The following is a 70,771-nucleotide window of genomic DNA, read 5'->3' as shown; positions in this document are numbered from 1 at the left end:
ATAGTTAATATTAAGAGTCGTAATTGTATACATATACGGTAACAAAGGATTCCAGAAGAATATAATGGAAGTTGTTCTGCAGAGGCAGCGGCAATGCCAGCTGAATTGGCAATGGCTCGGGGGAGCAGAGACAATATCAGTGTCATAGTAGTTCAGCTGGAAAAGAGCTGATAGCAGCATCGATTGATCGTTTTTAGTTGTGCCATCTTCTTTATGTTTTTTCAGAGTTTTACTGTTTTAAGAGTTTTTGGAGGGATGAAATGTCTTGTAGAACAAAATTTCAAGCGACCGGATCTGATCGTGTAGGAGCGATGAAAATGGAAATTCAAGTCGGCATAAGATATAGCAAAATCCGACACAAAATCCTCATCTCATCCGATCCATTGCCATATCTGATATCAAGTCCAAAATCAAATATGCAAGCCCAGAGGTAATAAAGTGAAAAGGTTTGCTCTTAGTGTGTGGTCTTCAAGTAGAAGGCAAGAGTGTCCATAATGTCAAACCAGAAATTATATTCATATGAAATTTAAACAAATGTTGCAGATACATCACAATCCAAAAGAAAAAAGAAAAAAGATTCAAAGCTGCTTGAAGTGCAAGGAAAGAAAGCACTCGTAGGCTCGTAGCAATAAATTGAGAAGTCACCTTTTTGACTTCCCAACTCTCACTCTGTAATTGTCTCTCAGACCTATCTATATAACTAATGAAGTGGAGGAGAAAGAGGATGAGCACCCTTTATATTTTGTCTCTTCACTCCTTTCATCCTCCAACCTTCGACCTTATTTAACCTTTATATGACTAAAACCCTAATCTGATACCGAATCAACATGTTGAAAATCCCCAAAAGGTAAAAAAAAAAAAAAAAAAACCCGACCTTTCTGGACTGCATATTTTGTATAGCTGCACAATTCTTGCATTACAAACCCAGAAACCATGGAAACCTTTCTCTTCCGTAATTGAATTCCTTCCCTTTTCAGGTCAGACTGTAGCTTGAAACAGAGATGTCGGCAGCAGATGCAGAATGAATGTAGACAAACTCTAGACTTTTTCCGGCAGGTAAAGAGCTCATCCATGATGGAAACGCATAAGAATTTCCAGATTTTGTCAGACCCCAGAGAGGACCATAAAGCTTAGATATTGAAAGCTTGATATCCTTTAGTTCCTTGGCAGATTTGTTGGTCACGGTAATAGAATACCTATAGTAAGTTTTTCCCTTGGCTATCCATGTTGTTGTCATCTTTTGCGCAATGGAAATAGGAGCAGAAGTTGAAGCTGCAAGACAAACTCTATAGTTAGAGCTTTGTAACGCTATAAAATGGACACACTCAGTTATCCCTTGACCAATCAGAGGAAATCACGTTCCACGCAGATACATTAATAGTTTAGACCTAAGAGGGATAATTCTTCTCCATAATTAGCATGAACAGAGAATTATACCTGGTGCTGGTGTTACTTTAGATTGTGGTGCTGGTTTCTTTTCAATAGGACCTGGAACCACCACTGCAAGATAAGCCATAAAAAATCATTACATTGAGCTCCTCTACATTGACAAGAAAATGAAACCAATGGCCATATAGCGCGGCAAATATATATATATATACCTGGAAGGAGCTGGTTATACCCTCCATGACCACCACTTAGCCGAGCCAATAAACCAAGAAGAGGAGCGTTGTTGTAGGTAGCAGGTTCTGTTTGCTCATAATTGTCTCTTTCATCAGCAAAATTGTCATAGGCATCAGGGCCACCAACAATGGCACCGGTGAGGAGATTTGGATCACTTCCTTTCCTGCTAAACCAAGTGGCATAACCTCCACGGCAGCTAACAAATGTAGGGTCGACCTTATAGGAAACAATTGAAGAACCCCTGTGATGAACCTGTCGTGGATAGTTGTTTCCGTAACCAACCATGTAACTAGTAGCTCTCGGGTTGTCTCCAAGAATGTAATCCACCTGCGAGTTTTGAATAAACGTCTCATAAGCAGTGCTTCAAATGCATACTTATGTAAGTAATTCTTTAACAAAAAAGAAATTCAATAAATTACTTGATTTCGAACGATTAGATTACCTGAGATTTCGCGAAAGTGAGAAGCTGGGATGGTGCCACATTGCCAGCAGCGCAATTCAAGTTTCTACCAGCAGAAGCAAGATAGTCAGAGTAGACAGCACCCAAGAATGAAGCGCCGGTCACAAACTGCATATTGTTCCATCTCTGGCGGTAAATTAGACCACCAGGAGTTTTCTGAACATTGCGGGTACCCTTTCCCAGGCATGAACACATGAAGTACTCAGCCTTCTGCTGGTACTTCTCAAACACTGGTGCATGGTGGCCAGCTTTCCCTTGCATCAAGAACTGCAGCACGAAAAATATTCCGATTAGTCAGATAACAAAAAATTTCGATGAAGGGTCATCAAAATTGAAGTCGGCTCTAGAAACAAAAACCTTGGCAACAAGAGTTTGGACTCCAGCATACTTGACGTCCCAACCAAATTCAGTCATGCCCCAACCAGTTCCACCCATTGAGTCACCATTGTTTCCGAGGTAGTCTAAGTAATACTGATTGTTAGTTGCTTGATACAACCAAGCAGCTGCCCAAAGTAACTCATCCTGTAAACCAAAAAATCAAAATAAAACATGAGAACATGCACCAGCAATTAAGAAAAAAAAAAAAAACTCGTCACGAATGATTTCATCATGGATTAATATTTTAGCAGTCTTCTTTTAACACGTGATAAACTGGCTACTCTCGATCAACTTCAAATTTATTTTACTTACGTTGTAGCCACTAACAGAGCGGTAATATTTCTGGGCCACAGAAATGCTGCTGTCATATTTACCCCTGTACTTGTCTGCAAAATCAAATAGCTGAAAACCAAAAAAGCAAAAGAAAAAAAAAATCAGTGGTAGTTAATATAATTTAATATACAATGAAGGGTACTTAGGGAATTGTCGAAAATGCTAGAAGAGAATGGGATGATAATACTGTGTGGTTGTGAGTCAAGGGAGAGGAAACCACCGACAAAGTTATCTCGTGACACAAGGACACAGCTATCTACACTTTAAATGGATCGTAACACGTGGACGGTTTAGATCTTCGAGTACGGTTAATATGTACGGTCAGACGACAGTGCCCGTGATAGGCGGGCAAGCATGACCCCAAGATCCTGATTGGGGGAAAAGTGATCTTATATTTAATTAATTTCCTACGTTCTTCAAGTTTTGCTAAATGCTAATAATAACGGCCGCATTTTTTTCTACGCAAACAGTGTTCCGTGGGAATTTTGATTTTTTAAAAAAACAATTATTTTTTTATATGTTTTTAGATAATTTTAATGTATTAATATTAAAAATAATTTTTAAAAAATAATTATTTTAATATATTTTTTAAAAAAATTCTTACCCTGGCTGGTAACACATTCCCTAACACTGTTTTTTAACAGTTAAAAGGTAATGATTATTATGAGACTACACAAGAGATAAAATAACGGCAAGCAATTTCTTTTCGCTCCCCTACCTCTTCCATTGATGGAGGAGAGTGACAGAAAGGCACCCTTTTCTTTTATAAAGTTCTTTACCACAAAACTCTTTGGTCCCGAACACCATTGTTAGTAACAATGACCTCTTTCATTTTTTTCTCTTAGTTTATGAAAGCCCATTTCTATTCTTTCTAAACAGAAGTGGTGAAAACTGTGATATTTCCCTAGCTATGCTGTTTTTTAAAATCATATGCTAGCTCTTCAAAAAAAAAATGCAAATTTCAAAAAATAAAATCAAAATTCACCCAAGCAAACATCTTGACTTTCCTAGTGAAGATTTTCCGCCGAAAGAAAAAAAACAATTATTGTACTAGTAATTGTTAATTTTGTTAAAATGGCTAAGCTAATACACACACACACACACACACTACGCTAACAAAAGCACGGCTACCATACGCAGGAAAAACAGTTTTGCTAAAATACGCCAAGAGAAAAACTTTACCTGATGTGCATGCGTGAGTAGCTCATTGGCATAGGTAGGGTTAGAGTGGCGGAAAACGATGGAAGCGGCGGCCATTGCGGCGGCTGTTTCACCAGCAAGATCCGACCCAGGATTGCTTGGGTCAATCTTGTAAGCCCTACGGTCAGTGGTCATATCCTCTGGTCTTTGCCAGCAGTAGTGGTCAGTGTTGCCATCCCCAACCTTATCAAGAAAACAACAAAAATCGTTACAAGACATGACATTAAATTATTAGTGGTGTCAATTATTTAATTTGTGTGTTTGTTTATGGTCTGATGGGGTATCAATTTCAGTTAAAGCAAGATATAATCTCTTTGAAAAGGACAAAATGAAAAGGGCAACCCAAAAGGAATTTGAGAAATTAATAAAGAAAGAAACTGTTTCCCGGAAATAGGTGGTGGTCATTATGAAATGGTTTAACTTGATAATCAGCACACTCTCCATTCTGGGTTACACTTATATAGCTCGAGCTGCAAACGAGGTCAGATTTGGGATCCAAGTTTTCTTGGTTTTAGTCAAGAACAAGGAGATGACTAAAACCAAGAAAAATCCTTGATATGTAGCAGAACAAGTTCTTTAGCATGTTTTTACACTTGCAACTTTGCAAGTTGGGCTAGAAAAAGAGATGCCAAGATAATAGTAATCAAATAAATTTTGGGAAAGGGGAAAAGGAAAGAAAGCTACCTCTCCATAAAGAACATAGGGTTGAGGGTGAGCTTTGATAAGGTAGTCAGTTCCCCACTTAACAGCATCCATGGTATTGCCCAGTTCACCACTTGAACCCAATTGCTTCCCATATTCAATTATGCTCCATGACATCATGGTAATTGTGAATGCCATTGGCAAGCCGAATTTCACATTGTCCCCTGCATCGTAGTACCCTCCTACCAGATCCACCTGCAATTAGAAAAATACAATTTAAACCATCAAACGCATTATATTTTTTGCGGTGACAAAGAAACCCCAACTGGCCAATGTAAGCAGAAAAAACCCATTAGGATGTCAAGCTTACCCCGCTAGCCTTGCCGTCATTCAAACCGGAATTAGCTCTCCATGTCACTCTCTGGTTATGGGGGAGGTAACCAGATCTTTGAGCTTCAAAGAAGAGAAGACTCTTACTTAAAGCTTGACCATAGTCATGACCGGCAAAAGCAAGAGGGAAACAGAGAAGCAATAGCAAAGGAGCCATTGAAATGAGCCTCGCAAACTTCACCATATTAACAGTCTGGTGAATGTATAAACAAAAACACAGAGAGAAACAGATCTCTTTTGCAATAATTACAAAATGGAGATCTTTTTCTTGCCACTAATCCCACCAAGGAATGTATTAGTTATGGGGGAATTAAAGAAAGGCAATGGCAATGTTGGTGTAATTTATCAGCTAAAACTTCTGATCAACCAACAAGACCATGAAAAGAGAAAGTGCAGAGAGAGGAGGGGATAGGTGGATATGGAGGTGCTAAAGCATGTATATATTGAGGAGGGGGGAGGAAGGTGCCAAGAGCCTAAAAACTGGCAGGGCTCAATTAATGAAATTTATTTTATTATTCTTTTAATTTAACTTGTTTTTATTTTAAGAATTATTTATCTTTTGGAAAGACACAGAAACAGTTGAGAAAACAACGAAGGCATGTGGGTGCCCTTCGGGTCTTCCATGGAAGGGTCGGTGTGGATTTAATGGAGTTTTTGGAATTAAGATTTACGCTGAAAAGGTAAGAAAAAAAAAAAGACAGACAGTGATTAATTATTTAATTTCGAGCTTGGTGATTAAAAAAAAAAACACACAGGTTAAAAATTACTAAAAGAAGAAATAGGGAAAGTGATCTGCAGGGCAGAGGAGTCAAAAAAGGCTCGGGACGAGATTGTCCCTGCGGTGTCCCCTGATTTGAATTTTCTACAATGCCCTGATTGTCCATATTATTTGCCTTTTGCATGCTTGACTGGGGTTTCGTTGAATATTTATTAGCTATAATTAATTTTACTTTATTCGTAGACTAACATATAAATATTATTAAGAAATACATTTATCTTGTATTGTTTATTAAGAATAAAATATTATTTTTAATTTTGCTTATATATGATTATTAATTTTATAGATGAAGTGACTATCCTTAAAAGCTTTTATTGCATGTTATTTCGTTTTATTTTTCCTTTCTAACTCTTTTATTTTCTTAAAATAACACTAATAATAACAATCAAAATTAAGATTCAAGTAAAAATAAGCTGAAAGACACTCATCTAATAAAAAGTATAAATTATTATTAATATTTATATATTTTTAAAATACTCATCTCTTCTTTTATCACTTTTTTTTCTTGATAAAAAAATAAAATTTCAATCGTATCATCATCAAAGGACTTTTCTTTTTTATCCTATTTTTTTTTTAATTATTAATATGGATATCCGAGTCAGTTTGTGCATGCCTTAACTAATCTCATGTATTCTGAAGTTAACGACCATGTAAGTCTTCAGTAACCCTAAATCTTCTCTTTCCATCCTTAATTTCATGGCTTCTGAAATATGCATAATCTATATACAGGAAAATTAACCTAAAACACCAAATTATTTCTAGCCAGCAAGTAATTATTGGCCCATATATAACTATAAAACATTGATGAAACTCTTACGGGGCGTGCATCGTGAGTTGTAGAGAAGATGATGCGTTTGTCAATAAATGGATCATCGACAATTATTATATTATGCAGGAAACTAGATGACACCGGTGCTGCGTTGTGCTATTTATCATTCATCCACACTTATACAATAAACTATACGTCACGCTGGGCCTAATTTTTCTCAATATAAAAAAAATAACACGTGATGATAATTCAACATAATTCAAGTTAAATTTATTAAAATTTGACCCGTAATATAAAATTAAAACAATCCATGGAAAAGAAAGCAAAAAAATCATTAAGTTCAAAATTTAATAGCCTATTTGATGAAAACAAAAGGAAATTCAAAAAATATAATGCCAGGACAAAAAAAACAAACAAAAAAAAAATGAAAAAATAACAAAGTTCAAGGGCAAATTATTTTAGTGGAAAAACTTGTAAAAACTCGAGAGAACAAAAAATTAAACTTCTAAAAGAAGCGCCTAGCAAAAAATATCAAATTTAAATAAAAAAACTTAGTGGAAAAATGCAAACTACCCCAGGTTAACTTAACCAACTCGTATTTGGAATAATTCATCATGCGCTGACGCGTACGTTGCACGCATCAATGCTTTTTTTAAAATAATATTTCATAAAACATGTTTAAGGGTCAATAATTCAATGACAAATGATAAAATAAAAATAAAAAATAAATTTTAAAAACTCATGTCAACCCAAGTTGACTCAACTAACTTGTAACCCGAGATATGAGACATGAGTAACCCAACAAAAAAAAATAGAGAAAGTCACGAAACTCAAAGCTCAATAAGTTAATGTCGAACGATAAAAAAAAATTATAAAGAATTTAACAAACACCCAAACTTAAACCGGGGTTATCATCAAAACTGGTGGATCGAGCCATGAGACTGAGATTACCCTGTAAAAAACAAACACGAAAAAAATTACAAACCAAAATTATAAATTATAAAAAACATTAAAATTCTAATTCAAACAACGAGGACTAAACCATGCACAAAAAATAATTGAAAGAAACTAATTATTGATTAAATTGAAAAAAAAATAAATGAAAAAAAAGGATAAAAAAGAGCAATAAATAGGACCCAAATTAGGACCAAATAAATTTATATTAGATTCAAAAGGACAAAATTGAAAAATAAACTAATGAAAATGACAAAAAAAATAGCAATAAAAGAATGAGGACCAGATTGGATAAAAAAAATCTAATGATATTAAATGACGATGGACGAAATCAAAAACAAAATAAACTTTAAGAAGCATTAGATTGAAAAAAAATAAAAAAAATGAGAACCAAATTCAAAACAAATACAGACTAGATGACGGTTGAATATTTAAAAGCTTTGCATAAATAACAATTTCAAAAAAAGAGAAAAGAAGGTGAGGAGAAAAAACCTCCTTGATCATGGAACTGCTGGCAGTCATAATGAAAATATACGTCATCCTAGGAGTCGCGCCACCACCTAACTTATTGGATAAGATGGCGGTTGAAAGTTTTTGGATATTTGAATATATCTCACGCGCCTCTAGAATAACGCGTGAACAATACGTGTTAATCTCTTTAATTAATTTATTAGTATTTAAAAATGAAAATTACTAAAGAGGACTCAATAGCATATGAATATTACAGAAAATTCAATTTGCAATGACTAAAACGCCCTCCTAAGCAACCTTATTTTTTTAGTCAAATGTTATACATGTAATTTAATATGGGTATAGTGGGTAGTACGAGAAAAAAATCACTATTTTGATTAAAATGGGGAATCACACTAAGTTCTCTCGTGTATCATAACAACAATAGTTCATTACAGTTAGATACTTGTGCATGGAATAGCATTCATGGGATATTTTCCCTTTCCAGACGGTTGTTAAAAAGTTTTGTGAAAATAGTATTAGTGAATTTTTTATTTAAAAAAATAGCATAGTTAATGAAAAACATAGTTGGAAATTACAGTATTTAAACAAACCGCAAATAAGAACTGCGGTGTTTAAAATAAAACATTTTTACACTGAAAAATGGTCATGCTATTTAAAAAATCACAGTTCTCACCTACGTTTTTTTAAAAACTCAAGGGTGGGAACCGTGATTTTCTTCTGCTTTTCTATTTTTCTATATATATTTTTTTTGCATGTGCTAGTTTATCAATTTTTAATTTTTTTGTTGCTAATTTCCAGAAGAAAAAATCGCATTCATGTTTCTCAGCTTCAACATCTAACCGCTATGAAATTTCAGAGTTTCGGGTCAGGTCACATGTTGACAACCAAATTATTATGATCATGAACAGCGGAAAAGATCTGACAATATAAAATTTATGTGGAAATATTGCTGTGGTTGCTTTTAAAATGTTTTTTATATTAAAATATATTAAAATCATTTTTCTTGCTCAATGAAAACCCTCAAAACATCTAGTAAAATAAATGATGTTCAAATTACTCGCTAATCACCCCCTAATTAATTAATTAGGGCACCAGCAAGTAAAGTGGAAATTATAAAATCTCCCGAGCCATGTTTAACGTGTTCCACGCACGTTTCCGGACACAAACTAACGGTCCACGTTTTTACACGCGCATTGTGATGTTAAGATATTTTCATGTTATAAAATATTTAAATGTTCAGATTTTTTATTTGGTAACTTATTACTCTTCACTATTAAATGTTTTTATATCAGTTTTTGACTTTTGTTACAAAAACTCCACCATAAACTAAAAACACCTCGTGCGAACGTGCTCTTGGCTTCGGTCCACCACAAGCTGGCTCGAGTCCATGCCTCTTACAACTCACAACAAAAGAAGAAGAACGGGTTCCTGATTTTATAGCCTCGAAAAATAACAATAATAATAAAAAAAAAACTCTGTCAAAAAATTCTCAGTTAGAACAACTACCCCAGTAACTAAAACATGACCACCAACCAAAATCTGAGCAACCCAACAACCGGAAACGTGGTTTATTGCCCCAATATTAACCTCAGAGTAAATTTGGTGAGGCATAATGAAAACGTGGCAATGCTCTTGCACGCACTCACAACACAGTTCTGAAGAGGATTGACATGGAACCAACCTAACCAGGATTTGAAACACCGACAACTCGACATGCAACGCTAACCCCTTATTTAATATTTTCCCCCCTTCCCTGGAATTAATACCATGAGTCGCCGACAGTTTCCAGTTAAAAATACTTGTTAGTGGTCCTTTAACTCCTTCTGGCCTTATGCAGAGCAGATGTCAATTACATGACATTTATGTGAATTTCAAAATTTAGGAATACCGCACACCTTTGTCCTATTTATAGTGACTTTTCTACTCACAGATAAAAAGATTAAAAAAAAAACAGAGAGATTAGCAACTGTTTGGAAGTATAATAAAGATTTTTTTAAAATGTTTTTTACTTTAAAATATCATATGAATTTCTCGCTAATACATTTTATTTATGATAAAAATTATTTTAAAACATGCTTTAATATTATTGCTGATTATTTTAAAATTTAATTTTTTTTTAAACATAGTAGAATATAAAAGGTTTTAAATTTCAATTTGCTTCTTAGGTGTTTGGAAATGTTACAGTGATTATTTTTTAAAATGTTTTTTATTCTAAAATATATTAAAATAATATTTTTTTTTAAATATTTTTAATATCAGCAAATTAAAATAATCTAAAAATATAAAAAACATATTAATTTTAAGTGAAGTAAAATATAAAAAAAATTTAAATTTTTTTTAAAACATTTATGAAATGCAACAACAAAATGAACAGGAAAGTAAGAGAAACGAAAGAAAATGACAAAAGGAGATGCGGTCAAAAAGGAGCATCCCGATGTGCTTTATTCCAACCGCAATCAACGGTTCCGCCGAAAAAGAGATCAAATCTCAATTTATTATTGCTTTTTCACCTTTTTTTTTATTTTATTGTTATGAAAGTGAAATTTTTAATTGCAAGATAAAAAATAGTGGTAACAGAACAGGCCTCCGCAATGACCCGGAGCCCTACGGCAGCACTGTCCAGTTCCCAGACGCTCGTACTAACCTGCTGTCGGTGGTCCTCAAATAGTACCCCTTCTCTGTTAAAAACTGCCATACCGGTAAGAGCATCTCAAATGCCAAAAAAAAAAAAAAAAAAACATTTAGAAAAATTGAATCGCTGATATAACTCTTTAAATTGGGTAGATATTGGTTATCTGACCCGCAGCGGATAACGTGGTTCAAATAATTTTTTTTAAAAAATATATATAAATTTTTTAAATGTGTGTTTTTTTAATTTCAATTGCAAATAAAAAAGTCTACATATGTATTTAAATTAAATATATCAACAAATATATATGCTAATAAATACAAAAAATAAAATATTAACGTGTTTATTCAATTTATCTCTCTACAAGTCGAATAATTTATTTTATAACATAAAAAAATTAATGTGTAGGTGTTATTAATGCGTTTTTCGACATTAAGTAAAAAATATAATCGTGAATTATAAAATTAATACTTATATATAATAAACTATAATAAATATCATATTTAATAATAAAAACATGTAAATTTTTATCTTAGTAGAAGAATGAAACAATGTTACAATTGCTATAATAAAACACTATTTCTTTAGTATTTGTACAATAATTTTTCAAAAATAAGTGTAAAGAAAATAAATAAAAAACAGTTATAAAAGAATAAAGATAAGAACAAAAAAATTGTATAAATAAACCAAGTGCAGAGTGATAAATATTCAAAGTGTAAAAAATAGAAAATAATATTTTTTGAAAAAAAGTTTAGAGAAAAAAAAAACAAAAAAAATATTACAAAAAATAAAGATAAGAAAAAAATGACAATAAAAATTCAAAGTGTAAAGAAAAAAAATACAAAATAAAGTTATTTTTTTTATAAAATAAAATTATAATTTTACAACCGCTATAATATCAATACAATAAAAACATTCGACAAAATTTATAATTATATCATTTCTACGTTAAAACACCTTTTTTTTTTTAGTATATATATAATGATTTTTTATGTGCTTTTCAATACAAAATTTTTTTTTAACAACTTATTTGTACTTTAATATGAACACGTTCAGATTTTTTTTGAGAAAAACGTATGGATGAAAGAAGGGATATTTAAAAATTATATTTTAATGTTTTTTTTATTCTTTTGATAGATATGTAGGGATATTTTATATATACATAAAAGTTATTTTGGCTTTTTTATTTGACTATTTCCTTAAAGCTACAGAATTAGGGAAATAAAAAACGAAAAAAATTAGTAATTTAATTTTCAGCTTTTCATATGGCCATCCCGAGATGACCTAGCACTTGAAAAACCCAGTAGCCTAAAAGTACTAATTACTGAAAAATGGGTCCCATTTAGATGAAGGTTAGGATACGGATATGAATGGAGAAGATATTGCAGATGAGAGTTGAAGCTGGTAGGTAGTTCAAGGCATAATAAAAAGGCATACAAGTGAGATATGAATGCTCCCACGGCCACAGGTAATGTGTTTGTTAAAGATGGTGATTAAATAAATACTAGAGAAAAAATAGTTGGGAATTGCGAGTCTTCCTTGCTTACTGTTTGTCGGGACCCCAAATTCTGCCCAGAATAATGAACCACGCCTTGGCTTTCCATGGGCTGGAGTGGAGTCTCTTTTGAAATGCCGATACGTTCCCACTAGCATCAAATTCAAAGTTTGAAACTTGGTTAGGAATACACGCTACTATTTTATCCAGTCAATGAATCAAAATTCAAATGCACAAAGCCACGTTGTTTTTGTTCTTGTCTTGTAAAATAAGTGTTTTTATACCAAAATTAAATTTATGCACCAGTCTTTAGTGCAAACTAACCAGTATTGCTGCTGCTGTGTGTCTTTAGTGCAAACTAACCAGTATCGACTTTAGAGGAGAAACTTATCTGGTCAACTGTTGTGAATTACTACGAAGTTGGCATTGGACATATATATATATATATATATATATATTATCAAGTTGGATCTAGTGGAAATTTGCATTTTAGAAACTGTGTGAGATTGATAAGCTCTGACTGCCATGGAAATGACAGGATGCTGCACCGACAATAGAAAGGCAATAACACTACAACTCATTGGTTTTTAAATTTTTCAGCACAATTAAAAACAAAATTATAATAACATAGTCCACCAAATATTTTAAAAAATAACTAGTTTAACAAGCTATTATAAATTATGATCACATATCTAATTTCTTTCTCTTTTCTCACTTTCTTTCCCTTTTTTTCCGCTCTCCATGGTCACTACCTGATGATGTGTCCATATCCGCATCATGGTAGGCTCATCACAAGGTATTATCTCACATGATTTCCAGTGAGTTTTGTCACTTAAAAGATGCCTCGCAATGAGAGAGGTGTCTTTGATGCTATATAAGTAAACAAAGCCCTCATCTCCTAACCGATGTGGGATAATGACCTCATCACTACCCCTCTTAACTCGTCCACATTCAACACTTAAAGGCATATTTGATATTTTTCATGTATCAATTTAATATCATTTTTGCTAATTTATGTTAATTGTTGATTTTGAAAATGTTAGGATTTAGAATTAGAGATTTCTAGAAAAGATAGAGTTTTAATTAATTTGGTTTAAATCATGTTATTTAACTATAAAATACATTGGTTTGAGTTGTTAATTTTATTATTTTAAAGAAAATCAATGATTTTAGGTTGTTGTTTATTATGAATTAGGGTTATGCACTTTTAGGTTAAATTAAAAATTTTACTGAATTAGGTATAAAATATATTAATTAGTTATGAAATACCAATATATGAGAGAATGGTGATTTGTTTTTGGCACAAGTCCTATTGCATTGCTTTGATGTAGTTGATATGCATTGCCTTAATCGAGTAATTCAACAATTTGACTTATCTCAGTACATCATGTATTATGTTGATACTGGTGACGAGTTGCATAATATCAGTTGTTAGGCTAAGCGAGAATGAAATTGGCTGGTAATTCATGCAGCTTACCTAGATATTTCGGATGCCATTAAAGATTGAATATTTGTAGAGCAACATCCAACAATTAATCTAGACACCTATTTGATATGGAATTTTCCCATAACACGCTAATTTATTGCACCTATATGGTCATGTTTCCTGATATGGCTATGCAATTTGATAAATTCTAAGCCTTGATATCCAATACAAAATTTATTGGTATGCAATGTTTTTAATATATAACATTTATTAAATGATGACTACTTTTTTTTTTTTTTTATCAAAGATGATGAGTGCTAATTATTTTTTATTGTATTTATTAGATTCATTTCTTATTATGAAAGGCTCGTAAAGCAGCATCTATTATCCATGAAGACGTTGATGAGATCACATGTGGCAGTGCCTTGGCCAACAATACCCTCAATATGTGTCGTGCTGGGCTTCAAGAGGTCGTGGAGGCTGGGCATTTAGAAGTGGTCTTAGCGGAACATGAGGTCACTTGTTATGAACGGGGATACATAGTTAGGGGTGTGGGTCCATCTACAAGCGATCAAAGCTCGTTCATGAGCATTCCAAGCTCATTTACGAGCTAGGGCAATTTTGGTGCAGACCCTACATGAGCGTTATAGGATCATCCCCGAGTTGGGGTGGTGTCGGTCCATCCATGAGTGCTCCAGACCTATCCACGAACTGAGGTTATTTTGAGATATAGTTATATCATATGCTTTAATATTTTAATAATTATGAATTCATTTTAAACTTAATAAAATCTTATATGAATTTTCATTGTGCTTGATGATGAATTGTGAATTGTTAAATTTAATGAATTATGATGTGAAGGGTGTTGATTTTTTAATTGTGATGGAGAGATGAATTGTAAATTATGTTTCTGAATTGTGATTATTATTATTAGATTAATTTTTTGTGGCAGGGAGTTGAGAGGCTGGAAAAAACTGTAATGATTTTTTTTACGAGTTGCAAATGAGGCTTGGCAACATGTGACTTGGGGATATTTGTGTTTCGTGTGCTTCGGCTGCGGTCTCTTTCTTGTAGCTTTAGAAGGGCCAACAAGACGCATGACTTGTAAAATCTTGAAAGATGCTAGAGATAAGGCCATAAAATGTGAAACGAATACAGTAAAGATTTGTGATTGTGCTCTTCTCGAAAGAATTTAATGCAATCGTAAGAGTTTACTTTAGCAAAAGAAAACACCGACAAGACATGTTAGTGAATTAGCTGCTGCCAATTATAGTGCTCTAATCGCATCAATATATGTTGATTTCACAACGCAATTTGTAGAACGTCCCCGTCATGATGTCGAAATCCAGCTCAAGTTTATATGAAGCATTGCAGTTTATTAATGCTTTTAGCCTTTAGTGTTTCATTTTGCATGGTTGCAAGGGAGAGATTCAAAAGACAAGAATGACTGAAAGAAGGAAATCATGAATTCGGACTGAATTTTAGATTAATTGGTTATGGATTGAATTAATTATCAATGTAATATGGACACCAAAAACATAGAAAGGATAATAATTGTGATTTGAAAAGAAAAATTATAGGTTTCCTTGCTACGAGGGAGGGGTGGATGTGGTGTTTGGAAGTATTGTAACGATCATTTTTCAGAGTATTTTTTACTTGAAAATATATTAAAATAATATATATTTTTTATTTTAAAAAATTATTTTTAACATTAACCCATCAAAATAATTTAAAAATAAAAAAATAATAATTTTTTTTTACAAAAGCAAAAAGTGAAAAAACTTCACCTTTGACGCGTGATAGTGTGGCTACTGCATAAAAAGAGGGAAAAGGCATGAGAGGCGTTAGATCGGTAGAACTTTGGTGTCCACTAGACACTTGCAAATGGAACCCGTGGTAGAGACGCATGGCCCTATGTTGATCTCAAATGATACGTGCATGTCTTCTTTTGAGAATGATAGAAGGTGAAAGCTTTTATGGCAAGGGCCACAGGAAGGAAGGACCCTCGTCCCTTCTATCACGATCCCTCCAAGCGGGTTCCTTTCCAAGGACACCATGGGGAATCCAGATTTAAAACTGTAAATACATTATTTAAATTGTTTTTTTTTTCCATCTCCATTGGGTATTTTATAGGTGAAATCATTAATTCCCCCCCACCTTCTTTAAAGAACAAAAAGATAAAAAAAAAAAACGTTTTTAATTTTTTTTATAAATATGCATTTTCTCGGCTTTTAGCCCAGAGTAAATGTACGTGCATCAACGCATTCACATTACACATCCAGTTGGATCAAAAAGTTTGGTTATCCACAAATTTATTGAATCCATGGTAGACTACTTAGGATGGAGATGGGCACATAAAACCAGCATAGTAGTTATGGGCGAAAATCAAGGCAATAATACTCAAATTAGAAACACGCCGGACCACCTGAGTAGAGTCAATCACGGAGAAATATGGCAGTGGATTAGGTCCATTGATGGAGGACGACTTTAAGTTTCTTATTTCATGCAAGGATCAGTCTGTAACCATTATCTGGGGCAGGGGAACCTTTTATCCCCCTTTTGTGCCTCCACTGTAACCTCCTTTTTGGTTCCGTCAGTGCATGCATTTGCCCGAGTGCCTGCTTGATTCTTGTTTGTTCTGCAATTAGATATTTCTAATTAGTTGGAGGGTGCTTTTGCTTTTGATCATTCTGATTTGATTGTAGAGCCATCTTTGACAAAGTATAGTGGCGAATTAATTTCAACTCAATGGGAGCCGGTTTGGCAGTGTGCAGTGTGTCTGACATGTTTTTAAAGTGTTATTTGTTTAAAAATATATTGAATTAATATTTTTTATTTTTTACTTTAAAAATTAATTTAAAATAAAAAAATAAAATTTTTATTTTTTTAAAATATTTTTATAATACAAAAATAAACACGCTATTGACTCTTCCAATCACCAGGCTATGGTCATTCAAAAACATGCAAATGAAAAAAAAATCTAAATTTTAAATGATCTCGAATCATTTTTTTTCCCGTCTGTTTTTTTTTCTTCTAAATTCTAGAACTCGAGAGTGTATGATGACTACTTCCTACACTCCACGTATTAGGAGAAACACGCGTTAGAAAACGTTGACTGGAGACCTAGAAATATTTTTTTTTATCAATAACTACCAGTAAAAATCCACATTTTTCTCAAAACAATAATAGAAAAAAGCAGCTTTTACAGAACTACCAGCACTAATTATGATAGTTAACAAAATCACCATTTCCCAATAAACTAATTAGAGTAAATTACTGAAAGTAGAGCACTTGATGAAATTTGACAGCATGCTTTCTTCTCTGGGTCTTCCGTACGTGCCTTGTTTAACGTTTGAAGTCTTTTTATCTCCGATGATCATTCACATGGTCGCAGTCACAATCATAACCATTATTGCAGATTTGCAGATGCCATTTTATTTATAATATATGAAAATGTTCTTGAGGTAATTATAGAACATAAACTGCCCCCTCTCTGGCTTGACCACCTCTCATGAGTACCTAGTATTTATCCGGCCAACTTTAAGATTAAACAATATAAATCTCTGTCTGTAACCCAACAAGTGAATCATGAAATCTCAGGCAAGACATTTTTTTTCGAAAGGAAAACACAGAGTGTTAATCAGAATGACTTTGCACATCATTTTGTGTCATTTTCATGGTGTCAAAAGCTAATGAAGCAATTAAAATTCCCCGTCTTATGATTAGCTGTTTTCAATGATTAAGGTTTTGCTAATAATTACGACAAAATGCCAACTGACAGCTAACTTTTTTCTAGCAAGAACGCACATTTTAAAATTCTAGCTTCAATTTTATGAAAGTCAAGAAGCGATTCTTGTTGTTCTTTGTGTCGTTTTCATGGTCCATTGTGGTCTCCTTATTGCGTGAAAAATCAATATTATATGTAAAACACCATTAATGGACCACCTGATCATCACATGTATGAAAAATCCCCATTACCTCATGGGTTTGATTTGTACTTCACTTTTACACGCATGCAGTCTTTAATTAGGTTAAAAGATCCCCACTTCTTATAGTTTGCAAGGAAAAATATGGAAGTGATATGGGAAAAGAGAACCATTGAAAGAGACAAGGCGCCTCTCTCTACGGCTCCCCAGCCATTTTCAATATTATCAACTCCGTCTTTGTGCTGGTCAAGAACTTTTCTACAAAATTTATGCAACAACTGATAGTATGTAAATTTGTTGATCAATTTCTACCTTTTCATTTCATTTTTTGTTTAACAGCTAGATTTGTTTTTAATGTCACTGCACACTCTCGATGATTCAAGTTGTATAACAGCTAGACTTATTCTAAATTAAGTTTTATAATTTGTTTTAATTTATTTTCTATGTATTTATTATAATTTCATGATTTTTATCGTGAATTTGATAAATTAATTTGAATAAATAAAGGCATTGCTGCTCTATAAATTAATTAAAAAAATTCAAGTGAGAAACTTCACTCAAAAGTCAAAAGAGTTCGTTAAGGAAGGTCTTGGAGCCCCACGAACACACACAGTGTCCCAGATTTCTTTATTTCGGACTCTTCCATGCGGGATTCAAGCGCGCATGTTGGAGACTGGGAACTAAAGGTAGATTGCAGAAATATATATATATATATATATATATATATATATATATATATATATATATATATATATATCACTAGCTATCTTCAAGCTTTGAGATTTTAAAATATAAATGAAAAGTGAGTTGTAGTCTGAAAATGAAATTTAACAGCCGACACTAAAATCCGAGCGTCTGTAAGTCCCCACTAACTGCAATCGATTTTTGGGTCCGAATATTTTTGTGATCTTGTGCATGGTGGCCGTATTACATGCAATTTTGGTCTCTTCCACAAGTGAATATCTGCAATTCAAAATTCAATTTGAGGATTCACTTCAAAATCAAAGAATACTTTTCTATCGATTACTGATTCGGATCGAGTAGAAAGTTGGCCCCTTAGCCACCAACAGACAACAAGTGCCATTGGAACACGTTTACAACTATAAATAAATTAATAGAAACTTATTAGTGACATTGCCATGTGCTACCATGAAGTTATTAATTTCTAGAATTTATTTGTTGTTTAATTATAAAATAATAAAAAAAATATTTATAAAAAAGATAACGAATAAAATTATTAAAAATATATGTTTTTCCGTTAAAATTATCTTTTTGTATTCATGTAATTTTATTTTGTATCTTGACAATAAAATATCTTTTTATTAGCAACATGATTTATTGAATAAAAAACAATATATCAATCACATAAAAATATTGATGATTTAAATAAAAAAATATTTTTAATAAAAAAATTTATGTAATGAGTATTATTCATGAAGCTAGAATGGAGAGCCCTTCAAAAACAAATATTGGGTAGCTAGCGACTCTATTTAGACATAAGGGTGTGGGTATAAAATGTAAATTCCAAAGAATTTAAAATGTGTATATAAAATAGTAGTTTATTAATATTTGACTGTACAGAAAGGATTAAAATTTTAAAAAAAATGTCAAATAAATCGGGCGGTAAATAGACAAAAACAAGAGAAGACGATAAGAATGTCCATCAAGTAGAAGCGGATCTCAGCCGCCAATTTGCTCCCGTAACTTCCGTTGATTCGCGGGGCCCAAATCCACGCTCTTTAATCGCAATCAACGGTAATTTCCTGGCCCTATAAATCCGGGAAACAGAACACGTATGAGGGAGTATTAACTCTAGCTCATGTGACTGCACGTTCCAATATGACAACCTGCCATGTTAGGACCCACCACCCGCTGCTTCTCCTCAGACCTCACATGAAATGCGACTGCACGTGCTTCGTCTCGGTGGTCCAATAAAACATCGCCACGTGGTTTCTTGAGTAACTTCATCGTAGCCACCGTCGTATTGGCTGCGTACAAAAGAAAGAAAAGAAAAGATAAAAAGCAGTCGAGTTATTTCTCTCTTGGAGAAAAGATAACTTCCTGTGTGGAGTGTTCTTTTTCTTTTTTTAATATTTTTTATTTTTAAACAAGTTCAACGGTTACATATTTCCACCTAAATAAATTGCCCACTCTGTTTTTTCGAGATCCATTTACTTAATATAGAAAATTTTTGACTTCAGAGGGAAAAAAAAAAGAAAAAGAGAAAGGGTGTAACAGTCACCCGTATCTCTAAACTCCAAAGGCTGTCAATTACTCTATGATAACATCACTTTAAAATGAAACGTTATTAAAGTTTTTACTTACCGGGAAAGAAAAATTTTACGTTAAATGGTATTTTCTTTATTTTTTTTTAATTTTTAGTCTAAATAGAACCCTTTTGACCTTCCTCTTTGTGAATGTAAACAAATAAAGTGTTATTTTATACACATAAAAATACTGTTTTTAAGGTATTTATTTTCTCTGAATATGATTTATTTATTTTACATAGAGATAACATCTCTAGATTACAAATAAACCATATAAACCTATGAAAGAATGATTACAAATAAACCATATAAACCTATGAAAAAATAAAAAGAAAGACATAAGAAGATGTTTGTTTTGTATGTCTTTTTCTAACATGTTTATATAGACTTGAAACATTATTTGTTTACATTCACATAGCTTTTTTTATGATCATTGATAAAACTATATGATTGTTAATGAAATAATTATATTTTAAATTAAACTGAATAGCTGCTATTCAGTTTCTCCCAATGGTCACAAATGTCAAAATTAATTATGAAAATTAAAATAAAAAAAATAAAAAAAAGTAATTTCACTAATATATTAAATGTCAAGTGCCATCTTTTTTATATTATAAATATCCATATAATAGAATTAGAAAACCCACTATGAGAGCCCATCCATCATAGCTTTTACACAACTTACTACACAATAAAAATTCACACTTATAAACACGTGTTTCTTTTCAATGTGAGATAAAAAACTTTTCCTTTTTTATTGTCTTACAAACTACACCAACATATACAGGTTGTATGGTGTGATTTGTGGGCACAATCTCATACATATTTTCCTTAAAACAATTATATATTTCATGCATAATTTTTTATTATTACTTTATTTAAATATCTAATAAAATATCCATCTTTCTCTTTCTTATGTTACTGACAATATAATAGATAGAGAAGAATAGCAGAGACTACAATCAAGGTTAGGTTATGAGAGTTGATTGAAACAAACTTAACTTCTGATGAGTCCCAAAATCCAAGATGTTTAGGAATAAGACTGACGTGTTAGATAATTGGTTGATCTCTTAGTTTAAACAATCTGATCCATTCTCCATAGTCAAGGTATCTAGTGACTTGATATGGAAAGCCTAGAATATTGGTGATTGGTAGCAGATAATGTCTGGTAAACCAGGTGACCGGTAGTTGTGGTAATAACATGTGGTGCTTGGTAAGTCAAGTGACTGATAGCTGGTACCTGTAAAAGGTCCAAGTATGTGGGGACTCTCCGATGGTAAAGTCAGTAACTTTGTAAAGAGAGAAAGTGCAATGATATTTTAAAGAAAAAGACTATGAATATATGTATGCTAAAAATATTGAGAATGAAAAGATTGTGAACCTTTACTTGAAGGATTCATGATATATTTATAGCTCATGAATCTTGTCTTTTTATGGAGATAAGGGGTTGAAGTGCAATTTTATTCTTGTGATATTTTGAGTTGTATTCACTCAAAATAATACGCAGGTCACTCCAAATCTGAAAGGATTTTATTCTTTACTAATCTTTCCAATATTTCTTTAAAAATATGACCTAAATGTTTATGCAAGTAAGAAGAATGTTTATTTACTAACCACGTTTAGTACCAATATTATGATGCAAGGTACAAAGAGTTTTAACAAAAAGGTTATCAAGGTTCAACTTGTATAAGTTATAAGAAATAATACCAGAACCAATGAGGCGATCATGTTTAAACAAACTAAAACATCCATTCCCAGAACAAAAAAATATCTAGCTTTATCAAGTTTGGATAAAGAAACTAATTTTCGAGAAGCTAAGGGTACATAAAGAGTTTGAAAATAAGTCTAAATGATATTTTGTGTCTAAAATCAAATGATCTTTTATGATGGCTTCGAATGGAACTCTAACTCTTTTTCCCATGAAGACAAAATTTTCATTTGGGTTTGTGGTTTGGATTGAAAAAAACCCACGCGTCGTATTAGAAATATGAGCAGTACATCCTAAATCAATTCACCAAATATTATAACTTAAGTTAAATTTGATTCAAAACATACAAAAGCACTAAATTTACCTTTCTTTTCGAACCATGCCTTATATTTCATGCAGTTATTCTGAAAGTGTCCAAGTTTTCCACAAAAGTGACATTTATCTCTTTTATGTTCGTTCTCACAAACTTAGAACAAAGAATATTTATCTTAAGTGGTCTATGTTTACCCTTTTCCATGTTGTTTACTGGTATTCTTTCCAGCTCCTTGATTACTTATAAAATGAATTAAATGATTTCTTTAATTCTTAAGCCTTATTTCTTCCTTAACAAACATATTGTCCAGCTTATACACATTTCATTTATCCTTTATAATATTATAGTTTATTTACAAAGGATTATACTCAGGAGGTAATGAATTGATAATAAATTGCACAATAAAATTCCCATCCATGTTCATTCCCAATAACTTAAGTCTTTCTGCAATATTTATAATTTCAATGACATGCTCATGTATGGTACGAGAACCATAAAATTTCATGATGGTTAACGTACTTATTAATGTAACAGCAAGTGACTTATCAGTAGTTTGAGAATGCTTTTCCATAAATGTCATAAATTCCTTAGCCCTTTCAATTTTAGAAAGAACAGACTTGATGTTATTAGCTATACTCATTCACATAAATATTAGGTTTAGTCTTTTTGATCTTTCCAAAGCTTTATGGAAAGATCTTTCTTTGGCAATGCTTGTGTCAATAATATCAGTGGGTTTCTCTACTTGAAGAGCTAAATCAAGATCTAAAACACCTAGGTGAAATTGGATCTATTCATACCAATTAAAGAATTTTAGCCTATTGAATATTGGAATAGACAAAGCTCGTGAATAAAAAGGAAATATGAATAGATACTACAAAGATTCATAAAATACTCAAACATTAATGTTTTGAACCAAAACTTAAATATATTATATAGATTCAGAAAAAATTATTCACATAAACAATAAATATATATCGTTGATCTTCTTTAGGCAGTATAACAATACATACAGAAAAAAATAACAATAACAATGCTAATAAATTTAACATGATTTGATAATTATATAAATGTACTAATTAGATGTATTTACTATATTTGAATATACGAATATACGAATATAACGAACAATATATATTGATTACCAATAATTATAACATCTAATCAACATTTGAGCGATCCTGAAATATTTTATAATAATGAACTTTAATTTACTCATAAATATACAATTATCATGACATTTATAAACATCAAGATTCATGGATAATTGAAAAGAAAAACATCATACAATCCATAACATATTTGTCTTGAAGGTGTGGCCACTTTGGTAATTAATAAACCATTCATTATGTAAATCCCATATTATAAATATAATACCCAAACATAAATACTCTAACACATAGTTAATCATGAGAGGCAAGGAATCTTGGGTGTTTCCTCTAGTAATGTATCTTAATAGAGGTAGAATAAAGGTAGCATAAATAGTTACAACACTCCGAATTCACAAAGATTGTAATCAACACATGTTACTTAATATTAAAGGATCCATGATTTAAAATAAACTTCGTAATTAAACCTTAAAAGAGCTTACTAAAACAAGGATTTGACAAGGATACACCTCTCTCTCTCTTTTTTAAGCACACGTTCGCGGGCAGTGAAGAAGCTAGCAATGGCTGACTGACTAGCCTTACATGGAGGATGAGACCACAAACAACTAAACCTTGCCAAACCATCTTCAATGCTTTGCGTTCAAATGAAGTGATCGCTTGGTTGTGAATGGCAAAATCAATAAAGCCACATGTATTGCAGCCACATAAACATGCAATTATTAAAAGGTTCACAGTCTGCATGCATATGTATATTTCTTCAATTCTTTTGAATCGGAAAAAAACTCTCCTTTATGATGTTTTTAATCCATCATTAAAATCTAATAAGTAGTGGAAAAATAGAACAGATCCCTCATTAAAATCTAGGGTTTATAAGAAATTAGGAGAAATAATATTTTTTTAATGGAAAAACATGGGTTTCTAAATCTAAGGCTCTACCACATGTTAGCAATCCTCTTATTGTAAACATGAACAATCAAATAAAATTATAATACCCATGATCTTAATTAGAACTTTATAATTTTCACATTCAAATAAATATCTAAAGAAATCTTTTAAAAAAGTGTACCTGAATCCATAAGAAACCCTTTTAAAGATTGAAATTCGGGATTTGAATTGATGAAGAAAATCATGTTTCTCTTCTAACTCTCTTTAAACTCTTTATGTAATTTTTCAATAGAGTTTCAATAATAATATTCTATTAAAGCATTTAAAAACCCATTATTTTATCTATGGGAGCCACATGAATTCTACACGAAGAGACACATGAACTAAATTCATAGTGTATAACATTATCCAAATGCTTATCACCTTGTACACCTTCCAAGGAAAAACAAAAGGCAACATTTTCTTTTCAGATTTAAACTTTTCATTTAGAGACGTGGTTGCAGATGAATGGAATTTATTTTCTTTTAAAAAAGAGAGCAATATTATGACGTCCATGCTCCTGTCCTGTCTACGAACCGGTATTACTTCTGGTTCCTTTGCTCAATCTTGGACGTTTCTGTTCTGGGTTCAGGGGATTAGGCCCCAACACTTCTATCTATTTAGAAGCAGAAAATAACTTGGGATTTCTCGAGGTAGAGGAAGAGCAGCGTGGTAACATTCTATGGGCTAATCATTTTTCCTTGACCGATTAGTTGGAGGCTTCAATCCACAATGCTCACTGGAGTTTCATGAGGCCCAAGGTAAGGCGCTGGGAAATCAGATTATTGTAAGAAATCACGACACAGACTAGATTCAAGTGAACAAAAATTGAATAGATAATCTTACGGACCGGATTTGTATAAATGAAAACCTTAATATCATATGACTAAATGTTACAATGAAACTGTAATTGATTTAAACCCACGTAGACAGGATCCATGGCATAATTTATTAGAAGCCAACAAGTGAACCAGTTAACAAAATCGGACTATGAAACAAAAAGGAAAAAAAAAAAGAAGGAATTCTCACATGCCACTATTCACAAAATTAAATTCAAGATGCAATGAAACATGCAGACTCTAACAGTGGCCGGACATATTTCTTTTCAGGAATCTCTTTAACACCAAAGGGCAACATCATTGTGAGGTGACAGCTGACGGAAAGCAGACGGTGGTCGGCTTGACTGTTTGAAGGCGGTGCTCACCCACATGGAATGTTGGTTTGCTGATTTGACGTCTGCGCAGTGACTTCAATTCTTCAACGACTCAGAAGGAGAAAATCTTATTTGAAGTACATTCCCAGATTGTAAACAAGCAGTCCTCAGAAATGCACTCACATCTTAGTTTGCATACCAGGGAAGCCAAGAAATTTCCAATGCCGCTAGGATTTGATTTTGCCAACAAATAATGTCACACGCGCCACCCAAAACCGGCAAGCTCAATCTATGCGCTAACTTGGCATTACATGTGCCAATCATTTTTTTTAAAATATTTATATTTAATAAATTATCAAATAATCTTCAATCCATATGATAATAATAAAAAATCTATGATGAAAAGATGAAAAAGCATTGACAGAAAGTTTAATATTTTTTGCTTTTAAAAATAATTTAATTAATTAATTGATTTAAAAAAAAAAAGTGAAAGTGAAAGAGCAAGAAGCTCCTCCTAGATAATAAAATAATTTTTGTTTTGTTTTTCAAAGATAATTAAGTGTTTTTACCATGTTGAAAAAGGTAAAAAGACTATTTTAGATAATGTTAAATGAATAAGACTATTTTATCCATCTCAATTCTCCCAATTTGCACTTCCTTTGCTAGCAATATGGAGAGCAATAGTGTCATTATACTATAACAATCTACATTGGAATAAGTCTTGATCAGCATATTTTTATTGATGCCTATTATTATTATTTTTTTTAATATTCCGGTCAATAAAAGAAAGACAAAAATCCATGTGCCCTAACGGGAACAGAAACAAAGCATAAAATTGGAGCTCGAAGAAAAGACCAAACGAACGCAAGACATTTTTTGAGTTTGTACATCAGCGGCGAGAGAAAATTGCTGCCTGCGAACAAATGAGGGGAAATTTCTTTTGATGAAAACAAACTATAGGAATCTGTCTTCTTTTCCCTGTTTGAAAGTTTACATCAACCTAGACAACTAATCTTTCCACGCTTCCTTGCTCAAACGTCGCGAAGCAAGGCCTTTGGATGAAAGGCTGGGAGTAACAGGTAAGGAGGGTGCCTTAGGTGCCTCTTCGTCGTCCCAATCATCTCCCCAACTATTATCCCATCCATCATTGGTTTCAGACTCTGTCTTTCCCTCTCCTGACACCGGCAACTCCATCTCTAGCCTTTGATATTTAGAGGTATTGTTGGATGGGTGCTTCCTTCGGAAGCTGATGCACATCCAACCTGATGCCAGGATCAGTAGTGCAGCGAAGGATAAAACAACAATGGTGGACGTTCGTGACATGAAGTTTATTATATCGGTAGACTTGTGAGACTTGTCGAACTCCTTTCCAAAATAGTGGGCAATTGTATCCTTTATATCAAGTTTGCACTGACCATTACCCGCTCTCAAAACAATCAAATTTTCACTTCCTCTACTAGTGATAGAAACCTTCACCTGAACATTTGCAACAAACCAGAAGACAATAGATAAATTCAAAATATTTCAGTGGGGAATTCATAAGAATTTTTTTTTTCCGTATGAAGGAGGAACAAGGCAGAAATGTCAATCATTTTAAGAGCATACACAAATTGTTAGACACCTATTTGACTGAAAAGCATCAAATATTACATGAAAAGTCTCCATGCCGGAAAAACAGGCCATTGCCAAATTATTAGGCATGCTTCAAGCACAGAAATCCTTGATGTCTGAATTTGTAAGAATCTATTTGGGTGATAGGCCAATGCATATCATGAAAATTAGAGGCCCTTAATTTTTGCTGGTCAGTCATAGAAGCATTCATGCACCTCTAGAAGGCAGGTATTCCATTCTGGATAAATTACACTATCAAAGCAACATGTTCGCAAAATTTCTTCTCGAGTCAACTCAAGTTCTTTAAACCTCACTTGACATGGCAACAGGACAAGGTACGTAATGCATTGCTAAATTCTTTCTCTTGGCTTAAACCCCAAATTGCGGTTCTATGGTTTGAAAAGGTTAAATATACTTGTAAACCGACAATCATAGTTTCCCCCTGGCATTGCACTACCTGTTCTATCAACAATCAATGAAGTTGACACATCAATTCCAGTCTACCAGCATGAATAGAAGTCCCCTACTATCAGTTATAATTGAGCTGCTGGTTTTTTAGAAAAAATTTTAAAGTTCTACTTCATAATTTTTCATTGTTTTAGATTCTTATCATCGATTCCCTTCTTTACATTCTTATATAAGAGATCAGTTCCTCCCACCTCAATATCTAGAAAAGCTAGTCTTAATCCACGATAGTACTGCAGAAAATGAACTAAAAGAACCAGCAAATAACAAAGGATCATAATACATAAGGGAAAAATAATCCATATTATTAGTGCAGCTTATAAAAGTGGAGCAGAAATCGATACTCCTCCATAACCTTTTCAATTACTATTTCACATCAGTCATAAATACCTTTTTGTCTTCTTTTTCTTTGAGTTGGATTTTTGTTTTCTCTAGATGAACAAAATCTGGAGCAGAAATTGTAACACTAAGCGAGCCTTTCCCCTTGTTCTGAATTAACAGTGAAAGATCTGGAGATTCTAGAAATAGAACTGAAGTCAATCCAGATATTTCAAACAAACAATAAACAAAAGCTTTTTCAGTTTCATGACAAAAAACTGTTCATAATAATGATAATTCCCATACTGTATACTGAAATTTTCTAAAAGCATAACAACAAGTGTTACCAGGACTTGTATCGACTCAACATTCCAAAGGTAATTTAAGTTAGCTGATTCAAATTGTAATCAAAACCTCAATTTGATGAAAAACTTCAAAAAAGATTGCCATTGATACCAATTTACTTCAGGGTTCGAGATTTTAAGAATCAAGAACATGCGAATTTCACTACCTTTATCCTCAAATTAAACTTTTGAAGTCTTTCAAATGGATTTTCTCAACCGTTCTCATGATTTTAGTTGCAAGAAACTTGAACAGCCTCTTGATAGACAAAGAGATTACAAGCAAGAATCACAAAATTCGTTAACAGGAAAAAGGCCAGTTTATGAAGTCTGCTTCATACACGTATAAAAGCAGACATCAGAATAGTTATCCAAGTAAACACCGGAACAGGTAACATTATCAAAACAAAGATTAAACACGTACCAATTAAACCAAATACTTACCATTTCCTGGGACTCTTAAACAAGCAACCAACTTGTTCTCCTCATCCGTGCACTTATTAGATTGATCACATTCTTCAACACGAGGACCCTCCTTCCTCGACTGAGTATCCCCTTTATCGTTCTTCTCTTTAGACAAATCCTCGGATTCTACCCCGCTACTCGAATCCTCCTTTTTACTATGATCACCCTTCTTTGCTTGAGATTCCTCACTTGAATTATGCTTACCCTCCTTCGCATTATCATTATCTTTGGACCCAGATTGGCTATTCATCTTATTCTTATTCACATCATCAGCAATGCTCTCCTTAGATTTATCATCTTGACCTCCCTTTTCCTTTCCTTTATCATCCTCAGTAGAATTGGTTTCTAGGTTTGACCCTCCTGCTCCTTTTGAACTATTAGTAGTAACATCCACTTTCGGATTTAAACCAGTGCTTGCACTTTCCTAGTTCAATCAAATCCATAATCAATTAATCTAAATAAAAAGAAAGTACACTTAAGAGATAACAGGACTACCAAGCAAAGTCTAATTCATTATAAGTTACCTTTGAATCAGCAAGAGAGCAGATAACAACTGCAAGTAGTACAAGAATCAGACCCAGAAAGCGAACTTGATTTGTTTTCATGTTTGAGATAAACCCAGTTTGTTATACTAAAAATTGATACTGTTCACATAAAATCCAAGCAAAACAGGAAAAAAGAGAGTTCAGATTTTTACATCAGAGTCTTGAAGAAACAGAAGAAGAAAAGCAAAGAGCTTAATCGAGGATGAAGTATATGCTAACCTATGATGTGACAGTACCGGTTGTTTGCATCTATTTTGGATGATTTTGCTGCTTGAATCTTTCAGGACACAAGCTATGATTCTCATGGAGCTGAGCTACTAAGCAAAGAAGAGATTTCTTTTTATGTAGGGTTTGACAGTTGAAATAGATACGAGGTACATATACTTGACCTTAATTTCTTCGGTTTTGCACCTCCATCTTAAGTTTTTTAATTAATATATTTTTTTAACATAACATGAATGTCCAAACAATTACAGGTTGAGATCTCAACACCCTTTTTTTTTTTTAATTAAAATTAATTAATATGAAATAAATCTATGTAAATTCCAAGCATAAAATTTTTTTATTTAAAAAGTTAAATTAAATAATAATATAAATTATATTTTAAAACTTAATTGAGATGATTTTTTTTACATTCCCATTCCCTTCCTTATATAGTTAGTTTTTGTATGTAGTTTTAAACATGCATGTCAACGAGTACCTTTTTTTTCTAGGTTTTTATTTGATCACAAGAGTTTATAAGTAAATTAAAATTAAATTTTTTCTTCAAATTATTTAAAAACACCCACATAATTGGCTATTGTATTGTAGAGATTTATAACCTAAAGCAGCTCTGAGATCACAAAGTGAAAGCTAAACGGCAACTTCAAAACCCAAGCACAGAATATACTTACCCTTGCTGAGCGATATCGAATAAAGCAGATAAGGTCTTCGCAGAAAGCTATATCCCTTCCCAGAAATGGGCCGGTGTTAAATTTTCCATCGAGGTTAAGATCTTATTATCAAGGATCTTGAGATCCGTTTGGATAGTTAGGAATTCAGAATTAGAGGCTTCATGCAAGTCATGATCCTCTGTCTTTCTGCAACGAGCCCATAACTCACGGCAACAAGGAGGGCCGATTAAATATGAAATCAGGATATATAATGGCCTTGTTGATGGGCTTGGAGTGACGAGGTCTGAAGACTTGTCCACTTTCGAGGCCACCTATAGTATTTAGGTCGATTATTGCTGCTTCTTCTTCTTCTTCTTCGTATTCCTGTTTTTTTTTGTTTTTTCCTTTCTTTCAGCGGTGAGAATATGACTCGACCAGGTTTTCTTTTGTAATATTAAATGTACCTGTAAATGTTAAGGAAATCATGTCGGTTGCAAGTAAAAAAAGAGATTTGTTTATCAATACATCCATATATAACTCATATACACGTCTAGGTTTTTTTTTAATTATAATTAAACCCTTAGTTCATTCGTTTTCTATTTTTATTTTTAAAACTAATCAAGTATCCTAGTTTTTTTTGGGTAAAGTTCTTTGAGTTATTTCTCTAAGCTTTATTTCTTTTTTTATTGCACCTTAATGTTTTTTTTTCAATTATTTGTTGGGTGATTACAAGGAACTTTGCATTCAATAGACCTGTTGTTTATTTGTTGATTTGGATTTGTTAGCTGGTTTAGGTTTAACCCTTTTCTTCGCCTCTGGCTTCTTTGCTTTCTGCCTTTTTTCCTGTTGTTATTATTATTAATTATCTATTAGTGTATGTCTTAGCTGGGTCTTTAAAAGCTTTTTAGGGTCTACTGTGTTCTTTGTTGCTTTTTGGTTACCCTTTTTTCTCTTATTTGTGTTCGTTTTTGTTTTTCTTCAAGCCCTTCAGATCTTTTTTTCAGATTAAACTCAGGGCGATCTCTTGATTATTTGGAGCCATGTTACTTGTCAATGCAGAGCTCATGCAAGTTTACAATGCTCGGAAATGTTTTTGGCTTTTTTTATACTAATATCATCCATGTATTGCTTGAAAATGATTTTTGGATTTTTTTTACTAATATCATCCATGTACGTACAAAATGTTTTTATATTAATATTGTATTGTTGCTTTTCATACTAATGCCATCCATGTACAATGTGTTTTTGAAGATCATCCATGTGTTTTTGGCTTTTTTCTACTAGTTTGTTTCTTGAAAATTGGTATTTTGGTTTGATACTAAGAAGCTTTCCTTTGATTTTTTTTTTTCTAAGATTTTTCCCCCTATACTGCACTGGAAGCAAAATTGATGTTATGGATTTTGGCTCAGAATATCTTTTGCCTTTTGATTGTGATAATGTGTTGGTTTTATTTAGGTGGTAGGTTTTGAGAGGGTTTTTGGATAAAGATGAGCGGGGAGAGAGAGAGGAAATCTACTGTTTGTGCGATTTCTACGGTTTTATGATCCGTGGGAGAATAGCTTCAGTTGGTGCGACAACTTCCATGAATGGGTACCTTGCAGCAATTGATGATACTGTTTTTGCATGAAGCTTACGTATGTGAAGAAAACAAATTCCTTGACCTTATGATAAATTGGAACACCATGTTTATTTCTTGATTAAAGTGAATTTTGTATTAGATAAAAAGTTGTTTGTTGCAGTAATTTCTGAAATCTTTGGCTATGATTTATAGATGGATGAGGCTCTTGGAAGGATTGCATCTAAAACTCAAGAGTTGTCTCGTTGTCATTCCGTGATGGTGGTGTTTTCAAAAAACACCACCGGTGTTTGGTGCTCCCGCTGGTGTCAAATTCCATGAGGAAATGCAAACCTCTTCTCTAAGAAAACTTCTGCTTCTTTTCTGCAGAAAATATCTCTAAGATATCGATGATTCAACCGATTTCAGTGTTTTGTCCAACATTTTCCAGGTTTTCCCTAAACTTTACAATTATACCTTAACGTGTTTTCTTTTTTTCCTTAAAAGGATTGCTGGTCTGCGCTAGAAATGATGGAGGCCACCCTGAGCTTGCCCGGCCACCAGAGCATGCTATGAAGTATATCTATCTATCATCTTCTATACTGTGTTCACATTATCAAGCCACATGAGGGTTGACTAGAGCTAGCTAGCAGTGGAAATAACGTCAATACATTCACCTAAAAAATGGCAGCATCATTAACTATTTATATGAGCTAATTATAACCCTAACACCTTATCTCAATCTATGAGCTACATGGCAATATCCATGCGTCGGCATACACGTCGGTCGCATTGCACTCAAGTCAACTTAACCTAATTTGAGGATTTAATGCGAGCACAGCAAGCATCAATCCAAGTCTTAGCTTTGAATAAACAAGGAAGAAATTAATTTCAGGGATCAAGCCTACCAAGGAAAGGTTGTTATCATGGATAAACAGGAGCATATAAATAGTTGGGTGGCGCAGACTGAAATTTTTTAAAGGTAAGACCTGGTATAAAGTTGTACTGTATAAAACTGTGTTTGATATTATGGTATAAAATATTTTTTAAAATATATATTTACTTCAATATATATTGAAATATTTTATTTTAATTTTTTTTTATTTTTAATATCAATACATTAAAATTATTAAAAAAATATTAATTTAACTTTTTTTCCATACCAATTACACTTTTAAAACATACTCAAATACAAGTAGAAAGAAAAATACCAAACGGATTGAAGGAAATCTTAATGGTTTGTGTATGAGAAAGAGTTTAATTTCATAACCATACCAGCTTAGGCAACTGTTATCATTACTAAATGAAAAGAGCTAATCAGTTAGATGTTAAGAAGATTTTATAGTTTAAGCCTTAAAGGGTTTGTTTTTCTTGTGATCTCAAGTTCGAGTCATGTGGTTGTTAATATGATGATTACTGGAAGCTTACATGATCGTTAACTTTAGAGCCGGTGAGATTAGTCGAGGTGTGCGTAAGCTAACCAGAGCACCCACGTTAATAAAAATAAAAATTTTTTTATAGTTTTCAACTTAAGGTTTTTTTGGATCGTCTAATGCCAGCTGGTTGTTCCAAAATCCTATCATTTATTTAAGATTCAAGAATTTAAAATATTTGAAAGAAATTGTATTTAGTGATTATGTTTTTAATATGTATTAAAAATATATCCAACAATATTCAATTTGAATTTGAATGCTTGGATTCAACAAGTATGATAGAATAATATCAGAGGAATATTCCAATCACTTTAATCCTAGAAAATGATTTCTTTTTTTATTTAAAATGTTTTTTAGCACTATAATTGCTTGATAAACAATGCCAACATCGATTATCTTCCAGAAAATTGTATTCATGCAGCTATTTTACAAAATAAACTTGACCTTTGATCTGAATCATCTTCAACTACCTTGACATTACATTTTGAAATCTATTTGTTGAAATAGCTTGATCTCCTCTTAATAAACTCTCACAGACCAACATCAACGGTGCAAAATACCTCAATAAGACAACAAAAGATCTAAAAATATTTCCTGATGACCAAGACACCTCATCGGAATGAATGGTGACACTGCTCTTGTTTCCTTCTACCGCTATGTTTGACCTTTAAGGGTGCATTAATTAGCCCATGGATGTCGATATTTTTGCAAGACAGAAGCAAAATATACGTACGCTTGAGCTTTGTACAATTCGACGTACAGTCGTTTTTTTTTTTTCCTTTCACACGCTCATTTGCGTTTCATACCAGAGAATCAATCAAAGAAGATCGATGGAAATCATTGGCATGCTTGGTTCATACACGGCAGCAGATTAATTAATCAGAATACGGATTTATCCAAATAGATATAATTATAATTATATATTTGAATAACTATCCATTAATTATTGCATATGAATTCAAGTCTTAACAAATGATTTTGATTTTGATTTTAATTCAACTACTCAAATCTATAAAAATTAATACAATCCATCATATGAAATCTTCCAGGTAGCTAAATGTTTGATGAATTGAATTTTTCAGGTCATGACTTGGTGTTCGTGATCCAGACAGAGCTTACAATCATGAACATATTATCGAGTTATGGAGAAGACAGTATTGGCAAACCTAGAATGGACATTAATTAACAGTACTGCTTAATTACAAATTATTATGTTTTCCTTACTCGTTTCATTAAAGCATGATCAGTTCCTAAGAAGGGATCGAGTGAGTCAGGAAACCCTCTTTTGATTTAATCTTTTATGCTATTTACTCTATATATATACAAGGTTTCATCTATATATCTGCAATCGATGCATGCATATGATTTTTCTAGATGGAAGACATGGTCTTTTTGCTTTATTTTCTGATTTGTTCTTGGGTTTTGTTTGGATTTTAGGACAGATTGAAAGATTGTTGTTGCTGCTATATATTGAAATTAATAACATCTTCTAAAATATGCTGTTAATTTTGGATCGTTATTTGTTTGTAATAAATCAATAACAGGAAGCAGAAACAATTACGATTTTAATTAAGAAAAAAAAAAGATTCCTTTTCGCTCATCAGTTTCTAGAAATAGTTCTTAATTCAAGGGAAAATTGAGCGAAGAAAAAAATCATAATACACTTTTAACGTTTTTTCATGGTCATTAATGTTAATGAACAAGATTGAAATATATGATATAAATTGAAATTAATTATATAAACGATGTAAAATATAATTTAGGAAATAGCTAATATATAAAATATTCACAAGTTCAAGCTACATGATATTTTTTTATAATTTTGCGAGGAGAAATTAATAAACAGAATAATTAATTGCCTCCCATGACTTCGGGGTCATCAAGTAAAAGAAAAGGTGACTTGTGTTTTTTTTAAAAGGTTTAGAGTATATTTGTTTTTTTTTTGTGTTTTAAAATATTTTTTGAAAAAAATGATTTTTTTTTATTTTTTTACTTTAAATTATTATTTTTATTTTTATATAATGTACTGATATTAAAATTAATTTTTAAAAATTAAAAAATATATATATTATTTAAATATATTTTTAAATAAAAAATACTTTTAAAAATAATTACTGCTATATTTCTAAACATTTATATTTATAGATAAGTAAAAGAAAGATGAAAGGGAGGAAAATCAGATGATTCAAATGATTGTGTTCGAGAATGATACTGTGTGCAAAATTAATAACCACATATATATATATATACACACACACACACCTTCTTATATATATATATATATATATACACATATATATATATATATATATATACACACACACCTTCTTCCCATCGTACGTATGGACTCCCTTGTGGGATCCCAATCACATGCCAATACTCCATGAACATCATGGTGATACTGCCACGAAACGTGGGGCCCGTTACTGCACAACTTTGGCCCACTTCTTGATATCACTGAGGTCAGCGTGAAATCACGCTTCGAAAAGCTAAACGAGTCAAACGACGCAGTATAGAGCTTGAAAAAACAAAACCAGAAATTGAGAGATAATGGCCTCTCCGGGGACGACGAATAAAGATAAACCGACAAGTGGCTCTAGTACAGCGACGTGTCTGGATCATGAGAGTACACCACTTGGATAGTCGGCGGGGGCAGCTGGCTGTGTTCCTGTGACCAAGTCTAAAAATCTAGATACTGACAAAACACAACTTTTTGGATAGTCAATGCAATAAAGTTGTGGAGGTAAATTACCTTTTGGCCCATTCTAAAATCCAGCCTCAAGTCGAAAGAGTACAATTACTTATATGCCCCTTCGGATCTATATTGTGTCCGCGTGAGAAAAAAACATCTAACCCTTAGAATCTGGATTGAACGGAAGGACACGATATAAGCCTAGAGAAGAAAAGAGGAGCAGTGGTAGCTCACCCGACAAAAGAGATAGGGAGAAGTGATTCTCCTAACGATGAGACGGTGGTGATTATTTGTTTGTTTTCCTTGCCACTAAAAATATCTAATTGCGCGGTGAATATTCTTTCATCGAGATGTGAACTCATGAGGATATATATATATATATATATATATATATATATATATATATGAAAAACAAATTTATAAACGACAATTACTTCTAAAACAAGCAGTAAGGTGATGACACCGTAACTTCAAATGTGTGGCACATCCTTATTAATTTCTTGTGTAAATGTGTCAGGTCATCCAGTCCAGAACTGACTTGGAGGTATTTATCTCCACTCAAAATTTGATTGCTAGGTGTCCGGTCTGGCCCGAACAGTTATGATTTTGTATTATTTAAATTTGACCCTACTTTTTTGTTTCTCAGACTGTATTATATTATACATATTTTTTTTCTTTGATCTATATAGTATCTATATCCAGTTAAATTTATGCCTTGTATAACAATGGCCTTTTTTTTGTTTCATGTTGATGGGAGATGATGCATGGAGGACGACGATCTCATCCCTCTCAATCTCTTAAATTTGAAAGGAAAACCTTGGTGGGTTGTTCCAGTAGTTAGATTTATGCATTGTTGCGCAAGTGAGGGCAAACTTGGACATGTAGCGAAGGAGAGAAGTGAAAACCTAGAACGTAAGGGCAGAAAGATACCATGAAGATTAGGAGAATACTATAGAGGATTGACTGACTAGGTGCAAATGGTTAGGTCTGTTCACATGCAAACACATTGTTTTTTGGCCTTCGAAGAAACGTGTCTTTCTCGAACTTTGTCTTTCATAGCTCTGTATCATTGCCAACCTTTACGTATTTAATGCACCACACGGAGTTGGGTCCCATTTGGATGTGGATTCGGTAGCTTTCTGAGCTGATGACCCTTCTGAATAAAAGTTCTTGCCAGCTTCGTTCAATCAATCAGTGGTGGTGTACTGTGCAGTTACTTGGCTTGGTTTCTTTGGGTCTCTAACGTCTCCCTTGCTAGCCACCAAGACTAAAATGGCTGATATCTTGATTTTGGCTTGTTTACGAGAAATCTCGATTCATTGTTTTCTGTTTTCGGCTGTGCATTCAAATTTAAACCCTAGATTTTTCGTTAAAAGCCTCAAAATGTTGCTTCCTGTGGTTTCTTCGGATGTATTGTAATAAAATAACAAAAAGCACATACGAGAAAAAACGCTATCTTAATTAATTTGGGCTTGTTTATTAGAAATTTGATTCACTATGTTTTCAGATGTGCGTTCAAATTTCAATTCCTGGGTTTCATTGAAGGCTTCGAAATTTTGTCTTTTGCGGTCTCCTCGGATGTACTGTAATTAAATAATAAATAGCACGTAAAAAAAAACATTTAAAAAAATATCCAACGATAAAGATTTTAGATTTTCATTGAAAGATTTGGTTCAAACTTTAAGAGAGATTAAATAGAGATTTAGAGTAAGTTTGGCATTATTTATAAAAATGACTTTTGACTTCGTGTCATAAGTTAAAAAATATTTTTTAGAAATAACTTATAATTAAAATAAGATAAAATAACTATACGTTAAGAGTATGATAAAAATGACTTAAAATATTTTTTTCAAGAATAGATGTAGTATAAACAAAATTCATAGGTTAAAAGTTAAAAAAAAATACTAAATAAAATACTTGACTTAATTTTATAATAAACTTTTGATTCGAGTACTCAAAAGTTATTTTTACCAAACATATATATGAATTTTCTATGAGTTAAAAATTAAATAAAAAACTTAGATCAATTTACAAAAGTAAAAGAAAGTTAGTTCTTAACTTCTTACGATTCATTTCAGAGACCTTTTCCTCAAGTAATTATTGATAAGTAAAACAATTTCTATCCCCACCATATTTTAACCGTTAATAATTTCCAATAGTTATTGAACTACACAATGATTATTTAAACATTTTCTTATTCGTTGTGAATATTTTCTTCGACAAGGACTTTATTTACGATGAATCTTAAACAAACTAACTAACCATTACTTTCATATTTCACATGTAAGAATATTATATAGTTAAGGTTAAGAATATTATATAGTTAAGGTTGAATTAAACAGTTGGTGCGATTAATTCCCTCTTGCATATTTGTCCGAGGAGTCACTCCCATTGGATATTTAGATCGGATCACCTCATCAAAGGTGTCCAAAAAAAAGTCTTGTCATCAACATAAACATTACACATGCATCATTTATTTTCTAATTTCTACAACAAAACAGTCAAATCGTCATTGAAAACTTTCATGTGTTCAAGACAGGTGATAACGTGGGAAAATGCATCATATAGATGTGAAACCACCGAGGTAAGGACGTGGCTCAAAAGGTTTTCATGGTCAAATTTCGGCAAATTTCCGGTTAGATAAAAAACTAAAATGTCTTGTGGTGTTCATTGTTGAGTCGTTCACACATTTACAAAATACTATGGATAGTATTGTGTATTTTTTTAATAATTCATTTTGATTCTTGTATTTTTATTTTATGCGATTTGATTCTAATTGAAAGTCAACTTTACCCGAATTCTTAGTCAATAATAAAATTAAAAGAAAATAGACTAAAATGAAAAAGAATCTAACTATGGATGGTGTGCCAGTGATGGTATGAAAAATACACTTGGGTTATCAATATTTAAAAATAATATAATATGTACAATTTAGGCCCTTTTAAACTTAAAAAAATAAATTTTGATACACAAGTTCATTTGTGTTATTTGTCAGTCTTTGGCTAGAGAGATAAGAGAGAGAAAGGTTGCTGGATTATGATGATGTGAGAGAAAGTTGTCGTTCACTTCATTTTTTACCACTAAAATGGGTTTCCTTGGTGTTTATGAGTTCCATGAAATGAGAGAGGTTCCATGATGGTTGTTTAGAGCCTCAATATTAAATGAAAAAAGAATCTTAACTGAGACCAAAACTATATCAGTTTTATTTTAGGTTTTTGGACCATTTTTTGGGTGTTTGAAGTGGATATAATAGTTTGTAGGTGTCATAAGAGTGTTGGTGAGGTGTTTTCGGGTTGAAATAGTTTGAAATTTATGTTTTTTTTTTTTGCCAAATAACTAGCCGTTTGATTTTTCAGACATCACTGAGATGCTGGAATCTAGGCTTGCACATGACATGTTGTCTGCCTTGGTGGGCGACATGTCACCTGCTAATTTTTTTTTGTTCATAGGCTTGCGAGTCTGGGCTTTTTTTGTCCTATTTTTTTTATATTGGTTGAGTATAAATTTAAGGAGAGAAAATATTGAACCCAATTGAGTTTATGGTCTGGGTCACGAGTTTGACGAGTTAAGCCACAACAGCTAGACTATTATTTTTTTATATTACTTTTTTTTTACTAATATCTTACTTTGATATAATTTTTAAATTTATGTTTTAATTAATATCTCTCATTTGTGATTTTTTTTTCTTATTTAACCTTTTTTTGATAGAGATTGTTTTCTGATGGTGTTGTGCGTATTTAATTTTTGAAAAGATTATTCTAATTCATCTATAATTTTTTTATATCTTTTGTATACAATAATTTTATTTTAAAATAAAAAATGTTTATGTTCAGATAATATTTTTGATATGTGCAGCCTTATATAATATTTTTTTCACTTTTATTTTATTTAATCAATTTAATATATGTGTCTATTTTTAATATCATTTGATTGAATTAAAAATTAATTTTAATAAATAAATTTAACAAACACAACCGAAAAAATATTCCGTCTTATAGGATTATTTTTCAGACACATATATTAGTTTGTTTTTTTCTTAAATATTAGCAAAATAATACAATTTGAAAAAGAATATGTGAAATAGCAAAGCCTATACATATCAGGATTGAAAAACATGGCATTCATAACTTGTCGCTATTCAAAATAGTGACATCTACAAAAAAAATTTATAAAATAAGCTACACATTAGAAAAGAGGGGAGAGATAGTGAAAAAAAAAGAAAAGGATATTGGAGTCATGACGAAGCTTTAATTACAATATTACTAGTATCATCAGAAAGATCTCAACAAGACGAATCTAATGATACCAAGAAAGGCAATAACAATGACCCGAGTGGGTCACACTTACCATCAAAGAAAGTGGATCATCTGTCACTTTTAGACGGCAAATATGACACACTCATATTGTCATTTGTGAGCTTTCTTAGTTTCATTAGATTTGTATTATTGAGATTTTTCTAATGGTATTAATGATGTCATATTTAGAGCTTTGATTTGTCTCCACTATCTTTTTTTTTCTCTTCTCTCTTCTCTCTTCTATCATAGCATGCAACACATTTCATAAATTTATTTTTGTAAATGTCACAATTTTAAATAGTGACAAGTTATAAATATTATTTTTTTCAATTTTGATAAATATAAACTATTTTGTTTTGTTTTTTTTTAAAAAAATATGTTATTTCACCGATATTTAAAAGAAAACATGCTATTTTTAAAAAAAAATTCAATATCCCCGACCCCTCTCGTTTGAGAGCATATATTTTAATTGCTTTTAATAATGCTGAGTACAGCAACTACTTATTTCTGCGTTTGTTTAAAAAGCGCTTTTAACATCACCGGAGGCTGAGATCTGCCCAATTGAATTGTTTTATGGCCAGTCACTTCTCTAACACTGTACTCGATGAGGAATCCTCAATCGTGTGCTCCCACAGCTTCCGGGGATGGAGAAACCTATCTTCACACATCAACACCCCAGAATTTCAATCAAATATCACGTCTTGCCTACAAGCATGGTTTTCAACTGTCAATTTCTGCTTGAAAGTGCTTCCATATTAGCACGAGGACTCAGAAGGATAACGAGAATATCAAGCAACTTATGCCAGTCCTTTGTAATTAGCAGAGTCGAGCAGTTTTAAATAACTTTTCGATCCTTCATGTTTAAACTGAGAATGATGTATAGAACTAGAAGACTGTCGGCAATTTCTTTCATTTTGTGTGTGTTTGGCAGTGTTATAGCGATTGCTTTTCAAATAGTTTTTCGTGCCGAAATACATGCCAATGATGTTTTTTTATTTTTTTAAAATCATTTTTAATATCAACACATCAAAACGATCCAAAAGATACAAACCGCACTCAATTTTAGCAAAAAAAAAAATTCAAAATTTAACAAAACGCAGGTTTAAACGCACAGCCAAACAGTCTGTTATGGCTGGTTTTTAACTTTATTCTACGACCAGATCATAAAAAATGATATCTTGACTAATTATGTGTCGATTAATTAAATTTACGAGTAAATATGTTAAACCAGTGTTCACGACTATGCTTCTTGAAACGACGTGGTATTCATCATATTTATTTACTTCTAGAGGTTTTTTGTATAAAAAAATAAATAAAAAAAATGCATTATGAGATTAGCCGGCTAGATAGCGGGATTGAGCCAGAGCCTGAATTGCAGCTGCTTTAGATAGGGATGGTGATGGAAAAGAAAGGGAAAATTTATCCAGCACGAACAGAAAAGCAAAACGCCCTTGCCCGCAACAAGCCAGGACGCGTGGCGAAGGAGGCTTTAAATGAATGCGACAGATGTTATTATTGAGGTTTGACTTGTTTCCCGGTTGTTATTGTTTTTATAAAAAAATTAATTTGTTTTTTTTAAAAAAAGTTTACATTATTTTAATATGTCGACGGAAATAATAAATCTTAAAAAATAAAAAATATTATTTTAATATAATTTTAAATAAAAATATATTTTATATAATATAGTTTGTGTTTTGTTTAAATCATAAATTTAAAAATATTAGATTAATAAATTCACCCTATTTTTTTTATGAATCCCAATTAGGATTTTATTTTTAAATATTAGTTAAGAAAAAATTATAATTTATAATTTATTAATAACCGTAACTATAAAAAACTACCGTAATACAAAATCAAATGCAAAATTCTCAATCTAAATTCATGTACTGTTCTGACACATAATTAACTCCCCATTCAGTTACTGTTTTTGTTTTTATCACTTGAGTTAATTCCTCTTTTTTTTTCTAGAAGAAATTTTAATTTCATTGTTTATATAAATGGTAAAAAAACAAAAATGAAAATCGTGAACCATCAAACATGTGCATGCTAAATGCTGCATTTGCTACCTATAATTGTATTTTCTTATAATATTGTTTTGAAATATTGAAAAAACACTATTTCTTTTAATCTGTGTTTTTAGAGCTCTATTGATTGTTTTTTTTTTTTTTACACTGTGATGATAAAAACCAATAACCACGCCTCATTCTATTATTATTATTATCATTATCACAAGAAATTATAAAAAATTTATTGGATTAAGGAATGTTTAGAATTGCGTTTTAAATTGTATTTTTAAAATTTTTGATTTTTTATTTAAAATTAATTTTTTAGATTATTTTTATATATTGATATCTAAACTAATTTTAAAAAATTAAAAAATATATTATTTTAATATATTTTTAAATAAAAAATAATTTAAAAAACAACTTCTATTATACAGGATAAAATACCCATTACCGATTTAACATTTTGAGAAGAAAAATCTACATCCAAGGTTCTTATTCCTTGAGGACATTATGGTCATTACATATCCAGGACAAACCTTTGCTTGGACTAAAATTCAAACCAAATGGAATTTCATAGCTGTCAAATACAGTGAAGCTGGGGATCCATGGAAAGTCCCCTGCTTTACTCTGCAGCTATAAATACACCAACTAGGACACAACCATAAACCACAGTAACCCAAAAACTTCCCCAAGAAAATCTGACCCTCTCTTCTTCTCTCTAAACTACGGCCCTAACTGCTTTTGTTTCACCTTCGTCACTCTGATCTCCCTCGAACACTTAATGAATCTTTTTGCCCATTAAAGCTCAAGCTTTAAGCTTTCTTTTGAACTCTCAAAATCCCTCCATCGTTTTCTAGTAAGATCATTTCCTTTTGACTCTCTTCTCAGTTTCAAAATCATCGGAAAAGGGACAATTTTTAGTGCCCGTTTTCCTTCACTCTAATTTCTTTTTAGATTTCTCATTATCATCTGTTTCCTCTTCTCCAAGAAGTTCAAGAAATCATGGAAAGAATGCAAGAAAACAACTCTTCTTTTGCATTCAACACAGCTGATATTGGTTCCTCACTGTCACAACTTATTTTGGCAGGAGGGACCAACACTTTGGATTCTATTTTCTCTCATTGCCAACCAGCGCGTTCTCTTACCAGTCCTGCTTTTGAGCCTTTAGGCTCTTCAGTCTATCTCCGCCAGAGAGATCTCTTGCAAAAATTCAGTGAAGAAAACAGAATAAACACCTCCTTATCTCACAATTTGCAAACAAACCCTCTTCAAAACCCTGTGCACTCCAGCAACTATTTGGCTCCAACCAAGAAGAAACTATACAGGGGAGTCAGGCAGAGGCATTGGGGCAAATGGGTTGCTGAAATTAGACTTCCTCAAAACAGAATGAGAGTCTGGTTAGGTACTTATGACACAGCAGAAGCTGCAGCTTATGCTTATGATCGTGCTGCTTATAAACTAAGAAGCCAATATGCTAGGTTGAATTTTCCAAATCTAAAGGATCCTGCTAAGTTGGGATTCACAGATTGTAGTAAACTGAATGCTTTGAAGAATACTGTGGATGCCAAGATTCAAGCAATTTTTCAGAAGGTTAAAAAGGAGAGGGCCAAAAAGAATGCAGCAAAGAAGAGTAATGTTGATGGTAAAAGCACAGGAAGTAAAAAGCCAGTGAAAGTGGATTCGAATGCATCAACACCATCTCCAGCATCATCATCATCATTTTCAACTTTGTTTTCTGGTGATAATTGGGGTGGTAGTGAATTGGTGTCACCAGCTGTTTCTGAAGATGGGTTTTGGAAGTGTGAGAGTTCTTCTTCTCCTTCTGTGTCTACAGATTGTCCAGTAATGGTGCCACAAGCTATGGAATTTGAAGACTGTTCCCTTGCAAGAATGCCATCTTATGATCCTGAGTTAATCTGGGAGGTTCTTGCTAATTAAGTAACCATTTCTCTTACCAATCTGAATTGGGGGACCGGTGATTATTAATTTGGAGAAACATCTGTTCTTGTTTCTCTACATGTATCTTTCAGTGCAAGATGTAAATAGTAACTGCTTTCCAAGTATGCCATCTTCATTTACTGTATGCCTTGGAAGGATTTTTAGAGCTTGTTGTAGCTTAGGTAAAAGGAGTTCTTATCACGCTTGTAGTGATTTGGCCTTTGTTTTCCGTATGAAGGCACTTTTAAGGCTATCTTATAATTATATTTTGATTTTTGAATGGATTTTGCAGCTACATCTTGTTACTGAATTATAGCGATCGGTAACCTATCCATAAACAGAGCAAACCACAGTAGAAGAGGCTTCTTGTGGTTATTGTCTGGCCTTTGTTTTTAATGGGCAATCAAAGATTTCTTGTGGCAGATTCCCATTCTCCACAAGTGGCCATGCGGCATTGGAGAGTTTGGTTACCATTAGTTCCTAGCAACAACCTTCAAGCTGTACAGGTTATATTTTTAGGTTTTTTACAGCTTTGCCTTGAGACTTGTATGGGTGCTAGGTATGATTTTCAAATAATAATTAATTATGGTCCAGCCGCCGGTTGCTACAGTTAATTTGCATGCTTTCTAATTACAAGAAGTCAAGAACCTTTGAGTAATGAAATACTCGAATATATATATTATCTTACTTAAAGTATGTCATTTTATTACTAAAATTCACATTCTAGTAGCTTTAGAGGTTAAACCTGTTTTAATTTGATAGATTGATCCATAAATCCATAATGTAAATCAAACTATATTTTAACTTGAATTGAAAAAAATCTAGTCGGCTTAACCAGTTTAACCCGATTGATGATTGAATAAGTCAAACCCGGTTTAAACCTGACCAAATCAATTCTAATAATTTTTTAAAAAGAATAAAATAATTTATTTAAATACTGATCTACATATCATATGTATGACTATTGTACTAATCCACGTATTATTATTTTTTTAATATTGTGCATAATCACTTATTTTATAAACTTTTATTTAATAACATATTTTTAAATTAATTTACACTGTTAATGTTTTTATTTAGATCAATTTAAGAACATATTTTCATATAGACCTACTATATTCAAACGAATTTTATAAGATTTTTCAAGTGTTAAACTCAAGATATAAACAAATAAATAAATAAACCTCCTTAAAGTTTAAACATAGGCCAACCCCTTAAAATTACACTTCAATTGTGCTATCTTAATGCACCTATAAGAAACTGCCCGGTGGCAATTACTTTACGGTGCATCGTTCTTGTTTCCCATGATACAGTCTGGGCCAAGAAGACACTTCAGGCTTCAATAATGCAGTGAACTGGTTGTGGGACAACAACATTAAGAAATCAATAAATAAATAAATCAGGCACCCAGGTTTGATTCAGATGGGCACACCTGGCTGCATCTTACAGGCACAAAAAGTTTAATAGCTAAAAATTCAAATGATCATAAGTAGGATGCATTAATTCTTTAACATATTTTTTTTTCTTAAAAACATATGATAAATGCTATGTAAAAATAAGATTACAAATAAATAATAATAAAAATCTTTCAACTTTATCATATTACTTGAATGAAATAGTTAGAGCATGATTTTCTCCTAATAAATATTTTTTACACAACATTCACGAAAGATAAATATCCTTTACATAACATTAATATTAATGAAAACATGATAGTTCATCCAGAGATTTTTATGTGCCTGGAAATATAAAAAGATAATCATTCTTGACTTTTAACATTTCTTATTAAAAGACATGAGAATAAATAAACAAATCAATGTGATCTAATATAGGTCCAATATGCACCTAGGTTTGAACAAATTCTAAACCCAAGGGTGATGGGTCTAGTACCTTGCTAGACCCCCCATACACTTGGGTTCAGCTCGTAGTTACCAGCAAAGAAAGTGTGATAGACTCATACACATAAGAATAAGCTGAACAAGATAAAGACTTTTAATTGCTCTCTACACGCGAGGTAATGTCTATACTTTCTGAATTTTTTATTTTCAGTAATAATTTGTTTTTGATCCTTAACATAAAACCATAATTTTTAACCTCTAAAAATTAATTTTCTAACGTTCACCGTAACAACTATATTTCTCTAACGGTTCTTTTTTATTATTATCAACTGTTGTAACAGCTACTTGCTACAGAACAACTCTTTAGTTCCCTCATTCATTTTTTTACTAGCTGTTATATACTATTCGTCCATATATACTAACCACTCTTGAAAACATACAGCACCGAACCCAAAATAAAAAAATCCTCTTAGACCTTGGTGGGTTTTGTTTTGTTTTATTCTTTTGCTTGTTGTTTCTACATTCCTTGTTTTGAGTAAGAACATGTTGAATTCTGGAAATATCCTGAAGAAAAATGTCTATACATGCCTTTGAATTCATTGTAAACAATTTATCTAGTTCATTTTCCAGCCAGCTCAATCCAATTTAATTAATACTCTGCAGCATATCGAACACCGCCGATGATGATCCATGAACAACGACCGGACTAACATAAACATAATTCTTGTCTCTCCATACCTATCAAATAGGCAGAGGAGATAAAGACGCTATTTCACAAACGACTCTTGGAAGATGAACGACAAGATGTGGCCATGCCCATTGTCGACATAACAACACAGGCCGATGACTGGTGGTATTTAAGTGATGCGGCCGAGTGTTCCCATGTGGAATCAAACTTGGCTCTTCTTCGAGTTTCATCTCTCTTTCTTTCCGATATATATCGAGGCTATCAGTTCACAGCATTACTTATTCTTTTATTTACTACAATATCTTATTAAAAATCACTAAATTTATCATCATACTTTTAATTCTTAATTATATAATTCTCATTATGATTTACAATACATGTATTCAACAGGGCGAAGAATGCTTGTGCCGCAAAGCATGCATTTATGTGCTCTTTCTCTTTATGCTTACTACTTCATTGTTTTCTTCTCTTGATTCATGAAAAGCTCTTGCATGCCACCAGGCCCACAACTAACCCCGCCTTCAACTTTAAGTCGTTGTTTTATAAGCCCATTTGAAAAACTCAATAGTCTTGACCGAAAAGGAAAGCTCTCGGTAGATAAGCTTGAGCTTTGACGCTGTATAGGGAAATCTAACTCCACTATTATCTTGTTTCTCTTTGGGTACTCCTATTAACTATTAGAAATATACTAAAACTCCTCTACCTTTCGTTGTAGCAATTCATAATAAAAGGTTGAGCTGTTTTTTGTTTTTTTTTTAAAGTTGTTTTTTTAAACTAATTTTCTTTATTTTTTTTTTTTGATGCCTTTTGCTTTTTTTTTCTTTCTTTGTTTTTTTTCTTTTAATAAATTTTGTTTTGTTTAATTTAGTTTGTTAATGTTAATATTTTTTTAATTTAGTTATCAGATTTTTATGACATTGATCCCGGGCTTAACAGGTTAACTTGGTTTCACGAGTTAACCCCGATTTTTTTTAATTATTTTTTTTCGTTTACTTTAGTTTGTTAATGTTAAATTTCTTTCTATTTAGTTATCAGACTTTCATGATACATATCTCAAGTTTCACAGGTTAACTTGGTTTCACGGGTTAACCCGGTTAATTCTGGATTAACCCGTCCATTTTTTTTTGCTTTTTTATTTTGTTAATATTAAATTTTTTTATTTAGTTATCAGACTTTCATGACAAGGATCTCAGGTTTAACATGTTAATCTAGTTTGACGAGTTAACTCGGAGTTTTTTTTTAATTAATTTTTTTCGTTTACTTTAGTTTGTTAATGTTAAATTTCTTTCTATTTAGTTATCAGACTTTCATGATACATATCCCAGGTCTGACGGGTTAACCCAGTTAATTCTGGGTTAACCCGTCCATATATAAAACCTTTTTATTATCAAGCTTTAAAAAAGTAGGGTTTTTTTTTTTCATTTCATTCCCACATGCCACCCTTATTTTTTCTTTGAAAAAAATATTGTTTGATATAAAAAAAAAGGTCACACGCACTTAGTTTGACATATAACTAAATGGAAAGTAGTTTTGAAAATAAAAAATTATTAAATCTACTGAGGTGCATAACTTAGATCGAGGGTTTTATATGTTAACTTGGTTCACTCAATTTTTTTTTTGTTTTTTTAGTTGAGATTATTATTTTCAATTTCATCCTTTAACATTGAGTTGATTGAAAATTCGACATTTATTTTGATTTGTTTTTTATAAGATTATCACGATTTCATGACTTGGGTCACAGATTTAAATGATTAACTCGGGTTTACCTAAATCGATCCAATATATTGTCGTCTCAATTAGTAAACACATTCAGGTCTATTGCACATGTTGCAAGATCATATATCTTAATACATATTTATCTTTTAATTTTTCAATTAAGTATTTAGCTATCGTAAATGACTTTCTTTTATATTTATTATTATAAATAATTATTAATTTATTTAATTAAATACACATTTTTTTTAATTGAAGAAAGCACATATCATGTAACTTGTATGATACTAGTAGCAGAGATCATATTCCTTGCATGTCTTTTAATGGAAAGAATAAAGTCAAATAAAACAGTGTTTTCTAGCCAAAGAAGACGACGACGACGTTGATCTCTACTCTACCAAGCTGTAAACTGTGCATGAACTGATTGGCACGGATTTATGCTTCTTTTCCCCTCAATTTTCATTTGTTACCGCATGTGAGAAGGCTCCTTCTTTCCCTGACAACTATTTGAGCGCTTAAGAGCATGTCGAGAAAGAAAAGAAAATTATTTGCTCTTTAGCAAAGCCACCGAAGGAATATTCTTCGAGGATAAAAGGCTGCAAGTTGCAACATCTGAGATCTGAAACTCTTGATTTTATCCAGTCCTCGATTCTTGACTCTCCAGACTCTTAGATCCTCTTAGAATAAACATATTTGTTTTAATCCTTTCTCGGTCTCGAAAATATGAATAAAAAGGATCCATGTTTAAATAAATATATGGAGTGGATGAGATATCGAAGAAAGGAATAAAATCTTGTAACCGTGAATAAATAATATTTTATCAATTTTTTAATTCTTAAGCTCTCGACATGAATGGCCTAATAACACAGTAATTCTGAATGTATGAAATTGATTGGGAAAATCACTTGATTGCAGAGCAGTAGGCTTTATAAGGACTACATTGTTACATTTTCAAAACGAAGAGAGTAAAACGTATTCACCCGTTATTTGTCTCCATCACGACCAATACCATGGAAAGTATGAATAAAGAACAAAACAACACAAAAAAAATAGGCAACTTGCCTATTTATTATTTATTTAATTTCTTGAAAAATAATTAATAATAATAATAATCAAGTAGTAGCAAACGATGAGATGAGAAGAAGCTCGGAACCTTTCGCTATTGGAGGAGCTGCCAATGGCGGTGCGTTTAGTCCTGCCTTTCGTCTACTGAAACCCCCACCCCCACCACCGGTTGCGGCTGTAGCGATCTCTTGACTTTTAAAGATGGTGACAAATGATTATGTGACGATTGCGAGTGGAAAGATGGAAGATGAGTTCATAAAACGACATCATAAACATGATGTTAAAGAACATCAGTGTAGTTCTTCTCTTGTCAAGCACATCAAGGCTCCTGTTCCTCTTGTAAACACCAATTCCTCTCTCTCTCTCTCTCTCTGTTTTTTCTCTTAGATTAAAGTTAATGTTTAGTTACAAGAGAGATGCATATTTTTTTTATAGATCCGAGAGCATTTAAGGTTGATTTTATTGTTCGTCGGGTTTATCTGTGGTTTTAGTTTTTGGGCATATTTCGAAGAATTTTTGGTTGAAGATAAATGGTTTTGTTTTTTCTTAAAAACAAAAAACAAAAAAATTGTAGCAAGTATTTTGAAGTGATATATTTTCAAAATTTGCAGCTACGATTGAAATTGGTTGAGTTTGTGGATCCATAAGAATGGGGTCATTACTTGTCTGCATTTTTATTTACTTTAAAGGCTCAAGATTTGTGCTAAAATATGCAAAATTGGTCGTTTAATGTATTTCTTCCGAAGCTAGAAAGAATATTTACTCTTTTTGCGGTGATTGTTTAAAAAGTTAAATCGTGTGTAATGGTGGGTAGAGACGGCATTACTGCCTTTTATATATAGTTTCAAATATTTGATTGTTGTGACGAATATGGAAATGATTTGATTTTGATGCTCTTTTATGCTTGTGTCAATGATTAGTGGTGTTTGCATGATCAGGTGTGGTCTCTGGTGAGGAGATTTGATCAACCACAGAAGTATAAGCCATTTGTAAGCAGGTGTGTTGTGCAGGGAGACCTTCAGATTGGAAGTGTTAGAGAGGTGAATGTTAAGTCCGGACTTCCAGCTACGACTAGTACTGAACGATTGGAGCTATTAGACGATGAGGAGCACATTTTTAGTATGAAGATTGTTGGTGGAGATCATAGACTTAAGGTACATTTTTCTATGTTCATTTAACTGTTTTGCATAGTCATGAGTTGGATTGTTTTAAGAAATTTTTAGTCATGAAAGGTTTGGTTATTGAGGTAATCACATGTGTTTTGGTGGGTGTCTAAATCCCAGATGAATCTGATGAGATTAGACTGGTTGTTAGGATGTGAACTTTGGGCATCTAAGCTTATCTGCAATGTTAGAATTTGGGTAGCATGACAGAAACATTTTTTATGCTGATGTGATTGGTCTACCTTGATGTTAATGCAATTTTGCCTAAAATGTCCTAATACGGTCTTTGTAGATGCTGATGCAGTTTTTGCTCTGAAATGTAGAGCTATTTTCTATAGCGTAGTTTGCCAAATGGCAAATTAAAATTTAAAACTTGCATCACAATCTGGCTGGATATATTTCTTCAAGTAATTTGGGTTAATTGACTTTATGTTAGAATCTGATTTTAATGTGCCATTGGAGCTCTCTGCTCGAATTTTTCAGGTTAAGATGTTACTATATGAGAATTCAAAAGCTTCTAAAATCTGATGTCATCGTAAACAAGATTTATATACAATTCGATTGATTGACAGTCATTGATTTTTGTTAGATACTAGTTTGTTCAATTTGTATGATACATGGTAGTTTGTATGCTGGCTTATCGTCACAGAAGATTTTATTCTTAGGAGGCAACAATGGAGCACAACTGCTATGTTGAATTTTGCTTAATAACTAACTATATAATATGCTATTTTACAGAACTATTTGTCCACTGTTACTGTTCATCCAGAGGTCATTGATGGGAGACCTGGTACATTGGTGATCGAGTCATTTATTGTGGATGTGCCTGATGGAAATACCAAGGATGAAACATGTTACTTTGTTGAGGCCCTGATCAAGTGCAACCTGAAGTCACTGGCTGATGTGTCAGAGCGTTTGGCGGTCCAAGACCGGACAGAACCCATTGACAGAATGTAAGTATGCAGGGCAGGTTCCTAGTGTAGAGGTTCTGATAACGTGGGTGGAAATGAAGGTTTTCATTGTCTGAAGAATGGAGAGCTTGGCATCCAAGAGGCAAAGTCACTGTTCTTTTCTTTACGCTTATGTTCAATCCCATTGCTCATCTACTGCCTTTATAGGATTCGTAAACGAACCAACATGTTAGATTGTCCTCCTTTGTTCTTGTTCAATGCTTTAATAATGTGGTACGTATTCATATCTGATTGTAAATATGCATGCATTATGACAATTGAACATTAGAATATTTGTTTTGCTTTTGATCAAACTTCCTTTAGCCCCGTTTCTGGCTTGATTGCTTAATGCTTCTTTGTCTCACACTCAAATGTGGATCTCCACTCAACCTGTTGCAGTTACTGACCATGGACAGCCCACAAATCCCAGAGTGATAAAGTTCATATCCTGTTCTAGTCCTTAGTGCAAGTGCATGATTTAAGACTAGGTGCGCAGGAGTTGCAGGTTCTGGTCTGCGAATTTGGCATGGTTGATCCATACAGTGCTGTTTTTTACACAAGTTGCTTCTAGTGTCCAAAGCATGATGACATTCTTTCCAAATGAGATAAGTTGATAAGGTTTAAGCTTTAGGATATGCGCTTGTAGGACCAGAGTCCAGAGCCATATGGCATGAGTGTTGCTGAGCAAGGCTCGACAAGGATAGAAATCTGTGTGACTGGTGAGCCTCCGGGCCTCTGGTCTTTTGTCAAAGCATAAACCTTGGCTCCCCACTCACCCGAGCTTTATATAAAGCTATAAAGGTGCAAAACTGGATAAAGAAATTTAGGGAACGGAAAAAAGTCAGTAAAAGAAAAGTCAGGTGACCGCAAAACTACAAAAGCACAGGAAGTGAAGCTTGACGACTGTAACTATCAAGCCAAGGTGATGTGAAGCCCCCTTTTATGTTTATATACAAGTATTATTTAGCAATATAAAAGGGTTTTTTTGGGTGTTATAAATTAAAATTTTATCATAAACTTAATGTAAAGATTTTTTTTTTATCCTTCAAGTTAACAATATAACATTTTTCTGGTAGTTTTTAATTCAAATAAAATAAAATTAATGCTCTAAAATAAAATTAGATTATCACGAATATAAAATATTAAGAAGTTTCTTTTATCTGTATTATTTTGTCATTATACAGCACACTAGATATTTGTTTTCTCATTTCATTATTATGTGTATTTTACTTATTTAATAATTTTTTAGTAGTGATATTCATTCTTCATTAAGAAGAAATTACTATTTTCCTAATTATTTTAATTTTATTATTTGAATTTTGAAAAACATTATTCATTCAGTAGGTTGTTTATTTATTAGTTATTTTTATTTTTAATGTAACTTTATATAAAATACTATTTATTCTACCTTGATTAACTCATTTTTTATTGCATATATTAGGAAAAGTTTATAATTTATTTTAGAGTTGGTTTGTTTTTGCGTTTCAAAAGTGTTTTTGGAAAAAAAAATTAATTTTTTATTTACTTTAAATTATTATTTTTTGTAATTTTAGATTATTTTGATGTGCTGATGTAAAACAAATAATATTTTTTTTAAAAGAATTATTTCGATGTATTTTTAAATAAAAAATATTTTGAAAAACAATCGCTACTATAATAATAAACTTGCTCTTAATTTTTTAATTTTTATTTAATTCTAATCTGATTGAACGATGAATAACATTTTATAATAAAAATATATAAGAAAGGAAAACTATATTTATATTGGAAAAGGTAGAAAAATAAAGAAGGAAAAGAACTAGGCCCAGGCCTCGAACCACTGGAACCAAGTGAGGCATGCCTGGGTTGGGACGCGGCCAAGTAAGATGAACTATCCAATATCTTCTTCTTGTTTTTTTTTGCTAGTCTAGCTGATTTCCAGAGAGACTCGCTGGAAGGGCAAATTAAATTCAGAAAATAAGAGTGTATAACAATAGACAAGAACACAAAATAATGTCCAAAGTCTTAGATATTCCATAAATAACGGTAAATAGATTAATAAATGTTACGAATCCTGTCTCTTCCTAAACGGCTCGCCAAGTCCAGCGATGCGTCTCCTTTATTAACCCACCTGCTGCCTCTCCTCCACCCTGACTCTCACTCCATTTTCCTGTTGAAGAAGAAGACAATCACTCTTAGACAAACTCCTCCTTTCATGCCACTTTTTCCTCACTAAATAACACCCTCTCTCTCGTGCTCTACTAAGTACTTTACTTTACAGTGCCCCCCCTCTATTTCTTTAATCTCCATTAACATTCCTTCTCTGTTCCTTTCTCTTTGTTTCATTTCCAGATCTGTCAACCAAACCCAGTAAACAAAAATCCCATAAAACCCATCTTTGTATCTTTCCCTTTGTACTCTCTCTTTGCGTTCTCACTAAACTTCACGAAAATGCCAAGCTTCTTGGTTTCTTTTCTTCTTGTTTTTACCATTTCGGTATCTTTTTTAAGTTGTATTACAGTTGGGGAAGTGGTAACCTGCTCGGGAATAGTACCGATGAGGCTCCGGAATGACAAGATATCCATAGCTGATTTTGGTGGTGTCGGTGATGGCAAGACACTCAATACAAAGGCATTTAGAGAGGCAGTTTATAGGATTCAGCATTTGAGAAGAAGAGGCGGCACCTTGCTTTATATTCCTCCCGGGGTGTATTTAACAGAAAGCTTTAATCTTACTAGCCATATGACTCTTTACTTGGCTAGAGGTGCTGTTATTAAAGCAACCCAGGTAATTAATCTTTGATTAGATCGCGTTTAAGTCTTGTTTAATTGGTCTTTACCTGTTTCTCATAACTGATGCTAATTAGGCATAGTTACTCTAGGAGTCTTTTCTTTCATGCAATTGATATTTGATGGTAGATATCATGTTTTTGCCAAATAAAAAAAAAATTACTATCATTTTCAATTTGACTCTGGTTTAATGTCATTAGTTTAATTCACATGGATCAGGTTCATGTGTGTCTTACTTTGTGTGACCACTCACAATATATGAATGTCGTTAACATAAATTGAGTGATTATTGAAGGGATGCGATTATTAATTAGTATCGGTCAATTAGATATGGGAGTAAGAATCGTGCATGCCATGATTGTGACACGAATTCATGGCCACCATTGATCTAGCGGGACCATCCAGATCAAAGGGTAGTCATGAATTCGTTGCACGAAATTCGTGCCACAATTATTTCTCATGAACTAATTACTACATGATTAAGCTGTCGATTAATGGTGGCTTTATTACTATTATTATCATCATGATCGTCGTTATTACTTGAGTGCGGGAGCGGGGGCGGGGGCGGGGTTGATTCTGAATGAGCAATTAGATTTTGAAGAGCAAAGTGAAGGGATTAGCATAAGCTGTTGCGCGTCCAGCTGTGGATAGAGAAAAGAAAATGGTGGGTCTAGTTTTGTGTATGGGTTGCATGTGCTTACATTTATATGTGTTAAACAACTACGATGGATGGAATCGTTGGGGGCAGCCAAATAGCTGGCAAGTCATGTCATGTCATGGCTTTTTCTATGCTTAGATGTTGTTAGCTCCATAACCAAAGAATAGTTGTGGATGGAGTTAATTGTTAAATATGATAGTGACGCTGTTTGTAGCAAACAATAAAGTCACCCTCGAGGTTTCATCTTGGTAAATAATGTCACAACTAATCCAAAGTGATGTCCATTAATTTATAGTTAACAACAAGGTGACGTTTTTTTCCCTTCTTTTTTTTTTTTTTTAAAGATAAAGGATTGCAAAGAATTGATAAGTGTCGAAGGTCATTAACCGCCATAAGCTATGACTGCATCACATTTTTTCCTGCCGACAGCAATGGTGGCTTTATGCTGTCCGATCCCAAATATTTAGTAATGGCTTTTTAGTAGTGTATTTGTTTGATGCACGAGAACTAATCATATAAATGGAACTCAATTCTTATACTAGAAATTTATAATGAACTGTAGAACTTGAATGCATTCCTTATGAAATTATGGGAGAAAACTTTACTGCTGCTAGTCTTTTCCTTTTGGTTTGTAACCATAGTGGTTTTGATTAAAAATAAAATAAAAATGATTATAATATTCGATAGCTTGTGCTTATGGGATTTGGGATGAGAATCTGGTCTTTTTTCTTTTTTCTTGCCTGTTGCTTCAGGATACTGGGAACTGGCCCTTAATTGCTCCTCTGCCATCTTATGGAAGAGGGAGAGAGCGCCTTGGCGGAAGGTATATGAGCTTTATTCATGGAGATGGACTTCAAGATGTCATCATCACAGGTTGGTTTCAACCGTAGGGTCTAGCAGATGCCTCCTTTGTAATTTAAGCATCGTAGATTGCATTTTGATTCATGGATTTTCGGTGAGATATTTAGGTTCAGTTTTAGTTTAAATTGCTCCAGTGAGGTTTAAATAATCTAGGTATTCTATTGTTGTTTCAAATTCATGGATATATTGCAATCTTGTTTAAGTTTGAAGTTGAAAAGCTTGAGAAGAAGATGTATTACACTTTGAGGGATTTGGTTGGCATATCAGCTTCAATTGTTTTTGGTGCTGCTCTCTTCTTTACAATTCTAAACTTATATGTATGTAATCGGCATAATGACCTTAAATCGCTTGGTTTTGAGATGAGAATAATACACGGGGCTTACTTAGATTTTCCTGTCTTAATACCTGATGACATTGTGTTTTGTATTATACGTGTGATGCTCAAAAAGCTGCTGTTTTTTAGGTGAGAATGGGACAATTGATGGCCAAGGAGATGTCTGGTGGAACATGTGGAGGCAGAGAACTCTTCTTTTTACAAGACCTAATCTCGTTGAATTTGTAAATTCAAGAGGCATAATCATTTCCAACGTGATTTTCCGCAATTCTCCCTTTTGGAACATTCACCCTGTTTATTCACGGTAATAATCGAAGATAGGTTTTTACATTTATAGTTCTTTCTCTTTAATGTTGAAGGAGTTGACTGTGCTGGCAATGCCCTCATTGTAGATTGACATCAGCTTTAACTCTTTAATCAGTTCCAAAGTATATCTTAAAATTTTAAAGACAAGATACAATCATGTACAACTGATGCGCATGACATTCTGAATCTTTGATCATCCTGGACAGTTAATAATTACTTTTACAAGTCTTGTGGATATCCAGATGGTCCTACTAATCATCTTCAGTAGCTGAAGCTCTATCCATGTATTTGATGTAAAACTTTTGGTTTTTGGCTTTTAAGTCCATATTCAATTTGATTATTACCGAAGCAGATTTTCTTCTTTTCTGTGGTATCCAAGTTTCTCTAGAGCTCGCGACGAGCAACTGTTTAGGTGGTTGGGAATCAGTATGTGGCTGTAGAGAAGAAATTGGTGGGAGCACTCTCATACATGTCATTTTGTCAAAAATAAACTTGAATGATGAATTGAATAGATAATTTTAGTACTGACTGCTGTTAACCTGATGCAGCTGATTTTTTGGGGCTCACAAGTTAATTTATATGATATTTCTTTGTTCTTTGCAGTAACGTTGTTATTCGATATGTTACCATCTTGGCTCCCCTGGATTCTCCCAATACCGATGGAATTGATCCAGGTACATTCTACGATCTATTAATTATTATTATTGCTATGTAATTTGTCATGCTGCTGGTTGATGTTTTACGCACGTAGCATCTAAGTTTACCGTCACTTTTGCTTCGGGGAGATATGTACATGTACCTGTTTTAATATTGAGCTACAAGTTACACAAACTGGTTAGTGTAAGGAATGGAATGATGAACGTATCTCTTGAACCTTAATTCTTACAATTCATCAATAATTCAACGCAGATTCAAGCTCTAACGTCTGCATAGAAGATTCATACATTTCCACTGGAGATGATCTTGTAGCTGTAAAAAGCGGATGGGATGAATACGGAATCGCTTATGGTCGCCCAAGCTCCGACATCACTATCCGGAGGATAACAGGATCATCCCCATTCTCTGGAATAGCAGTGGGAAGTGAAACCTCAGGCGGAGTGAAGAATGTCCTGGTTGAAAACGTAAACCTCTACAATATGGGAGTTGGCATACATATCAAAACAAACATTGGAAGGGGAGGATTCATTAAAAACATCACAGTCACTGATGTGTACATGGAAAATGTTCGAAAGGGTATAAAGATAGCAGGAGATGTTGGTGACCACCCAGATGATAGTTTCAACCCTAATGCTCTACCAGTTGTTTATGGCATCACCCTTAAAAGCATATGGGGTGAGAAGGTTCAGCAGCCAGGTTCAATACAAGGCTTGAAGAACTCCCCTTTCACGGGGATTTGTCTCTCTAACATCAACCTTCATGGTGTACCAGGGCCCCGATCCTCTCCTTGGAAATGCTCCGATGTAAGCGGATCTGCCCTCCTGGTGAGCCCATGGCCTTGTTCTGAACTGACCAGCCCTCATCAAACTGGTTCTTGTTCCGATCACTTTTGAGATCCTCGTGTATTTCTTTCGTTTTTCTTAATGTGATGCAATAAAACTCACAAGAAGTTATTCAAAATGCCTTTATTTCTACGTTGATATTGCTTACAGGGTATTTCTAAAACACCACTCTCTTTATCTTAATGGGTCCTTAGGCTTCATCTATGGCTAAGATATTCTCCTCATGCTATACATACATCATCTTCTATCAAGTTTCGGTATTTATCAGTTCCAGCACACGAAACCCATAAAATGCTGAAAGCTATCAAAAGGTTTACCGGCACACATAATTTCTGCACAAGAACATCTCTCTCAACGTTTGCGCTATGATCAATTAGAAGGGTAGAGTCTAATTGGCTAAAAAAATATGCGGTGGATAGAGCACAAAATATAGTAAAATTCATATATCAATTGCTGCAACATCGCCGCCGCAGCAGCAGCAGCAGCAGCAGCATTATTTAAAAGTTTCTACTAAAACTAAAACATGTATTCTACGATACATCTCATAGGATGCCGATGTAATTTACATTACTTAACCACAACACAAAACAATACAATACACATACTTAAACACCCCCATAATATATTTATAATAACATTAATACCTTCCAAATCTCCTCAAAAATTATGCTTCAAAAACTTGCGAATCCCCTTGAACAATCCCCATTCATGCCCATGCCCCTCATGCTCATGTCCATGCCCATGCCCCTCATGCTCATGTCCATGCCCATGCCCATGCTCATGCTCATGCTCCTCGTGCTCATGCTCGTGCCCGTGCTCCTCATGCCCGTGCCCGTGCTCCTCGTGATCGTGCCCATGCTCATGCTCGTGATCGTGCCCGTGCCCGTGCCCGTGCCCATGCTCCTCGTGATCATGCTCATGATCATGCTCCTCATGCTCATGCTCATGCTCCTCGTGATCATGCTCATGATCATGCTCCTCATGCTCATGCTCATGCTCATGCTCATGCTCCTCTTCTCCTTCAACATGGTGGTGCTTGTGATGCTTCTTGTGGCCCCACTCCCTCTCCTCTCCATTTGCCACGTCATCATAGAAAGAAAACCTCTGACCCCCATGGTGAAACCTGGTCCACCTAGCAGGAATCTGCCTAACAACGCCACGTGTCGCCTGATGATCACCAAGTTCAAAACCATCATCCTTCTCACCGGATACAACCATATCATTACCGTAGAAACGCGGCTTCATCATATTGTGCCCGTGACGGCATCCGTGACGATGGCGTACCGGGAGTAACGGGCGTCGAGGCAAGAAGTGAAGGTTTGTTGGACGGAAAGTCACGACTGTTAGCGGCACCGCTGTCTCAATCGATTCCGTCTTCACCTCCGTTGATGACGATCCTGGTTCCTTTTGCTCCTCGATTTCTACATCAGCTGGATACTTTATTTCAGTTGCGGGCTCACTAGTTTCGGGTTTCTGGCTTGGGAGGAAGAGAACAGGCGTGGCTTTCGGATCGGATCTTGGTAATTCGGGTAGAGTGAAGTCCCCATCTGGTAGATCTGACGGAGTACGAGAATAAGCGACGGCGCATAGAAAGAAAAGAACGGTGACGGTGAGTTTGACGAACATTTTGAGATTAAAAGGTTATGGTCAATGTGTGGAGGTTTATATAGAACGAGGGGGCTAGTGGGAAAGGAGGGAAAAAGGCGGGCAGCGGGCAAGACGGTATGCCGACCAGTGGGAATGGAGAAAGAAAGGATTCGCTTGTCGATCGGATTTGTGTGTTGAATTGATCAAGGGGCTGGTGCTAAGGGAAGAAGAGTATTACTTCTTTATTTTGTTGAGAATGGTAAGATTGGGATACAGTTTGCGTGTATGAGAAATTTGTTGTGCGTTGACCAGAGGGTGTGCTCTCATCCAGGGTGGGTTTGGCCAGTTAATTACATTCATGCCATTAATTGTAGGTGCTGTCCCGTATATCTACCGTTACCATACAACCAATGGGCCACGTATTTTTACCATTCTACGTAGTTCTAAAAAAGTATTAGCAAAATATCATAGTATTGGTTGTTTTAAAATTCATGTTTTATTCAAATTAATTAAAATGAAAAAAATCAAACCAGAATTTTATAAAAAATTAATTGTTAAGAAATGAGATTCAAAATTTGATGACTAGAAAAGAAAGATGAGATAAACTAATTCGACATAAGAGATAAGAATTTAGAAAAATGAGAAAGAAAAAATGCGTCACCAGGAAGAAATCAATACTCTATTTATGACACACTTATTACTATTACAAATATCTTAACGAGAGGATTCTAACCAAACTTTGAAAGACCTGGTGAGGTTAATTTATGGTTATTTATGATTTTGTTTGGTGATATTTCATGTGTAGTTAGAATCGTCATGTCGAGAATTTTTTAACGGTATTATGTGTGTACAAACAGAGTCTTGATGTGTTCATGATGACTCATTCTTTCTTTTTCTTTTTAATTTTTCTTTCCTATCACATCATCTCATCTCCTCTCTCTTTCTTAATCATTGGATTTTCAATCTTAAGACGTTTCAAAATATAACTAAATAACCCTTATTGAGAATAACGATCTTGTATAAAAATAATACTAAAAAACACGATCGTATTCAAGCTATGCTATTTCCTAAATATTTTTAAACCTATATTTTTTTTCTAAATGTTTTACTAAGCTATTTTTTTTTTAAATCATGCTTATAATCGGCAACTCCAACTTTCAATAACTCTCGAATGTGTAAGATCGCGAGCTAGTTTGGTATTATAGTATCGAATGTTTTTTAAAGTATTATTTTGAAATAAATCAAAATAATATATTTTTTATTTTTAAAAAATTATTTTTGATATTAACACATTAAAATAATTAAAAAAAATAAAAAATAAAATTAATTTTTTTTAAAAAAAAACACTTTTAAAATGTGTAAAATCAAACTAGCACTGTACCTGAAAAGGAGAAATAGGATCATCATCCAACAAGGTCCAAGCAGAACGTGGGGCTTATAATAAAGGCGTGCAAACTGACGTCATTCCGGAATTAAAAACTCCACCTGGCATAATGGGTTATTTAAAAAAGGAACGCGTTAAGGTGGTCTCTTTTCAATAAAGTCCACCTGGCATAATGGGTTGCGTGTAAAGTTGGAAACTATCTGTCATATAATTATATTGTTCATACTTCATGGTCAAGATCCTAGTTTCGTTTAATTAGATAACATGTCTCCATTATTTTCAGATCAATTTATATATTAATTAAAATTAATTAGATAATTATCTAGGTGATGGCTCAGTGGTAAAAGTTTGGGACCAAGATGTTTGCTTCCTCTGTGGACTCAAGTTCGAGCCCTGTGGTTGCTCATATGATGGCCACTGGAGGCTTACATGGTCGTTAACTTTAGGGCCAGTGGAATTAGTCGAGGTGCGCACAAGCTGGCCCGGACACCCACGTTAAACTAAAAAAATCAATTTCCTTTCTCAAACTATCTTAAGAGTATGCTTCCTTGTTAACCTACGCGTTTAAAAATAATTTTAAAAAAATCCATTTACTTATTGACTCTAGAATTTAAATTTTAAAATTTTAAAAAGTGGAGTATGTATGGGTAATTATTTTCAGTTCGGTTCGATTTTTATATAAAAAAAGTAACCAAACCGATTTAAAAAAAAAAACCAAAACCGAACCAAAACTAGTTCAAACAGGCCAGTTTCGGTTTGGTTCGGTTTTTATGACAAAACCGGTTTAAACCGATTTGGCTCGGTTTTGGCTCCGTTTGGCTCAGTTTTTTTTCGGTTTGGGTTCGATTTGGTTTTTTCAGTTTTAAATTTATAAAACCAAAACCGAACCTGTTAGTTTTTTCAAAATTTTAATCTTTTTTTTTTTACAATTCAGTTTTTTTAATTTTTTTCTCACCTCTATAAACACACGCATCTCTAATTACTCCATCAGATCCTCAAGTCTAGATGCATGCTATCAAAAAAAATTATTTTTTTAAAAGGGAGAATCATTCTAATCATCATCATCATTTTTTTTTAATCCTAAAATTTAGCTGGGCCGTAAATTCTAATGGATTAACTGGGCCGAACTAGGAAAAAAAGAAGAAGGAAAGTTGGTTCATTTTCCAATTAAAAAAAGTGTATGACCAGGCTTGGGCCTTCAAAAAAAGTTTTGGAAAGCCCAATTACTGGGATCTGAGCATGTCCTGTTTTGCCCGTGGTTCATTTACATGCCATGCTTTTCAGAAACACCCAGTTGATCCGATCCTCCTCGAATCCTAGCTGCTCCTTGGCCCTTCCACTCTCAGATCGGACGGTCGTGCAAATACTTTTTTAATTTCCAGCCGTGATGAATTCAGTGATAGGAAAAGACTCCATGGATCTAGCTGCACTCGATACAAGTCCACACCAAACAAATTATAAAGACGTCCCCAAAGCCATCATAGCCAATAAAAATTTTAGTGACAAGATTATATAATGTTCTCCCCAAAGCCGGTTTAACGAATCAAAACTTATTGAAGAATTTTCCTCAAGATTCAATTTTTGGACCATAAAAAGAAAACAAAGTGCCAGCACCCTAGACTCGATATTTTCTATAAAAATAACCAATATTGTCAAACTAGTCGGAAGAGAAACCAGCTTAAACCAAAGAAAACCACACATTTTCTTCACAAACCTCTCGAAGTCTCAAAAGAATGTTATCGAGAGCCTTTACCAAGCCCAAAAAGAGCCCTAAACACGGAGATAATGAAAGCAAATCAGGGACGTCGATGCTAGATTCTGAAGATTGCCTAGTAGGGTTCATGGATGATCGGCCTTTGTTTTTTTGTGGAGAAAGTGTGTCCCGCCTGAGCTTAAGGGAGACCTTAAGGGCTTCTGTTGGTGTCATGGGAGAGAGCCCTTTAGGGATGACTGAAAAGGTGGTTTTGTTACGAGGCAAAGTTTATGCACTGAAGAGGTTTAGGGCATTGCGTGTTAGGAGGCGTGAGTTTGGTAAGAGAATCGAGAGGTTAGCTCAGGTGAGCAAGAGGTGTGAATATCTTGTCCCTGTCATTGCTTACCTATACACAAAGAGGATCAAGTTTGTTGTCTCTGATTATTTCCCCATGGGAAGCCTTGCTGACTTGCTCGCTGGTGAGTTTACAAACACCTTTACAATATATAGCTCAATACTTTATACATATATTTATTCCTTTTTCTTTTGAAATTGTTTTTTCAATGAGTAATGATTGCTTGATGCCTAAAGTGATCATGCCAGGGTGATTATAAGAGAAAATTAAGCCACATCATGATAGTGATGAATTTCATGGGAATTAATTTTCCTTTCCTTTTCTTTTTTTTCTTTAGAATAATCTTCATTTATCTTAATTGATAGAAATTGGATTTTTTTTTAAACAACATCAACAGAACATTATGAAATACGATAATTAAGACTATACAAAAGAAAAAAAAAATCATGAAGAAAAATTTTACAGCTACAAGAGAGCATTTAATTTGATGCAAATTAATGATATTGTCCCACTCATACGAAGAGTTACGATCATGTATACAACACTTGCCACATTAGTTCATGTATAATTCTGAGATTTTATATAAAAATTTTTTTATTCGAAAGAGATAATTACTTCGGTTCAAACTTCAAAAGACTCAGGCTATTTTTGAATTGCCTAGGATAAAAATTCCTTCTGGAAAAATTGGACTTGATGCTTTGAAGAGAGAAATATCTGTGAACTGAATCTGTTTTTATGCCCTATTTGTTGACTAATTGAGGTGGAAGGGAATGCGGTCACACTGCCTTGGATTGGAATCAAAGGCTAAGAATAGCTCTAGACATTGCACAAGCAATTACATTTATTCACACACAATACCCTCCGTATGAAAAGAACATGCTGATGAACGTGCACGGGAACATAAAATCCTCCAATGTCATGATAACTGTTAACTTCACCGCCCGCTTGTCCGATTACGGCCTCACTCAACTGGCTGGAGAACTGGAGGAAGTTTCCGATACTTGGCAAAGAAAGCCGCCCCCCTCGCCTGAAAGTCCTTACACCAACAAATTGAGTCAGAAAAGTGATATTCTCAACTTTGGTATTTTATTGCTGGACATGCTAGGAGGGCCAAGAGTTAGAGATTTCAGGAATGGCGTAATGGAAAGAATGGAAGAGATAAAGAAAGGTGATATCGAGTTTTTTGAATTTATTGTGGAGGGCAAAGAAAGGAAGCAAGCTTTGCTTGTTTTGGATATTGCATTGAAATGTGCAGACAAGGTGCCGGAAGCTAGGCCTCCAATAGAACAGACCTTGAGGCGTCTTGGAGATGTACTTTTGATTAAATAGATCGAATAATTGCTTGCAGCTTTACGTGTAATGTTTTAAAGGAAACAAATGTTTTTTTTTCTTTTTATTATTATTATTATTATTATAAAAATAGAACGAATAAATTTGCATGCGTGTCTACGAGGCTGCATAAATGCAAGCAGACTTGTTGATTATTATGACTTACGGTGGCAGAGAGATGTTTTTATTGATTTAGAGAAAAATTTAAATTATATTTGAGATTTTATTTAATAATTTAAATTATTAAGTTGTGATGATTTTTTAATATGTTATCAGAATTTTGATGATCAAACGATTACGAGTTTGAATCTCATCATATCTATTTGATAAAAAATAAACACAAGGTAATATAAACTTTTATAAGTTTAAAATTTAAAGGTTTTCACTTAAGAAGATATATTAGAAAATAATATAAATTATATCTTGAGATTTCATTTAAATTATTTAAATAAAATAAAGGTTTCAATTGTGAGAAGCCGAAACAAAAACCCTAACTTCATGTTGTTTTCATGCATCACTGTCTGTTATTGCTAAGACTTTGCCGGATATTATGATTAAAGATACTCTCTATTGTTCCTAAAATCGATATTATATATATATAAGAAAAAGATTGACTAAATATTATTTGTAGATTTTAATCAGTACTCACATATTTGTTTCCTTATTTTAGGCATTGTTCTTACTAGCTACAACAAGTGACAAGGTTATGTTATTAATGTAGTTTACTTGTAATTCTAATTTCTGAAGTATATTTTTAATCTTTATATATGTCTACTTTACTTCTACATATGAATATGTAAGAAAATAAAATAAAATTGTGTTTTACATGTATACATGCTCATAATAAAATAAATAAAATAAAATAAAAAAATCACTGTCTAAGCTAAAATAACAAACATTTTCTGTTGGAGAGAAGATGAGACATAATATAATAAAAAAGGAATTTGCAAGTTAATTAGCCCTGAAAGCCTGAAACAAAACCAAAGACAGAGGAATACGTCAAATACAAGAGTACAATACAACACACAATACAATACAATACAATACATATATATATATATTGAAAAGCTAATTATTAGCTCGAGAAGACAAAATCCTTAATAAAAATTAATCAACTTGCTCTCTGGTCGGTACATTCAATAGTTCTCTACTCTAAATCAGATCGATCATCAACTGTTAAAGATGACAAAATCTGCATAGTTTGCTTAGACATAATTTTGTCTCTCTACTAGTTGGAATTCTCATTTGTCTAAACTTAGTCTAAAATGTTCAAATATTGAAAAAAGTTGCCATGTCATCCGTACGTAGTCATTAAATATATATATAGATACTGAATTAATTAAAGGAATGCCCTTTCCTTATTTATTTTTCTTTCATTTTTTCTTGTTTTTCTCCTATTTATTAATTTTTCCAAATTTCCATGTACGAGATGGTATCTGATCACAAATCTCTTTAAAAGATGAAAAATAATTCAACTATGAGTGATCTTGACCATTAAGATTTACATAATCTATCATTGAATCCCATGTTAAGATTATGTGATCCAATTAATGACTCAATCTTTTCAATTTGTTCTTGCTATTTATCATTTTCCTTCAACGACTAAGACTCATATTGAAATTTCTTAAAAACTATATATATAATTAATATCGGGTGTATAAAGTTTGGAGTGGAACATTGCTATTTTAATTTTTTTAAGGACATGCTTGGTAGGAGAGTGAAGGGGTGAAAACTCACCCTTGTAATTTTTCACGCCTTTACTTAAGTTCGGGAGAATTTTTAATGGAGGTTAAATTTTAATTTTTGAGTTAAGTTTCAACTTTGGGGAGGGAGGGGGGGATTTTCTTTTAGTTTTGTTCCCTTACCTCCTTTTTTTACAATTTAACACTATTATATTCTTTTTTTTTTCATCCCCTTCAATTTTGTTTTAGACCATAAATATAAATTATTTAATTTCTTATAATCATATTTAATTTAATTTAAGACTTGATTTGATTTTTATTGTGACCCTTCAAACATCCTTAATATTTCATCTTTTAATATTATTTAACATTCTTAACACTTCGTTTGTAAATCTTAACCTTTTATAACACACACACACACACACACAGAGCTTACAAAAACAATATTTAGTGATGAAATCAGGTCCGGGGGGCAATGACATTGACAGCATTGTGGGCCCTGAGAGGTGGCAAGTTGACAGTAGAATAGCAGGAGTAGCAGGCAGAGAATCACACTCCCATTGGTTCAGTGTTGCTAGGTCTCTGCGCTGCAGCTTTTCTCGTGTGGATTCTTCTACTGACCAGAGCCTCATTAAAGTCAGCGGACCCCATGTGACTGACAGCTGTCAAATACCAAACACACGAGCGTACAGAACTGTCTCCTCTCCCCTCAGTGCCTTTATTTTATTTACCAACCAAAACTGCACACGTACTCCCACACTCTTTCATGCCCAGCATCCTCTGTGTCTCCAGCGGTCGTCCCCTACCTTCCAACCATATCTCTTTGACACATGGAGGTTCAGATGGTGGTGGCCCACCACATATTGTTGCAGACTGTACATGGAATCTGTACCTACTCGTAGGGATCACTGTAGCTTTCCTTGAGGGGGAAAAAAAACTTACATATTTATTTTTTTGCAAAAACGAATTATCCAACCCACCACAAAGCGCGAGTCAACTGCAAAATTTAAAACTGTAAAAATAGTTTCGGTAATTCTAAAATATCGTATCCGTACTTCTTAGCCAGCTTATTACTTGGTCTAGGTTGGGTGTTTTTTTTTTTTTTTTTGACTTCTTGAAAATGGAGGTGTTTAAGCTGACGCAATTCATATATAGTCAGGGCATTAAGGATGGATTTTCTTTTAATCCCAAGACTATGTAGTATACAATTACAAACTGAAGTTGATGTACGTACCACAATATCCTTGTAAATATTTGCTCCAAAGGGAACACGACCCTTTCGAAATCAATGGAATGGAAAGTTAATGAGCTGTGCAATTCTTTTGATTTGGTATTTGTTTTTTCTTTTCCTGTTGTTTTTTTTTCCGGTAAGGAAATAAGATGGGTTTGAAGAGGGCTGAGGATCCTATAAATTAGTTTAATCCCTCTAAATGTAGAAATGTTTCCCTTCAACTCTAACCCTAAATTTCTCAGAAGTCCAGATGCATCATCCATGATCATCAAATAGTATCTGAAACTAAAAGAAACCTCATCTTCTCTACCCTTCTTTCTTTCTTATTTTTTCCTCATCTTTTCTTTTAAACTCTTATACAGTACTATACGTGTGTGATAATTCCCCACACAAACTATTCACAGACCAAAAAAATTCAATATTCAAAGAGGGGGCCATCATTGTAGCTTCGAAAATAGCAGGGCATCCTAGTGTCATTTATAACAAACAGTAGGATTGATTAGAAAAACATGATCTATCTAGGCTTGAGGCTGGAGCAGTGGCATGATGTACTTGGATATAATGAGCACCCATGTGGTGGAAAATATTTATTTGACTGGATGATCGGGTCTTGACTGCTGGATCGATCTCCGCTCCCATGTAAAAAATGATTGGTAAATGAAGGAGAAGATTAAATGGCCGTATGCTTCTCTTTATAGGTATCAGTCTCATATCACCTTTTCTTTTGAATTTTTGGTGTATGCATGTATCCTTAGTGCCTCTTGTCAAACAGTAGCTCTTGTCTGTCAACCAAATAATTAAAAGGTCACACTTGTCGTGAGTATCAGCCAAATTGCTACTATTTCCATGAAACAACAGCTCGGATGGAACACAATCTTTTCCTGCGTTCACCATATATTATCTCTCCCATGTATACCAAGAGATATCAGTTCACAGACGCGACTGTGTTTATCAAGATTAAATCCAACCTTCTTATTTTGATGAAGACAAGCCCTTTGTAAAGTAAAACAAGTTAAAACTCATGAGAAAAGACGTCCTCATGACCTGGCTTCTGGAGTTAAATCCCATTTGACGAGGCGGAGAGCATATAATTTATGATTGAGCCCCTCTAGAGTTGTTCATTAGAGTATATATAATTGATTAAATTATTAAAGTAGTTAATTAAAGTAGCATGAACTGATCACTTGTCTTCCACAAGTTTTTTTTTTTTTTTTTTAACTGGTGCCACTAACCCTAGACGGGAACTTCGATCCAAATGCGAATCAAATGACGGTGCTTCCTTAGTCAAGATGTTAATTAAGCATTATCTAGCACTAGAGCAGGTAGGGTCACGTTATAAATTCAGATCTTCAAATCCTATTGAATCATTCGAGTCTAAAAGAAAAAAGATGAAAGTTACTGCTAGATAAAAAATATTTAAGACTAGAAGGACTAAGAAATCACTACTGTTATTTTATCCTCTGGTGAATATTTTTTCGTCACAATAAGAAAAAAAGGTGAACCTCTCTTTTGACTCCAAAGTAAGCCGGAAACTCTATATAAATAGCTACCAGGTATGGATCGCTGAAAGGCATCATATGATCAAAGAAAGCAGAGGAAATGGGGAGTAAAGAAAGGGAGAGATATTTTGTTTTCATGGACTATGATCCTGAATATGAGCGCATTCGAAATGATCGGTCAGTCATCATGACATTATTAGTTAGAAAATGTTAATTATAAGATGCATTGTATCATTCTTTGGATCTCTAGCTAGCTATCTAACATTAAACTTTTTCTTGTTGGTGTATCACAGGACAAAGAGAGGAGCATATGAGCTCGACATGTATCTGAGCAGGAAGCATGATGAGTTATTGGCAAACACCCTTGCGCATGGCAGCTACAAGAAGACAATATCTTTGATCATTGTTGATGGTTTTGCAGTAGAAATCACTGAAGACCAGGTGACTTTTATGCAACATGTAGTTTGTTTAATGAGTATTTGTCCAAAACACTCGCTTCTCATTTTCTCTCTTGTTTGTTTTTCTCTACTCAAAACAGGCAAATGCGCTTAGATCTACTAATGGGGTGAGAGTTGTGGAGAAGAATCAAGAATTTCCGAATTAATTATTAAGAAGCTAGAAGCTAGGGTATCCACTACCCAGGAAAGAGCTGTGGTAGATTTGGTGTCACATGAGTTTATAAACTCATTCGTGTACATGGAGGTTGAGATATTTTCTCTGGGGTTACTTATGATCTCAAAAAACCAAAAAAAATGATAATAATCATATATAATAATAATAATAATAATAATAATAATAATACTGGTGAATACCAGAGAGATATGTGTTAAGTGATAGCAGGATGTTATCTCAGGAATCCTGTTTTCTCGTTAGCTAGATGGGACATCTTCATTAATGATGACCAGGCAGTAGTACTGCAAGTATTGGGATCTATATATAATGTATTAAGTTTTGGAAGATCAGTGATATAAAAATGAATGCAGGAAAAACTTATTTTTATGTGCTTCAAAACTACTTCAATTTAATCTTGATTTTACTGCTACTGGGGATTCATGTATTTGCATTGAAGACTTGAAGTTGTCCTACCGCAAGCCCCTCAAAATTATCTTTGCCTCCCTGCAACATACAAACAAATGTGAGTGACAAAAAGGTAGACAGGCTCCTATAATGCACGTTGGATGGGATAGGACAGGTTATACTATTCAATATATTCATATGTAGAGTAGCTAGGGGATTGGGTCTCCCTCTCCGTCTCCCTTTTTCTGTAAAGGAAAAGGCAAACATACTTGAAAATGGCTCCAACTTTCAACAAAGTTAAATGAAAAGCCAGCTGACACAACAGTCATATATATGGTACTGCTATCACATGTTTGGTAATTGGCTTCAGCACGAGTGGGGACTCTATTTTCTACTCCAGTACTTGTTTATGGTCAATGCCCTTCAGTCATTTAGGCTTAAAATTCTATCTTGTTCTTGAATCACCCTGCCGGTAGCAAATGTGTGTTTTTCATTGACCTATTTTAGCTCTCCAAGGGTGGAATCTTTCCTCCCCAGCACCTACCCAACTAGCCTTTAAAAATTGATTCGTTTAACGTAGAATTACAAGGATAACAGTAGAAACGTGGAGTTTAATTGATGTGTTTTTTTAGAACTCCTACTATAAATTCACCGTATCATATATTACCACCAGAAAATTGAAAAAAGATGATGGAATATTCCATGAAAAACTTTTGTCGACAATTACGATACCGATAGAATTGCTGATAGAAACATGTTGTCGTCAAGATGCTTGTTGGGAATTTTTTTTCGTCGTTGATTCCTTCGGAACTTCCTTTTTTTGATGGTATTGCCAACAATATATTTACACATAAAAATTTAGATTTTACTGTCCATTTGCCATCAAAAATTCCGTCGGCAACCTTAATTGCCGACAGAATATTCCATCACCTATTTTATCAGAAATGCACCTTAATTGTCGGTGGATTATTTTGTTGTTTATTTCATGAAACCAAGTTAATCTCATGAAAAATAAATCAAAATAAATTATGAAACTGATCAATTCCCAACCAACTCAATGTTGAATGCTGAATTGGAAAAAATCAATTAAAAAAAGGACATAAAAAATAACATGAGTCAACTTGGTTTAACTCGTTAAACACTATCCCTGGGACATAAGGCTAAGATAATCTAATAGAAAGTAAATCAAAACTAATCATGAAACTTAATTCTCAATCAACCCAATATTAAATGATGAGATTAGGAAAAAATAAATTAAAAAAAAGAAAAAAAAACTCAGTCAATCGAGTTAACCCGCCAAACCTGTAATTTGTTTTCCTGAGATTGGGATAACCCAATAAAAATCAAATCCAATATTGAAGGATGAATTTGAAAAAAAAAAGGAATTGATTGAAAAAAAACAAAGCACTATTCCAATGAATAGTATTTTGTGAGGAGAAGTACAATAAAATCCCATAAAAAGTAAATCTAATATTGAAGAATGAAATTAAAAAAAAATAACTCGAAAAAAAAATCAAAGAAAAAAAAAACAAAGCATTATTCTAATAGTGCTTTATGAGGAGAGGTACAATAAAATCCCGTAAAAAGCAAATTCAATATTGAAGGCTGAAACTGAAATGATGATTTATGAGGAGAGGTAAAATAAAATCCCTAAAAGTAAATCAATA

General features: G+C 33.2%; 8 protein-coding genes and 1 long non-coding RNA gene across 13 annotated transcripts; 5 read left to right on the top strand and 4 right to left on the bottom strand.

Annotated features, from left to right (window-relative positions):
* Window positions 1–492: 492 nt before the first annotated feature.
* Window positions 493–5,450, bottom strand: LOC7497843 (endoglucanase 6). The gene is made up of 9 exons (XM_002303609.4): window positions 5,007–5,450; window positions 4,679–4,891; window positions 3,977–4,177; window positions 2,774–2,863; window positions 2,441–2,605; window positions 2,066–2,350; window positions 1,602–1,950; window positions 1,438–1,500; window positions 493–1,272 (listed from the first exon to the last, which is right to left on the bottom strand). The coding sequence occupies exons 1-9, from the start codon at window positions 5,208–5,210 to the stop codon at window positions 974–976; spliced, it is 1,869 nt and encodes a 622-aa protein (XP_002303645.1). The 5' UTR covers window positions 5,211–5,450; the 3' UTR covers window positions 493–973.
* Window positions 5,451–25,751: 20,301 nt separating this feature from the next.
* LOC7465315 (uncharacterized) lies at window positions 25,752–29,097 on the bottom strand. 5 transcript variants are annotated; one of them, XM_024598262.2, is made up of 5 exons: window positions 28,930–29,097; window positions 28,673–28,701; window positions 28,128–28,572; window positions 27,415–27,554; window positions 25,752–26,424 (listed from the first exon to the last, which is right to left on the bottom strand). In XM_024598262.2, exons 1-5 carry the CDS (start codon window positions 28,940–28,942, stop codon window positions 25,957–25,959), a joined length of 1,095 nt encoding a protein of 364 aa, XP_024454030.1. In that variant the 5' UTR covers window positions 28,943–29,097; the 3' UTR covers window positions 25,752–25,956. The 5 variants fall into 5 exon arrangements, with proteins under 5 accessions (XP_024454030.1, XP_024454029.1, XP_024454028.1 ...); XM_024598261.2 differs by having other exon boundaries at window positions 28,673–28,792; window positions 28,930–29,091; XM_024598260.2 differs by having other exon boundaries at window positions 28,673–28,792; window positions 28,913–29,087.
* Window positions 29,098–42,194: 13,097 nt separating this feature from the next.
* On the top strand, window positions 42,195–43,764 carry LOC7465314 (ethylene-responsive transcription factor ERF061). Its single transcript, XM_002304518.4, has one exon. The coding sequence runs from the start codon at window positions 42,549–42,551 to the stop codon at window positions 43,482–43,484; it is 936 nt and encodes a 311-aa protein (XP_002304554.1). The 5' UTR covers window positions 42,195–42,548; the 3' UTR covers window positions 43,485–43,764.
* A 4,997-nt stretch (window positions 43,765–48,761) lies between these two features.
* Window positions 48,762–51,215, top strand: LOC7465313 (abscisic acid receptor PYL8). Its single transcript, XM_002304517.4, has 3 exons — window positions 48,762–49,127; window positions 49,727–49,942; window positions 50,690–51,215. Exons 1-3 carry the CDS (start codon window positions 48,990–48,992, stop codon window positions 50,906–50,908), a joined length of 573 nt encoding a protein of 190 aa, XP_002304553.1. The 5' UTR covers window positions 48,762–48,989; the 3' UTR covers window positions 50,909–51,215.
* A 1,587-nt stretch (window positions 51,216–52,802) lies between these two features.
* On the top strand, window positions 52,803–57,463 carry LOC7497842 (probable polygalacturonase). Its single transcript, XM_002304516.4, has 5 exons — window positions 52,803–53,667; window positions 55,080–55,200; window positions 55,652–55,826; window positions 56,432–56,502; window positions 56,738–57,463. The coding sequence occupies exons 1-5, from the start codon at window positions 53,332–53,334 to the stop codon at window positions 57,376–57,378; spliced, it is 1,344 nt and encodes a 447-aa protein (XP_002304552.2). The 5' UTR covers window positions 52,803–53,331; the 3' UTR covers window positions 57,379–57,463.
* LOC127905124 (uncharacterized) lies at window positions 56,581–56,851 on the bottom strand. The gene is made up of 2 exons (XR_008058839.1): window positions 56,715–56,851; window positions 56,581–56,627 (listed from the first exon to the last, which is right to left on the bottom strand). It is a non-coding gene; the product is annotated as an uncharacterized LOC127905124 (long non-coding RNA).
* Window positions 57,464–57,743: 280 nt separating the features above from the next.
* Window positions 57,744–59,201, bottom strand: LOC18097054 (uncharacterized). The gene has a single exon (XM_006385732.3). The coding sequence runs from the start codon at window positions 58,951–58,953 to the stop codon at window positions 57,985–57,987; it is 969 nt and encodes a 322-aa protein (XP_006385794.1). The 5' UTR covers window positions 58,954–59,201; the 3' UTR covers window positions 57,744–57,984.
* A 2,662-nt stretch (window positions 59,202–61,863) lies between these two features.
* LOC7465311 (probable inactive receptor kinase At3g08680) lies at window positions 61,864–63,835 on the top strand. The gene is made up of 2 exons (XM_002304515.3): window positions 61,864–62,470; window positions 63,107–63,835. Exons 1-2 carry the CDS (start codon window positions 62,032–62,034, stop codon window positions 63,673–63,675), a joined length of 1,008 nt encoding a protein of 335 aa, XP_002304551.1. The 5' UTR covers window positions 61,864–62,031; the 3' UTR covers window positions 63,676–63,835.
* A 4,261-nt stretch (window positions 63,836–68,096) lies between these two features.
* Window positions 68,097–69,098, top strand: LOC7497841 (subtilisin-like protease SBT2.5). The gene is made up of 3 exons (XM_002304514.4): window positions 68,097–68,264; window positions 68,381–68,528; window positions 68,626–69,098. Exons 1-3 carry the CDS (start codon window positions 68,188–68,190, stop codon window positions 68,689–68,691), a joined length of 291 nt encoding a protein of 96 aa, XP_002304550.2. The 5' UTR covers window positions 68,097–68,187; the 3' UTR covers window positions 68,692–69,098.
* The last annotated feature ends 1,673 nt before the right edge of the window (window positions 69,099–70,771 follow it).

The sequence above is a fragment of the Populus trichocarpa genome, chromosome 3 (genome assembly GCF_000002775.5).
Source record: "Populus trichocarpa isolate Nisqually-1 chromosome 3, P.trichocarpa_v4.1, whole genome shotgun sequence".
NCBI classification, from domain to species: domain Eukaryota; kingdom Viridiplantae; phylum Streptophyta; class Magnoliopsida; order Malpighiales; family Salicaceae; genus Populus; species Populus trichocarpa.
The sequence above is the reverse complement of the archived record's forward strand: the minus strand, read 5'-3'. Positions and strand labels throughout refer to the sequence as shown.

Bases quoted from the DNA above. Each gene is read 5' to 3' on its own strand.
- LOC7497843 (XM_002303609.4), bottom strand. From the start codon at position 5,210: ATGGTGAAGTTTGCGAGGCTCATTTCAATGGCTCCTTTGCTATTGCTT. The intron at 4,178-4,678 runs GTAGCTTTCTTT...TTTCTTGATAAG, and splicing joins CCTATGTTCTTTATGGAGAG to GTTGGGGATGGCAACACTGA. The intron at 2,864-3,976 runs GTAAAGTTTTTC...TTTGGTTTTCAG, and splicing joins TACTCACGCATGCACATCAG to CTATTTGATTTTGCAGACAA.
- LOC7465315 (XM_024598261.2), bottom strand. From the start codon at position 28,753: ATGAAAACAAATCAAGTTCGCTTTCTGGGTCTGATTCTTGTACTACTT. The intron at 28,573-28,672 runs GTAACTTATAAT...TGATTGAACTAG, and splicing joins GCTCTCTTGCTGATTCAAAG to GAAAGTGCAAGCACTGGTTT. The intron at 26,425-27,414 runs GTATTTATGACT...GCAAATGTTCAG, and splicing joins AAGAAAAAGAAGACAAAAAG to GTGAAGGTTTCTATCACTAG.
- LOC7465314 (XM_002304518.4), top strand. From the start codon at position 42,549: ATGGAAAGAATGCAAGAAAACAACTCTTCTTTTGCATTCAACACAGCT.
- LOC7465313 (XM_002304517.4), top strand. From the start codon at position 48,990: ATGGTGACAAATGATTATGTGACGATTGCGAGTGGAAAGATGGAAGAT. The intron at 49,128-49,726 runs GTAAACACCAAT...TTGCATGATCAG, and splicing joins TCAAGGCTCCTGTTCCTCTT to GTGTGGTCTCTGGTGAGGAG. The intron at 49,943-50,689 runs GTACATTTTTCT...GCTATTTTACAG, and splicing joins GTGGAGATCATAGACTTAAG to AACTATTTGTCCACTGTTAC.
- LOC7497842 (XM_002304516.4), top strand. From the start codon at position 53,332: ATGCCAAGCTTCTTGGTTTCTTTTCTTCTTGTTTTTACCATTTCGGTA. The intron at 53,668-55,079 runs GTAATTAATCTT...CTGTTGCTTCAG, and splicing joins CTGTTATTAAAGCAACCCAG to GATACTGGGAACTGGCCCTT. The intron at 56,503-56,737 runs GTACATTCTACG...AATTCAACGCAG, and splicing joins TACCGATGGAATTGATCCAG to ATTCAAGCTCTAACGTCTGC.
- LOC18097054 (XM_006385732.3), bottom strand. From the start codon at position 58,953: ATGTTCGTCAAACTCACCGTCACCGTTCTTTTCTTTCTATGCGCCGTC.
- LOC7465311 (XM_002304515.3), top strand. From the start codon at position 62,032: ATGTTATCGAGAGCCTTTACCAAGCCCAAAAAGAGCCCTAAACACGGA. The intron at 62,471-63,106 runs GTGAGTTTACAA...TGACTAATTGAG, and splicing joins CCTTGCTGACTTGCTCGCTG to GTGGAAGGGAATGCGGTCAC.
- LOC7497841 (XM_002304514.4), top strand. From the start codon at position 68,188: ATGGGGAGTAAAGAAAGGGAGAGATATTTTGTTTTCATGGACTATGAT. The intron at 68,265-68,380 runs GTCAGTCATCAT...GGTGTATCACAG, and splicing joins GAGCGCATTCGAAATGATCG to GACAAAGAGAGGAGCATATG. The intron at 68,529-68,625 runs GTGACTTTTATG...TACTCAAAACAG, and splicing joins TAGAAATCACTGAAGACCAG to GCAAATGCGCTTAGATCTAC.